The sequence below is a fragment of the Phalacrocorax aristotelis genome, chromosome 2 (genome assembly GCF_949628215.1).
Source record: "Phalacrocorax aristotelis chromosome 2, bGulAri2.1, whole genome shotgun sequence".
NCBI classification, from domain to species: Eukaryota; Metazoa; Chordata; class Aves; order Suliformes; family Phalacrocoracidae; genus Phalacrocorax; species Phalacrocorax aristotelis.
The window spans coordinates 133343739-133415827 of NC_134277.1; the positions used below are offsets into that span (position 1 = coordinate 133343739).

The following is a 72089-nucleotide window of genomic DNA, read 5'->3' on the forward strand; positions in this document are numbered from 1 at the left end:
AGTAATAGAGCTGGAAGACTGCAGTTCTGTGATACAGCATGCTAAAGTTAGAAGTAGGGGATTACAGTTTTGTTACCATGTATAAAGGGATATGGGTTTGGTTTTGTGTAAGTTTGGGACCACAGTTTTTGTCTAACTAATGAAACTTTTAATGAGATTTGATTTTTTAACAGCTGGTTACTCAGCATATTTGGAAAATTGAGCCCAATGAAATATTTTTTAAATATCAGCCATTTTTTAAAATTCATGATATCAGGATTTTCCTACCCAAAATTTCAGTATCCAGAAAGTGAATGAATTGGGCACTATACAACTTTGTGATTCTCCAGTTTTAGTGCTTAAAATTTATTTGTATAGGCTTAAGAGAAGAAAAAAATTGTGGTCTTTTCTGTGCCATATGGTGTCAGTGGCACATTTCTAGATTTTTTTTTTTGTTTAAATATACTAATATTGGCAAAATTATAACATTTGAAGTGTGGAAAGTGTGCATGTCATTTTAACCTGAAATTTTGTTGTTTTTTTCTCCTCTTCTCTATTACAAAATGTAGTACAGATCTTGTGCTATGTTGGGTTTCATCAATCACTGGAAGTGCCTGGCTCATTCTGCTGGCTACCCAAGTGAGTTTCAGTTTGTATACCTAAAAGCTACTTGCCTGAATTTGGACGAGGTGATCCTATGTGCATGACTGCTTCCAGAAATGCAGTATTTTTTCTCCCCTATTTTCACAGTTTTTGGAGACACGCTGCTGTCCATGTTTGGAGGTGTTGCGCAGAGCTGGAGCCTCCGTGTTGCCACCAACCTGAGTTAAAATTTAATTTATGGGGACAAATAGGCTTGTGCCTCCATACTAATTTGAATTAGTTTATGTAGTAATACTTTTCTTTATCATCTTATGGTTTGATTTTTTAAAAAGTAACCTGTCTAATCTACCTAGACTACAAAATGTTTAAGACTATTATTGAAATAAGCATATGTGTGTGCGTATGATGAAGTCATTAAAATGGAAGTTTTCAATGTGCAAGTAAGCTTGCTACCAGTAAATTTTGTTTTATTTCATCCTGTCATGCTTGGAGTGAGTGTTGAAAGACGAACAGGCAAGCATTGCTCAGCCAGAGGGGAGATGCACGTCATACAGCCCCCAGAATAGCATCAGCAGTAAATACGGTCATGCTGTTCTTCCCCGAGATAGACCCAGATCACATTTGTAGCACCCACCGGGTCTGCTGGTTACCAGACGTTCAGGGCCTTTGATGAAACATTTACAGATGCAGCTGCAGCTCGGAGGGAGCTTCTGCCAGCAGTGAAGAACTTGACATCAAGAAAGCAGGAGGAAACAGGATCACAAGCCAGCGAGTTCAAACAAAACGCAATTTAGGGTAAATACAAATTTAATCACAGTATTAAAACACTGCTCCAAGATATGAACCATGTTCTCGTTAGACTCCCTTTTCATGTTAACCTGATTATGTTTTCCAGTGACTTAGAACCACTGAAGCGTAAAGCTTTTGTAGAAGAGGAAAGGTGGACTGAAAACGATCTCTTTGTTCAACTGTCTTAGGTCATACACAATGTCAAAACTGGAATTAAAATGTATACTAAAGTGCAGTCCAAGAAAGGCTGAGATTAAAAAGTTTTTTTCCAGTTATTTCTCATTTTGCGCAATATACTGAAATAAAGATAGCCCTGAAGGTCTGTGGCAGTGGGCTATCTAGCATGTTAGAGGGAAAATGTTAATTATTCAAAATCAACTAAAAACCCTGTTAATTTCTGTACCTTGAAAAGATAGATTATCCCCTCTGGGCCAAAAAGATGTTCTCACTTTCATGTCCCTAAGCTCTGTTCATATTGACTCTTCTATTAATATAGCTTCTATGTATTTTTGAAGTTTGTATTTTGCTGTGAGGACTGTAACACGCAAGTCAAATCTGTGTTTATGTTCCGGCCACTGGACTTGACAGGATACTACAGGAATTGAACTGAGGCACTGCATCTTCCTCCACCCCTTTGTGTCTCTAAAATTTGAAAAGCTTGCTTCAGCTTCTGCAGCTTCTCTCCTCTGGCTTTGCCTCCCCAGCGGGTGCATTAGCTGGGGCGTTAGTGGGAAGTTTGTTATTTCAGACACATACCATCACCTGCTGCACTTGCTTCTCCCTTGCACTTGCACAGGGCATGGAGACAACTTCATACTTTCATTTGTATCAGTTACACACACAGGATTTAAATTCATCCCTTTCTCTGTATAGCCTTTCTTTTTTTTCCTTTGGTCAGATAACTCGGTAAATGCTAAATAGCAAGTATGACTGGCCTCAGTTGGCACGAATACACTACATCTGTTTTTCTTAAGAAAATCTCATTGAGCTAAATGTGATGAGGGAAGTGTGTTTTCAGAGCAGTAGCTCTGGTATTTGTTCTCTATTTGTGAGTGACGTTATGCAGTTGAGAAAAAATCATGCCAGCGTGTTTCAGTTAGTGCCAAAAGAACAGACAGCAATTCAGTGCCCAGATCCATTGCTGCCCAAAACTCTATCTTTTCCTATTTATACTTTCACAAACGAGGGTCTTGCTTACAAGAGTAGTTAGGTGAATATTGTGTCCATGTGCTATTTCATAATGAATTTGTCCAGCTGTTCTACATTCTGCTGTTCTTTTCTTTTAAGCATTGAAAATTTAGGGTGCTAAGTGGCACAGATAGTTTGTAACAATCCAGTCAAAGCATCCCAACTTCTTAAATTATCATTACTTGCATTGGAGTTACTTGACTGGAATTACCTGGGTGCCACAAAATACCTTTGTCTACAAAGCAAGCGTGTTGACCTTTTCTTGCTATTCAGTACACCTAAACCACAAAACTGATTACTAGACTCTCTTAAACGCTTAAACTATGTTTAAGAAATAAGGCTCACCTACAGACAAAAAGAATAAATTAAAGTGGAATCAGTTTGGATCAGGTCTTAAGTTTGGGGTTTACTAATTTGATTCAACTAGCAGCCCAATTCTTTTGTGCTTTTTCATCAACACTTGCCAAGGGGCTGAAAAACTCAAAGAGCAATTACCAATCAAATATGGAGTAGCAGTTCTGTTGAAGAAAAACAGCAGAAGATATTTAAATCTGTCTGAAGGACTAACAAAATACTACCCTGATGTCTGGCCGGGCAGAGTGGAAGTTGTGTAATGGGAACTCTGAGATGTCCTTTGTCGAGCGCAGAAATGAGAGCTGGTACTGGAAGTTGTGCATGCAGAGGGCCCTCCACTGGGAAGCAGCAGGAATAAAAATTCCGGTTGGCTAATACAGATGTAGTGAGACGTGGAACTTCATGAAAATTTCTGTAGCTTTCAAAACCCAGTAAATACAGTAAATTGATATATCATAATTGACCACTACGGTTTCCCCTTTGTTTCTGCTGTACTATAATTTGAAAAGACATTGCAATACTGGTGCATAATCTATGTGATTTAGTTTGGGGGGAAAAAAATGTTACTCGGTCCCTGCTCTGTCCATGCTTATGGTCCCTGTTCCTCCGCAAGCAATCATGCATGAGCTGGGTTACCCAGCCGGCCCTGATGATTTTCCTGTGGTGGTGTGGAGCCCACGGACGGCACAGGGTGCTTGTTGCTTGGAGCAGAGCAGCCGTCATCCGTGCTGCTTGTGCTGGCGCAGGGTGCTCTGGAACAGAGGGTGACCTAACCTTTTGAAAGCACTTTTTCGGACTTCCATCTGACATGAATGTCTGACTGTCTCATGAAGTGAGATTTCAGGAAGGCTAATTGAAATGTTTTGCCTGCTACTGTTTGTTTTTTAGTCTGGGCTTGCACAAAGGTAATGAGCAAACAGCAAGAATTAAGGCTGAAGAATTAAGAATTTCCTTATTTAAATGGGAACTTTTTTTGTGTTGTCTTAATGATTAATGTTGTTAGAAGTAACGGCTCTTCCTGAGTGGCTGGTATTTTTTTACTTGTCATTGAAAATGTTTGAAGTACAAGATAACTCTTTAAAGTATTTTAAAACTATTTTTTGTGAGCAGTTGGCTGAAAAAGATCAAATGTGTAGTTTAAACTCATTTACAAATTAACTTATAAAAGTTTTCACAACATTTTCAATAAAAAGTGTGACTAAGATTTTTAGAAATTTTTGAAAATGGTTCAATTTTAGGCTTGTTTCAGGGGTGGGAAGAATCTGATTTCTATAATTTTTCAGGAAAGATCTTTTAAAATTATTTTCCAGTCAAAGAAAATACTGCGTGAGACTTCAAAGGACATTTTACAAAATTGTATTTAACCCTTTAGATTTCCTTAAGGCTTTCTGTGCTTGGTTGTCATCCCAGTTACTGGATCTTTATATTTTGCAGTGTGATTGTAGTAGAATTTGAACAGGCCTAAGACCTGATATGCAACCCACTGAAGTCAGAAGAAATCACCCCACTAACTTTGGTGGACTTTGTTTCAGCATCTGAATAATCTATTTTACTAGCTCAAAGTTGCATGCTCTGGTTTTGGCCACAAGCAATACCTGGAAGATACTATTTTTTATGTTCATCGTGCTGTGGTAATACATGAATTTTAATGGGCAGCCATTATAAACCCAATGTGTTAGTGCTGTGCAAACATGTAACATGATGGCAATCTTTGCTCAGCAAAATGTCATCGCTCTTAAATTAAAACTGGTTCAAAAATCAACACCTGGATGTTGTGCACAGAGGTACAGCGCACGGAACTTTTTAATAGAATTTTTGCTTGTCTGAGTTACACATCAAAGAAAATTTGAGGTAAGATGAGCATGTGAAGTGACGGTACAGAATTCTTCCTAACAGATCAGTAATGATGAAGTTCCTTAGCCAGCGTTTATACATATGCACAGAGACAACAAACAAGGGCAAGTACATAAAAACATAGTTTAGATCTTTTGAATTTGGCTGATATGTTAGATTTTATAATTGAAAGATGCTGTTTGTATAAAAGCTTGATATAGCTGTAATGATAATACCTAGATTTTAAAGTTTATAGCTAAAAAATTGCCCTTTTTGCACCTTATGTAAATATATTAAATGTATTTCTGTGCTTGATTTAAAAGCTTGATATTTTAGGAAAATTTATTCCAGTCATCAAAACTGTAGAAGTTCTTGTAGCATTAGAAAAATTAATACTTGTATTATATCTCAAGAACTAGAAATGTATGCAGTCACTACTAACTATTTTGAAATAGGCTTACTATAAAACTACTAAGAATAATTTTATCTAGAAAAATTAATTATTAAGCAGTATTTCTGAAGTATTGACATAAGCAACTGCTTCTGCATGCAGCAGGTTGGAAATGGTACAGAAATGGTATTTAGGGAAAACTTCGACAGAATTTTGCGGTGAAATCCCTGAATAAAACCTAGTATGATATGTTAAGTAACTTTGAAAGTGACTCAATAAGTTCTATTAATAGGTGGATTTTGTTGGATGTAAAATGGTAACTCAGTAATTATATTTCTTGAGAATATGCATCAGCTATCTAGAATTACTTAGGTTGGCATCCCCCCAGGGTTCTATACACAGTTAAATTAGGGCATAGATAGTCTCAACTGTGACTGTCAAGATGTAACTTTGCTCTCACTGTTTCTGAAGGGTTGCATATCTAATTCATCAATCATATTAAAGACAGTTCTTGTGTCAATATTAAATCTCACCTGTGTAGCTGAATTCAGTGCTGTGGGGTTTTTTGACTCATGTCATCGCCAGTAGTGCAGTGTCTGCAACTGGAATTTAGCCAATAACTATTGATGACAGAAGGTCCAGAATAGAACCCGTCTTACTTTCCCAACCCGTATTAACTCCTGCACCACTGTCAGTTAGGCCAGTTCTGTACTTGGAACTGAACCAATGCATCTGCTGATGATGCATACACAGAATCCAGCTAATTTTCAGCTATAATGGCTCTGGCTGCATAGAACAAAGCAGAGGATTTTTTTCTTCCTGTGGTCTAATCAAACTAGGTTTTCAATATGCACCAAAAAAATTTATCTGATAAGAAAGAAATTGTGATTTTTTTACTGGCAAGCAATAACATTTATGACACATCTGACCTAGATGTTTCCTGACTGTATCATGGAGTAAGTGATGAAGTAAGGAAGAAAACAACCAGAATACTGATTTCCAGATCTTTGACCAAATTTATACGTCGGCTTATTACGTTGATTTTGGTACTGCTTATCTATTAGTAATACCTGTAAATGTTATTTTCTTTCCATGATGTAAAAATATGTGCATAAAAAAAAACTTGTAGAGGGGTGTATATATAAATATATTTGGTAAACATGTAGAGGATGCTTAAAAAAGCCCAAGAGAGGCCATGGAGAGAAACGGGAAGAATATCAGCATGGCAAGCAAAGTGATCTATCACACAGCCCTAGCGGTCTGCTTGCAACAGCAACGTGCCAAGGTGCTGGTCAGATTTGCAGTTGTGTGGCTTTGTGCCTTGCACTGCTTTTGCATTCAAGACATTTACACGTTTAAAAAGTACCTTTACGGAGACTAACGTTCATTTCAGTTGTGTAAAGCTTTGTGTAAACACCCGTGGAACAAGGCTTCCCAGGATGCTGTGAGCTTTTTTGTAACCTGCCCTTTTGCTCGCTTTTCTTTGCGTGTGAGAAGGCAGAGGGGCTTGGGAGCAGGCGTAGGTGGATGGATACGTGCTCGTCCTGAGGAAAAAGGCATCAGCCTTCAGGGGGAATGTACTTTGCATCCTGTTTTTGGAAAAGGGAGGCCTCGCGTGGTCAGTCGGGAGAACAGCTGCCTGCCGGGCTGGGGGGAGCCCAGCCCCGGCGCTCCCCGCCCCGGGGTGCCCGGGCACCCTCCGGCAGCTGAACCCTTGTTGGGCGAGCTGGGACGGTGCCCATGGCCATACTGGTGGGAGTGAATGGCCACACTGATGGCAAGAGTAAAGGAAGAAACACCCGGGTATGACTGCAGCTGCTCTGGTACTGAAAAGGTCTGAACTGGGAAATGCTGTTCTCACTGGTCCTCTTATTGTGTTAGAAGGTATCTTTCGTTGCCTTTCTAGGCATCTAGAACAGGTAACAAAACATAAGTCAAACTCAGAAGTCCTTGTTTGAGCTTAAATTAATTAGTAGAACGAGAGAATTGAAAATGGAGCAGTGTGGTCTGGCTAGTACCTGACAAAATGACAGCATTTTGATTTAAAGGCAAAATCCAGAAAATAACCCTGCAAAACCTGAAAGAGTGCCCAGTGGATGTAAATTTCTTAAAAATTATGTCTGAGGTATACAATGCTCATTTCTTTGCCTTGAGATATTGTAAGATCTAGCTGTGAGGAACCGTACAGCAACCCAGGTAGAGACCTGTGAGAAAACCTGTGTGTCAGCTAATCATGGCTTTAAAGCCCTAGTGCACGAGAGGGTATTCCAGCACTCTTACCTTAGACATATATCTTGGAGAGAAATATGTCCAATTGTAAAATATTTATCTCATTCCAGTGACTGCATTCTTATTACCAATTCTAAGCACTTTCTCCAACTTGTGAAGAATTACAATTCTCCAAAATGTGGGATTTGCCATCAGTAATGCACTGACTACTGTCAGCTGGGATTTGTGAGAAGCCTCTCATGGTGCCTGCCCTTCTGAAGAGATTATTTCTGTTTGTGGCTCTAGCTGGGAGTAGTCTCTGGGGAAGGCACGGGGCTGCCCTCGTGCCCCCCCGTGTGAACAGAGCGGGGCTGGAAGCTGGCTCTTTGTTTCTTCCCTTTTGATTTATAAGATTCGTCCATTACCTTGTCTCTTCCAGTGACTTAAATCTGTTCCCTTCCTTAATATGAGTCAAAATTTCCCTTAAAATCAAATGCAATTGTTGGGATATAGCTCTCAACATACCAGCTTCAGATCTTCAGGATACTAATGGTGGGATTCATCTGGTATATGGAAACTGCATGTGGGAGCAGGTTATCAGGCTCACCTGAAGTAGCCGCCTCTATTGCGGATCAAGCAGTCAGGACAAAGAGAACAATGTTCTGGACTCTCTCATCTCACCGTGATTTTTAGTTTATTCATCTCCCTGATGCAGCAGACAGTGTCTAATGAATCAGGCGTGCACTATCAGCAACTGCATCTCCTAAGCTATCTCCACTGTGAGATACAAAGGAAGCATTTTCTGATGATGGAGGCTAGTGTTTGTTATCAGATGCTTTTCAGTACCCTACTTCACATAGGAAAAAAGCCCTGCAAAATTTTTTTTTTCTCATTTTGTCTGGAAAAAATAATTGAGAAGCCTTGTCTCTTGAGATTAAAAGAGCACATCTGGAGGGAAAAGAAGCATATATTATTCTGAGGCTTTATTTCTTCTTGCTGTAACTTCAGTGCATTGTGCAATACAGTGTTTATACCCATAGGGTCCAATTCAGGGTGTCTTCTGGTAATATTTATCGGGGTTTTTTTCCAAAAGCGTGATGCCAACGTCCATGAAATTCACAGTGGTAGTACTTGTTCTAGAAAAAAAGACAAGGTAAAAAAACAGGCGGGGGGGGGGGAAATCCTGCCCTGTGACCTCTTTACCTGCGCATCCATCTTCTCGCGCTTCCCGCGGGGATGCGGTGGGCGGTGTCCCCTTGGCAAGGGCCGCCCTCGGAGCAGCGCGGGGGCAGGCTGGGGGGGAAATCGGGGTGTCCCGTCGTCGTCGTCCCCCCAATTCCCAAGCGCAGGCTGACGCGGGGCGGGCCCGCCCGCCGCTCCGCGCCCGCGCAGGCCGCCTGCCCCGCCCGGCGCAGCGCGGCGCAGCGCGGCGCAGCACGGCCCGCCGGCGGGCATGGCGCCGCTGGTGCTGTACCACTGGACGCAGTCCTTCTCCTCGCAGAAGGTGAGGCGGGCGGCGGCCTGCAGGCCCGGGTTGCCGCCTCCCGCCGGGGTAGCGGCGGGCGCGGCGCGGTTCGGTGGCGGCAGCGGCAGCCCCTTCCCGCCGCGGCGGCTGGTGGGCCGGAGGAGGGCAGGGCGGGCTCGGCAGGCCGAGGGGGAGAGCTTCTCCCGGGGTAACGCCGGTGATGCCGTTGCAGGTGCGGTTGGCGATAGCCGAAAAAGCCCTGAAGTGCGAAGAGCACGACGTAAACCTGCCGCTGAGCGAGCACAACGAGCCATGGTTCATGCGCTTAAACTCCGCTGGAGAAGTGCCTGTGCTGATCCATGGGGAAAACATCATTTGTGAGGCAACGCAGATCATTGATTACCTTGAAGCGACATTTGTAGATGGTAATCCCACAGGCGTTTCGGTGTGAAATCCTTCCCCGCGTACGCGTAGCATGCAGCAGCGTTGGGGTCAGCTCCGCATCGCTACGTGTTGGGTCGTGCAGGACCAGAAAACCTTTATATTCTCACAAGTAAATGGGCTCTCCTAATAGTTGGTGGTGTGGGGTAAAACCACATTCTTTTAAAATGAACTGAAGGCCTTCCAGCACCTTTATAAACAGCTGTAAGTAAAAACCTACCACGGTCATCCTTCAGGAAGGATGGAGAAGTCAGTAATGGCAGCACTGGGCTGTGCTAAGCCTGTGGTGAGACTGCCGCCAAAATCCACGTGTTGGGCAGCGCTGCTGTTGGTGGGCAGGTCGTGCTTCCCTGTGAGGAGAAAAAAAAAGAAAGATACTTAATTCTAGAATAACCTTGGGCAGAAAAAGGAAGTCGAATGGCTCCAAAAATAATTTACTGAAAGTGGAGAGGTAAAAAAAAGTAGGGAGAAAAAACTCAGAAGTGCCCACGTGCAGGCTTGTGAAATTCTTTGTGTCTGTATTGCAGCAAAACAGACTGCCTCAATTTCTGAGGAAAATGCAGAGTTGTATTTTTTTGGGTGTGAAGAGGCAACATTTTGTGCTTCAGGGGTTTAGCGCTGCGATTTCTAAGGCACAAAGAAAACTTCATTGTTTGGTGAACGTAATCCATATTTAATGGTGGTTTTTTCATCACATGAGGAGTCAGGGCCATGGTGGATCAAGGGCAGGGTAAAACTCGGTGTGCAGGAATACTTGTAGTCATGCTTTGAGCAGGATTCCTGGGCTGGAATTTTTACAGCACTGCAGCTGTAGTAATGTTTCAGCTGTAACAGCTCACTAGAACCTCAGTTGTGCCCTCCTGTAAGAGGGCTAAAGAGTTGTGTGCCATGGTCACCCATTTCTAGAAGTAGATGCTGAATCTGTTTTTCTCATTTGAAGGCCTCTTAAATACGTGTTCGTGTGGGTTGCTGCATAGGAATTGAAAATATTAGAATGTTTTTAAATGAAGTACATGTGTATACATTTCTCTGAGCTGTGATAACCCTGGTGAGTTATGGTGGGGAACAAGCAAAGCTTTCTTAACTGTGGCTGTGTCATCCGTGCTGGTTGAACGTAACTGAAGTAACTTTGGAAATACTGCTTTTGGTCAATTACATGGTGGTTCTTTTCTTAACTTTGTTTTTAACTTTGTATGGCAGAGGAAGTACCAAGATTAATGCCAGAAGAAGGGAGCATGTATTATCCAAGGGTGCAACACTACAGAGAGCTTTTAGACTCCTTGCCTATGGATGCCTACACACACGGCTGCATCCTGCACCCTGAGTTAACAGTGGACTCCATGATTCCAGCCTATGCTACCAGCAGAATTCGTAGTATGTACTGGTATAGCTCTGAATGCCTATCAGTTAATAGGATGTTGCATTACATTCATCTTGTGTCTTCACTGCACCTTAAGCAGTACATATCGAACACAGATTTCCAATTTTACTTGCAGTCCTTGATAATTTGTGCATGTACTTCTTATTGATTTTGTAGCCAGTTGTGATTTGAAAACAGGAAAGAGGTGTCATTTTTGAGGTGTCTGTGGATTTAATTTTCCTGCTGATTAAAAATATCCTTCCTATGCATAACAGAAAATGGCAGCTGTGACAGCTGTGAGTATTTTATTTTCTGACCTCACTGTTTATGCTTATAAAACAATTTCTAGGGAACAGCTCTATTACTGCTCACATCAAACCACTACACTGAAGGAAAGCCATTCTTTCGTGGTGGTAAACCTGTAATAAGTTTACCTGTTAAATTAAAGCAATTGCTTTCCTCTCAAAGTGGTGCAAATGCAGATTAGCCTCAATGAAACAGAGTCTGTTTATCTAATATAAGAGAATCATCAGGCCTTTCTGTCCGAGGAAGGTACTAGTGTCAACTTGGTGCCAGGGATAGGAAAAAAAAAAGGTGTGAAGAAGTAAGTAGCTTGGGTTCATCGGACCAATGGAAATTGTTAAAGCACAATTCAAACCAAAACGATGGGTGCAAATAATGCAGCAGTATAGAATCAGGATAAAGGATGGAACTGGTGGTCTGGTAGAATCAATGGTAAAATGTCCTTAGACTTCCTTGGGATTGGTATTCCACCTGATGAACTTATATATACATAGCAGTTTCCCATGAAAAAACACATTAAGGGCAGAGGAAATAACTGCAGGTTATGTTGCCCAGTCCCCTTTGTAACAGAGAACCTCCTGAAATGAACTTCTGTTTCAAATCCAGTAGTTTACAGAAATACTTAGTTTAAACAACGTTCAGTGATATTCAGGAAAATCCTTGGCAAATATTCTTGCAGTTCTTATAGCTTTTTTTTTTCCTTTTTTTTTAACCTTTTTTACTTTTTTTTACCTTTTTTCCCTTGCTTTTTTTCTTTTTTTTCCTTTTTTTTTTCCTTCCTTTTTTTCCCTGGATTTGGACACCACAACTGGACAGTGGAAGTCTGTTTACTTTGGTATTGGATAGGGAGATAAATATTTTAATTCTTGTTTTTTTTTTCCACTGTATGTATGTTCAAGGACTCCAGCATTACTTTCAGCCACAGAACAGCGCTGGGAATCCTTATTCAGCTGGTTGTGGATCATGACCTCAGTCTAACTTCAGAACTGCTCTTAAACTTACAGCCCTATTGCCAAGAAACATGGCCTGTATCTTTTGCTTCAATTTATATTTTACACAGGACTGTGTTGAAACATTGATTGGTTGCTTAGGCCCAGTTTATCAAGCAGTCCAGACCACCGGGTATCAGTGCCATGCTTTTTCTTGATTTATGTCCCTTCTAGTCTTTGTACCATGGCAAACTATAATTAATGCTTTTATGTTTCCTTCTAAGTATTGTGAAAGAACTAACTATTTCTAGGGCAGGGATGAAATCCCGAGAACATGGCTGGATGAGGATTCCCTGTTTACACTTACGTTCTGAGATCTCTGATTTTTTTTGTCAGTGTCGGTGCTTTATGTCATGTTGATTTTTTTTTTTTTTTTTGTATGGTATTTTAGAACTCCATAGAACAAAGTCAAATACTGCAGACTTTGAAATGTAATACAGCTATACTATTACCAAATTCATAATACCATAAAAGATGATACTGTGTTAGTTTTTATTTCCAACAAACTGTGTTGTCATCCTCCTAAAATTTTTGGCAACTCAGTTCTCTTATTAGCCATGCTGTTATGTTGTCGGAAGTGAAGTCAGGCTGTTTTCCTTATAGTTGAGTGAGTTATCCTTTATAAAACACCAGCGCAGAATTGGTTTTCTTTCCATCTGCTGGCAACTTCTTAAGCATTGCAAACTATTTAGAAGTCAGTGTTGCCAGTCCATTGATCAATGTTTATTTAAAAATAAATTCTTTATAAAAAGTATCTGGAGAGATTTAGAATGGGTAATGTCAGCAAGAGTACTTAGCATTCGTTTTTTGACTGAAGTAACACAAACTATTCTCCTATATCGGTGTACTGTCTTTTATTCATTCCCCCCCTCCCCCCCCCAATGCGGATGCTAACTGTTTATTGAACACTTGTACTTTACTGTAGGCATTATTGATAGTTCTTCTGTTTTCACATGGTAATAGTTATGGTTCACTTTACAACATTGTCTTGTGTTCTGCTGACCATATGTATTCTTCCCCTCTAGCTTCTAGTTAGTATAAATTGTTGTCCATTTACACACACATCTTCACATTGTAGAGCTACAATTCTAGAGCTATAATTATTACTTGTCTAAATTGGGATATTTTCTTATCTTTTTACACTTAAAGCATAGCCTACATTCTTGATTTGAGGCAATTTTTTTGAATAGCTTATGAGTGTTCCTAAACAATTCCTTTGCTTGTTCAAACTTCTCCCGGATAGTTTAGTTTTCAGCTTTGAAAAGCTGATCTTTTTCAGAATGCTAGATATAATAAGCCACCAGCCAGTGAGTTATTATGTTTATGCATGCAAAATCCAATGAAATAATTAGTTGCATATATAAGATTCTAGTTGTGTGATTACATCCTTCAATTTCTTCATACACTATGTTGAAAGATGGCTTTCACAGTCATGTCAGGTTGAAACAAAGAACATATAAAACGATGAGTTCATTATTCTCTATCAAGAATTTTTTATCAGTTTAATTTATAAGACTTAATTGGAACTAATCTTAATTATCAAATACAAGTAAGAGGTGATTCATGCCCTGTAATTATTCTTTTGTTCCCAGTTTATTACTAGAATTATTTATTTTTAGAAGATAACTGATTACTCACTATCTTTTGGTATTCTAGGTCTGTAAGTATGGCATTTTCAAGCAAAATCCCCTTAAAAAGGAGAGAAAAGGCTATACCCATGTAGTAGAAATCAGTAAAATGTTCTTAATTTTTTCACATTGTTTCTTCTCTAAGTCATGTAATGAATGTTTTTCTAGAACATCCTTATACTCTGTAGTGAACGTTTCCAAAAGGGATCACAGATTTTGGTGTCGTGTTTTGGCTAACTGAAAACACCCTGGTTCCATATTCAGTGGTATTTTGGCTTTTGCTGTAGAATTACACATGTGATGTACAGTGACCTACAGAAAATCTCAGTATGGGCCTATCTGGACTTTAACAACATGAAAAATGCGTAAGGAACCCAGGAACTGAGGTACAAAAACGTCAGAGACCTAAGGTATTTGTAGTAGAGTTTCATGGATTTAGTGCAGTTTTGGGGAGCAAAGATAAGAAAAAAATCTTAACAAGAACTCCTCATTCTTCCCTGGCAGATCACCCCTTTATAGAGTTCATTGCAAACTGAGAGGCAGAAGGTGTGGTGGGTTTGATTTATGCAGCAGTTAAGTTTTCCAAAACATGGTATTTTTGAATCCCAACTTGGTGGTGATGCTTCACTGAAGTACCACTTCCCTTTGGTGTGATATTTGTACACAAGCTATTCCTTAGTTCCTGTGGGTTGCATTATGGGTACATTTGGGTATCTAATGTCATTCCTTTGTTTTTTTTGTATCAGGCCAAATAAGTAACACGGAATCGGAGTTGAAGAAACTTGCGGAAGAAAATCCAGACCTTCAAGATGCCTATATAGCAAAACAGAAGCGCCTTAAAGTAAGACAACTCTTTGTATCCCCCCCTTCATTGTGAGCTTCTTAGTGTCAGATTTTTTCTGTCACGATGTAAACGTTTGTTTCACCTGTCATTGCCAGTAGTGTCAGGCAATGGTTTAACCCTACAAGACGTAAAGCATTCTGTCCCCCAGATCAGCTACACACTTCAAGTGTGTGCTGAAGTATTGGACTGGCCCCGCGGACTTCAGAGGTAAGTGCACATGAGTGCTGGTGTTGGGCTGTTGAGCAACCTGCAGGGCAAGGCAAACCTTGATATCTAGCATCTTTACCTTTCTCTTCTGTTATCTGAATTTTCACCAGTATCCAAATGGCATCCAGCTGACTATGTGGAGAAAATAATTACATTTTATGAATAAGCACTATCTAAGTAATATCTAAGTAAAAGTTTCTCTGATAAAAGTGTCAGTTCTGTACAATGACTAAAACACTAACCTCTATGTATATTTAGTCTAAACTGCTGGATCATGATAATATAAAATACCTAAAGAAAATACTGGATGAACTGGAAAAAGTTTTGGATCAGGTTGAGACTGAATTGCAGCGGCGAAATGAGGAAACACCAGGTAAGGAATTATTCTTGCTGATTCCTATTGATGCTTATGTTTGGGGAGACTGAGTAAACTTGACAGCACCATTATAGAACTGGTTTGATGTATCCGATTTGGTACTTTTAGAATATATTGATCAATCATCGCAGAAGGGATCAATACTGTTTTAAATACTAGTTTAGTTTACTGCTGCTGTCAGTGAGTTCTTACTGTCTTATCAGAGTACTTGATCATATTTTCAGCATAGTGAATGTAATTAGCTGCACAATTTTGCAGTATTTTGTCAATAAAACAAGAAATCCTTAACTAAAGAATGTTATTCTTAATGTTGTAGTTGTAGACCTCAGTTCACTGTAGTGATCATGTCCTTAATGTTTAACACAGGTTTATTACAATCTTTTGTAAATACTGTGCTGATATTCGTGGGATATGCAGAATTAGTGATCTGGATAATCATTAAGCAACCCACCACTCCCACCCTCTTGGAGAGCAGTGGTGTTTACCTGCTGTCCATCCAAATAAAGTCAAATTTTGTTTGAATGGGATTAGTCTTCTGCATATTCAAAGTCTGGTCCAACTCCCAGTGCTGCTGATAGGAATCCTTCCTCTGACTTCACTGGGAGCTGCATGAAGTGTCAGTCAATATCAACTGCATCTGCTCAAATCAATAACTCTTTGCGTTTGGCTCTATAAATAGCCGTTGTAATAATTATCAGTTACTATCAAGACAGTAGATTTGAACCAGCAATTGAAAAACTAGGTTAAATTTTCTACTGACTCAACAGTGAAAGTCACAGAAAATGTTTTAACTCACAAAGGGTGGTAGGATTTTGTTCAGCAAACTAGGTGTGTCACTGTTTCCGGCAGATCCTTTGCTTTCTCTGCTAAATAGCCTTCCCAAGGAGTCAACTCATACAATATTGATGAGCTTATGAAAACCACCAGGATCACAGGATTTAATAAAACATATGGCTACTGCCTGCCTCTTGGAATTTTGTCCGAGTTGTTCACATTTTTGAGGTTTGGGAACAATGCTTCTCCAGCTCCTGGGCAAGCTCTGAGCTTCTGCTTCTCTTGCTACTGTGCAAATCCCTCATTCAGTTACTGCTGCTGCCACTGCAGGCGTCTTTCTTTCACACAGGTTAGCTTCTTTGGTCTTCCTTTACACCATCTTACTTACTTAATGCACTGGATGAATCCCCAGGTGTCCCTTCAGCAACATAGGATACACTCGTTCTCTGCAGAGGCCTTTCTTCCAGACCTGCATAATGGGTTGAAATTGGACAGAGCAGTGCACCAAATGTTGCTTTCCTCTGGTGGCAAATGAGTTGAAAGGGACATTGCAAAATTTCTGTGTTTCCACAGAGGTGCTGCTGGATATTCACACCCGTGGTTTTGCATGCCTTTTGTGTGGGAAGAACTGCAGAAGGCTGCAAATGAGGAGGGAACGGCTTAGTCCTATTTGGGATCTGTGCTAGAGCAGAGTACCCATGCTGGCAGTTATGCTGACTACCAGATTGCATATCCTGGGTTTCAGAAGCTCTTGGTGTAGTCAGTACAGGTCAGCCCTTTCAGGTGGTCGTGGTTCAGATCAGTGAAGTTAGGGGTGTGATGCTGCGTGGCAGCGCCTGCTCTGAGCCATCTCAGGGAGGCTCACCTCTTCCCTTTGACTGGAGAGGGAGCCCGTGCTCCTGGCTATGGTGGGCAGTGTGAACAGCCATCACTTCTCAAACTTCTCAGTGTGAAAACCCCTTGGTTTGGGGTCGAGGAGGCACAAAGGAAGGAAGAGTAGACAAACTGTCTTCTTGCTGAGCTGGTGTGTTTGGTTCTGATCTGTTTCTTTTTCACTTGAAAATCTCCAGCAAATTAGCAGTTCTTGAGTGAATGCCATAGAGTTGAGTGACACGGGCAAGATGATAAATTCTTCAGGCAAGTGGTAGCTTTTCAGTAAAAGTTACACTGCCTTCCTCCTTTCTGCTCCTGTTTAATTTAATCCAGATTTGAGAAATGTAATTGAGGAAAATAAGTGTTTACTGTGGTTTTTAACTGATGAACCTGAAATGCAGCTCTTTTTTTCCATAGCAAATGTAGGCCAGCCTGCTGAGCCTAAGACTTTACAATATTGTATAAAGAATGGACAGGGATTAGTAAAATGTTCATTGGTTAAAGTTACATCTTAGCTGAAGCGTTGGTGGTGTTTATTAGACAGCGTTTTGAACTAGCACTGAACTAAATGTTAGCCCGGGGAGGCTTCTACGTGTGCTTGTATTCCATTAGCTCCTAATTCTTTATGTTTTATCTCTGCTAGAAGATGAAAATCAGCCTTGGCTCTGTGGTGATTTCTTCAGTCTGGCAGATGTATCACTTGCTGTCACGTTACATCGCCTGAAGTTTCTGGGCTTAGCAAGAAGAAACTGGGGAAACGGAAAGCGGCCCAACTTGGAAGCCTATTATGAGCGTGTCCTGAAGAGAAAAGCATTTTACAAAGTTTTAGGACACGTCAACAATATATTAATCTCGGCCGTTCTGCCAACGGCGTTCCGCGTGGCCAAGAAGAGGGCACCCAGGGTTCTCGGCACCACCCTGCTGGTCAGCATGCTAGCAGGAATGGGTTACCTCGCTTTCATGTGTCTTCGGAAGAGGTTTGCCAACATGATGTTATCGATTAGAACCAGGCAAAATTATTTTTAGACCCGTCTGTCCCTGGTGTTGAGTGGAGGGCAGCTCTACCCCCCAGGAAAAATATCCCCGGTAAAATATAAATGTAGAAGAAAGGTTATGTCTGTGAATTAGAACACTGTCACACAGTAATCATCTCCTGCTGTTGTATAATTGGATTGGCAATGCCAAGGTATTTGTGGAAAATAAACGCTGGGGGGACAACAAAGGAAGGGAGAGACTTTCTTTTCAGATGAAGACCAATAAGGGCTGTGACAGTGCTTTGTGAAAGTGGTTATTGTGTCCTTTACCCAGTAGCTGACCTAATTATAATGCTTTTATTTAATAGATATGCAAGAATGTGACAGCGTTTCACTGTGGGTGAAATGCATTACTGTGCAGAAGCTGGCATTGTTGAAATACTGAAAATAGCACTTAATTTAAATGCTCAGAGTAGGATTTAAGTGGAACATAGGCTCTGTGTCTGCTGTGTACGGGAGTGAGTGTCTCTGTACTGATTAATGTCTATGGATTGCAGTTGGACCTTTAGGAATGTGTTAAAAAAGTAGCTTTGTGGAGCCACTTTTGTCACTGTATGTTCATGCAGCAGTACAGGAAGAGACCTGAAACACATATGAACATCAATGACTTGTGGGCCACACAGCTGAAATTCTCCAGAGACACCAGTGGTCAACAGCTGCTAGACTTCTGCTGAAATATCAATGGGAGCGAGAAACCTAACGCTTGTCTTTTGAAAGCCGTTTGGGTAGCCTTGGCCCAGCCAGGTATCCAGCTCAGCTGCAAGCCCTGGCTGAGTCAAACTAAACTATCTCAGTGTGCATTTCCTGCTTCCATTGGGGTGGCTTGATACAGTTGTCTCCAAACTAGTGTCCCATGTACCCTTTCTTGTTTCCACTCCAAGCACTGGCTATTTTTTACGCGCTACTTGGCTATGTTAGCAATTGCACGTGCCTCTGAAATGTTTGTGCACAGTGTGCCACAGCCAACTAGAAAATGTATGCACAACAATGCATTTTGTAGAAGTAATTTAAAACAGTTCACTATCTTTCAGTCTGGTTATATAGCCTAGATTGAAGGTGAAGCTGTATTTTATCAATCTGTTTACTTCTGGAGAGGTGTCATATGAGTGGTAAGTGAAAAATATAGGTCAGTTTGGAGACAGATGATTTGTACTGCAGATTTTTTTTTTGCAAAGCTACACACTTATAGTATGTAGGAAAGGTGTAGAAAAACAGTGATTACTTGCCACTATTCAGCAGATGCTGAGAGTTTTATTAGGTTTGAACTGAGCTCCCAGTTTAATGAGAAATGCACGTTACCTGAAAGTAGACCTTGAATCCTTTTGAAGCAAGAAAGCAATTGGGATGGGCTGAAAAATCTTATGGCAGTTAAATAAGATGTTTGTATTCTCGGTGGATGTCTGAAAGTCTCAGAGTTTTGTTTACAAGTTGTAGATAACTGCAACAAGCAAAGCATAGCTTTAAATGTTTGCCGGTCAACAGCCAGCACTAACAGGCCTAAGTACATTTTCGATCCAATGCTGGTGGCATTGTGTCTCTCTACACAACTGCTTTTGAGCATCAAGAAGATCTTCTCTCAAGTTTGCTGGAGACAGCTGAGGCAGCTTCTATCTGGGCAGTCTCACCATCTAGCAGATATCAAAATGGATAAAATCATTGAATATTCCTGCTTATAATTTAATATTGTGCTAGCTGTCTAGCAAAAGAAGACCCAAATCTTGTTGCTCCTTTTCAGTAATAAGAAACATCTTACCTAGGAAACTGCTTTTTTTTTTTTTTATTTGTCAAGAAGACAGTTTTATATAATTCTATTTCATGACCCAGTCGTTCTCAAGAACTTGCTAAATTAAATGTGTTCTAAATAGAACAGCTTTATCATCTCTAGAGTAAGTTTAATCCAACAATACTATTAATGTGCTGGCAGCTTTAACTGAGTTTGTTTGTATATTGCAGTTCATCTGCATTTACTTGTAACCAACAAATTCCACTAAGTTAATAAACACAGAGTACGCCTGTAACTTAATCCTTCCCTGGAATGTAAAATATAATCTGATCAAGTCACGGTAAAAGTCAGTATATATGACTTAGCTTTCTTTAGAATTAATTTGTCTTTTACTTTTTCCTTCCTCTGTTTTTCAGTGTGTTAGTTCTAGATAAGAACACTTACATTCCCAGAGGTGTGGAGTTCAGTTCACACTAGCAGCCCTGTGGGCTAATACAGGCTAATTATTGATGAAGCAGTTTTACTACCACCACCACCACCCCCCCTCCCAAACCTCAGTAATGTCTCTGCTCCGGCTAGCACTTGTTGCCTGCCAGGAGCTGCAGGTACTGTTGGGAAGGACTGAAATGACCACCAGATGTCAGTGGTCCTCCAGGGCTATGCTTTGGCATGCCTCTGACATGTGCAGAAAAATGCTGGTTTTCACAAACTAAATGTTTGTGATCTCAGCATAAGATGGATGTGAGCATCCTCATCAGACTAGCAGTCTTGCAAGAGCTTTTGAAACAACTGCTTTGGTCTGCTACAGCCCGGTTCTCCGGTATCATTTATGCTTGTGTGTAGTTTCTACACTGGATAAATAAGAGGGCAAAGTTGAAATAATATTTCACATTAAAATGAATGTCACTGACCGGCAATTGAACTTGTCGTCTGCAGGAATGAATGTGGATAAAACTTTTACTGTGTTTGGATCCCTGGTTTAATTCATGTCTGTTAGTTCAGCTATTTGATAGTCTACTTATTTTCACTGCCCTGAAGTAGTCTGTGCAACATCCATTTCTGTACAGGTGACAGCAAAAGGCTTATCCATGATTAAATTCCTCAAAATAGGGTGAGATTTAGAAGCACATGTGGCGTATATGGCTCTTTGTGTAGGGTAGCTTTTGTGTGGTGCTTGTAAAGTTTCTTTTCATCCTGGCTTATTTTCTTTGCTGTGGTACCTCTGTGTACTGTTCAAATTGGATACACAAGCAGTCTTCTGGTTTTCATTTACTGTTTGCTCTCATATCACACATCAGATATATTTCGTATCATATACTTATATGTGGGACCTGTGCAATAAACATCGATTTTAAGATCACTTTCTAGACTGGCTTATGTCTTCTGTAGCAGTAAAACAAAGCACATTTGAGGATCACACAGCATTGCTGGAAGAAGTTTGATGCTTTTCAAGGAGATGCCTCTGATACTTCAGTTTAAAAGGTGGTCAGCAGACTGCCTTGCATGTGTCTGGAAACAACAGTTATAACGATAGTTTTCTTTGGTTGCCTGAGGTGTATACGCACAAGGCTCAATAGAAGCCATGTAATATTGTAAAAAGCCCATTTAAAGAAGGGCAAGCAGTTTTTGTGTTTTGAATTAATCCATACCAAAAAAAAACCACTTCCCTTTTGAGCATGACCCTGATTCTTGGCTTACATTGATGAGCTGCAGAAGCTGGGCCTTCCCTCTGTAAGGTGCATGATAAACATGTAAGCTGTGTCCACACTGACGTTGTCCTTAATGAGACAAGACAGCCTGCCCTGACCAGTGTAAGTCTGACAGTACGCTTTTTTAATTTTATTTTTTAAAATCTTGCATGGTAGGAGTCTGCATTGGACCTCCTTCCTTGTTAAGCAGAGGCATAGACAACAGTACTTGAGGCTTGCCTGCATTTCCTCTCAGTATTTCAAAAGTCAGCAGAGCTGCTAGGATCAGGTGACAGCTGGTAGGATTGAGTTTTAGGAGATTATGACACCTGTGATCTATGGACCAACTTTGTAGCTTTGATGTTAGCATTAATCAGAAGTATAGATGGAGCCCTTGCTGTGAATACCTTATGTCTGAACAGACAAGGGGAGTAAGAGCGAATGGGACGGTAAGTACAGCAAGTATAAATACCTTATCCAGATTCACATAGACATATGTCCACTTCTGTATATCATGGTTTTTAAAGGCTTTTTTTTTTAACCTAAGTTTTAATTTTATGAGAGCAAGGAGCTACTAAGGTTTAGAGAGCAGATTGGCATGCCCTAATTTGTGAGGATTAGAGAGAGCAGTAGACAGAAAGTAGGTGAAAAGTAGTGGATCTAGCTAACTGGAGCACATTGTGCTCCACAATAAGGCATATGACAGATTACTGAGGCCTCCTTTATTAATTTTATTTCTCTGGTTGATGTTAAACAAAGAGGTATAAGGTTATGCTTAGGCAATTTATAAGATGCGCTAAGGAAGTCAAAAGCATGTAGAAAAATCCCAAATAAAGTACGGGGTTTTTTCCTCTCCTTTCTTCAAAAAGAAATTTTTAGTTTTGGTGCATTACCAAGTCACGAAGTCAGGCACTTGAGTATCAGGAAATTCCAGAAGCCAGAGTTCTTACAACTCACTCTTGCAATACTTCAGTACCATTTTCGTTTCTGTTTTTCTTTTTAAGTTACAATCATGGTGCTTTATTTAATGTGAAGTTAAAAATGTTGCACCATAAAATAGTTAAGCTGTGGATAAGCTTGATGTTGTGGGAATAACCTGTTGGAATCTGCAGAGCTGAAGTCCTAGGTCTTTCTATCTTAGCTTTACATCAGCATTAATTTTTACTACAGTTTAAAAAACTCATAAATAATTGTATAAAATGTATTGTGTAAACTAACACATAATAGTATAAATATTATTCTACTTATATGTATTAATATATATTAATCTCCTTTTAATATACTCTATATCATATCGCTATTTATCCCTTTCCATATTTCTTCTAAAAATGGCTAATTAACAATTAAGTATATTACTATATTATTTATATTTATAAAATCCAGCTCTAAAGCTAAAATGATGAAAATTTGGTTGGTATATTTTAAATTAACACAATGAGAATCGTCCTTTATGATTCAAACTCAGTGCTTTATTAAGTGTAATTCTTGAGATCCTTTGTAGGGCTTAAGACATTGCCTAAATCCCGGTGTGAAGGCAGGTATAGGCCGCACCAGCAGCCTGGAAGTAAGTAAAGGAGAGGTTCTTCGCACGCCTGGCTTTGGCTAAAGAATCAAAGAGAAACAGCTTCTCTAAAGGAAATTGCTGTTCAGGCAGAGCTGGGGAGCATGTGGAAAGGGAGTGAGTCAGACTGCTCATGTTACCAGCATATTTTTGTGTGGGGATGTGTTCCCCTTCACTGTTTCTACATGAAACCTCATCACCTGCTGCCCGTCCTTATTTACTTTGGTAGCATTATACTAGTATTTGATAACACTGGTAGCATCATGAGCGTAGGGGCTTGAGAATATACATTAATGTATTTGGTGCTTCTCATTACCTGATCATCCAGATCAGAAGCTGAATGCTACTGCATTTAGACTGGACAAAAAGCTTTAGCTGTTGAGAAACAATTGCAATCCTGAAAGTCGCTCATTTAAGGGCTTGTTTCAGAAAGGTTACCTAACTTCAAGCGTTTAAGCAGGTGGTGCCTGTGTTCCCCTACGCAGCAGAAAACGGACCATTCATGGGGCCAGACCAGGTATGAGGAGACCACTGGTCTGTCACCTGCTGGCTGAAGCATTCACCTTAGACGAAGGGAAGTCTTCCTCCCCCACTTTGTATTGAAGTTAATAAAATTCAGAGAGGAAAACTGCCCCCTCGCAGATACGTGCCCTATGCAGTAGGCTGCAGAATCGGGCTCCCTCTTCATGAGCACAAGGCATGTCTGTCTGTGCAGAAGTCAGAGGTGTTTCTTTTGACAAAAGGTAGTTTGAACACATGGAGGGCCGAGACTGCCAGTCACTAAGGAGCTTTAGGGAGAGCAGGGCCTGCCACACAGCTTCCTCTACCAGCCACATTTAAAAGCCAGCCGTTAGCAAATGCTGACCTCTTGGAAAGAATACATTTAGGTGCATTACACGGGTTTGGTGAAGGGGAAGGAATTCCAGGCTCTGGAGCCCCCAGAGAAGAAAGTGTTCAGTGAAGCTCCATCACTGTTTCTTCTGGTCCAGCTCTGGGTGGATCTTCTGCAGGTGGAGAGAGGCTTTTGGATTACCACTTCATGGGATGTATTTGTTCTATATTTCTTTAACTATTTAACTGAAATCAATGGAGGGAAAATGTCTTTGCTGAATGCACGGGGAAGCCAGCTTCCTAATACAGATATTGAAGTTGAACTGCTGTTCAGAAAGATACCATGAAAGCATATGCTTTGAACTGCGTAACTCTCCCCAGACGCCTTGTCACAAGCCTTGACACCAAACTAGAGGTCTGGATTGCACCCCAGAGCCAGAGGTAGTAAAAGTAGAAGGACGCACTGCTTAGATTTTCAGGTCTTTTAACAGAAATAGTTCCAGAGACAAAGATCTCACAGGAAGTCTGTACCAGATGAGGCCAGATGCTCTTTGTCCAAATCTGGTGCCTTAGGCAGTTGTACGCCCTTCCATTGTGCTGAATTTTAGTGCTCTAAAACACGGAGGCAGAAGCCACTAAAGTTGCAGAGGAAACAAAATTGGCCGATGTTGCAGTAATGGAGGTATCAAGATTTCAGTTTCTAATGAAAGAGCCAGATTCAGATCTGGTATGAGTCATTGTTACAAAAAATTTAGTGGTGCATCTACTTACATCAGATCTGAGTTTGATTTTAAAATCATTATGCCATGAATCACATTTTAAGACTGTGCGTTGAAAAGTTTTGTTTTAATCAACCTATTTGTTACAGAGACAATGAAAACTGCACAATACCTTTCTGAAACAAAGGATATATGCAGAGCTTAAGCTTTTAAAAGCTGTTTAAGCTTTTAATATGGGCAGCACATACTGAATCGAAAATTTTGGAATATGGAGTTATTTTTGGAATAAAGAATTCTTTTGAAACAAGTCCCAGAATGTATGTTTAGGACTGATTCCAGAAAAGCGTCATAAATTTTTTATTCTTTGGATCTGAAAAAGAACCAAAAAGCTATAACTGACTTCATTTTTCTGTTAACAGCAAATTGTGACCACAATACAAGGAAGCTCCAGCAAATAAAAAGATAACAGATTTCTCTTTTATGTACATATATATATTTTAAAAATTAAAAATAAGTGCTGGGTTAATTTCCTTAGGAATATCGTACTGAATAAGTTCTGCACATTCTTGCATGTTGTATGAGATTCTGATCATCCTTCTGTGCAAAGGAAAAGATGTAAATAGTCCCAAAATGGCTGGCAGAACAGCAGCACCAGCAACATCAGCTGAGACTGTGGTTCCACACTGCAGCGGCACGCAGAGGTAGAAGTCCAGCAACAACTGAAGGAAGTTCATTGGAGTGCCCCAGCCTTGCGACTTGTGGGAGGAGAAGCCAACCAAGCTTCGAACCCAACACGGGAAGTGGCAATGCTTATATTCAGAAATCCCTGAAGCTGGTTGCACAGATAAATACCTAACGAGTCCCTAACATCTCTTATCTAATTTGGAATGAGAGGGTATCTGGACGTCTATACAGGCTGTGTTGCCAATGTGTCAGTTGTCACTCCAAGGATAATGCTTTGGAGAAGGCCTACATATGGAGATCTCAAATCAGAAGTTTATACCTTCTGCTTGTATTTGTGTAGAGAATGGCTTGAAGATACATTTATGAAGAAAAGCATATTCCTCATGTGCTCTTAAAGACATAGGGAGAAGAAAGGACACCTACGCTTTTAGAGCCAGTGCTGTAAGTTTATGTTAGAAATTCTCAAGGCAGCCCAAAGACAGCCTCTGCAGAGCAGGGGCAATAGAGACAAAATGCTGGTCAGATCAACCACGGCACTTCCTTTATGCACCTTCAAGTAAAGGAATAGTTATTATTTAAAGACTGGAGATCTCTCTTCTCCTCAGAAAACCTGGGAACTTTTCCTTGGTCTTCCAAACTGTAGAAGGTTCTTACAGAAGATTATGTTGCATAAAGAGCACCAAGAGAGCTTTCTCTGGCGAAAGCGTTGTAAAAGAGAGGCAAAACTCTTACCTTAGCAAGAATTCATTCTGAAAGGCAGGCTTTAGCTTAACACTTCACACTGACATGCTTCAGCATCGTTATGAAAGGTGCTGAATGTTCACCAGGAGAGAAAAGGGATAGGGAAGATAGTAATGGAGGCTCAGAAAGAGGGCCTGAAATGATAAGTTATGTTAGCAGGCTGATAACCCTAAGGTTTACACTTTGTTTGGTTTTGGGGTTTTTTGTGTTTTTTTTTTTTTAAAGAATAAATCCACACCTGACGGAGTGCTACGCTGCAATGTGTGCAATAGTGTCGTGACAGAGACACAATCACAGGATGTAGTCTATTGATGAACTGGTAGAGACTTTACTTAACTGTGTGTGAGTGCTTATCTGGACACCTCTTTGTTGGGTGGGGGTTCAACATGCAAGAAAACAAGCATTATTATTACATGGTTTATTGACTCATTCAATAGTGATTCGGTTTAATGAGATAACTCTTTATTTCAGTTTAAAACACTAATTCAGGATAGCAGTTAAGTAATTTCCCTGCTTACCTCCATTAATGATTTATTAGGTATTAACAAATTTTATGTTTTTGCATGTATTATAATTAACCTCACCACAGGACCTTGCCTCAAAAGTAGTTTTGTTCTGCTACACTGCAGTCCTTCATCTTGTGTTTGTTTGTACAGGATTGGTTCTAATCTGGGCTGCTTGCCCTATAACCTGCAGTCCCCCAGGCTCCTGCTGGCTGTGGGCAATTTGTGTAATGTTGCATCTTGTTGACATTCAACCACAGAATTGGATTTTGGAGCAGGAGGCTGACATTGTCTAATGTTACCATGCACGGTTATACGTTGTACTTCTATAGTGCTGGGTATTTGGCAGTCTGAAGGTGCTTAACAAAAGTAAATGAGATGTATTCGCTAACACAGTAATACTGTAATATTACAATAGCATTGCATTAATAACTAGTGTCACAAATGAGAAAAACATACCCACAGTGATTTCTTTTTTTTAACAATTTCACCAGAGCTGGTGGAGTCCCAGCTTTGGCTATGGGAATAGGGAAACTGGGAGGAGGTTGGTGTCCTTTTAAGAAAAGGATAAGGGGCAAAACCTTAGGCAGACTTGTATTTTTTAATGAAATAATTATCTATTTTATTGTTGCCTGTAATATCAGTGCTGCCACAAATTGTATTTACAGCGCTTTGTGCAAGGACGCTTGGAGTTGCACATACTGACTCTGCCTGCCAAAACGGTTTAATTTAAAGGAATTGCTTGCTGAGCTTAAGAAAGCAAGGAATTTATCAAGCTTTTTATGCTCTGAAGCATGGTTCTTGGTAATAATAGCTGCTTGGCATTAGCTGTAATTGATATGACAGATACTGTTGGTATTTCCTAGCTTTCCATGAGGAAAATACATGCATATTTCTAACTTTACCTATCTTCAACACTGTGTGCTCCAATTCCATCACTTATAAATATAACTAAAAGTTTCTTGCAGTAATCTGCAAAGGAGAATGCCAGTTCTCCAGCCCTTAAACAACAGAGATATATTTAATATCGTGAATACTTCATCTGTAACACAGTGGTCTTTTTGTGACTTTCCTATAAGAATGTATCAGTTTAATTCTCAAAGCTGCTGAGAACTTACAGCTCCCACCTAACTCAGTAAGGCTGTGGGCAGTTAGGACCTCTGAATCAGGCCCACAGTTGATATCCATATTATTACATAAAATGCGGTTCATGTGGGAGAAACATACCCAGGTAAGGTTGAGAAACAGGTTCTTTTCACATGTAAAATTCCTGAAACTGAGTGCGTATAATGGGCATATCCGAGAGAGGACAGTGTGACAGCGATCAGTCTGATGGACTGGTAATTTTTTCAAAAGCAGAAGTTTCACTTTACAAAAATTGGTGGAAAATTGTCTTTTTTTTTATAGTTCCACTAACATTTTCTGTGTTTTGAGACTCCCATTCAGACAATCTAAAAATTAGATTGAAACTTCGCCAGGTAATTCACGGGGTACCAATTGTAAATCTGTTATTCACTGAGTTTACTCATGGAAGTGGCCTGATGAGGTTCAGTGAGACTTCCAAAGAAGTATTTAAAAATACTTAGTAATAGTTTTTCAGTCAGGCTGACACTGTTCCAGAACATCACCAGGTGGAAAGCTCAACAGAAGGTCAAATGCTTATTTCTGTAGTTTGTACATCAAGACTTTTCACTTATGTGCTTGCAAAGAAATATTGTACACAAGATAGAATTAAAAAAAAAAAAGAGCTAGTTAGCTCTTTGGGAACATGAATTGCCTCATTCCTCAAGCTGGAGAAAAGGCCAGTTAGTACCTACATGTATTATTCTAGCAACTGTCTTATTCTCCTCTGTGCTACATGGGATACAGCAAGATTTCAGATGAGTGCAAATGGTGGAATTTTCCTTTCTAGCCCAGCCATGCTGAATGTTTATGGGGTTTACATGCCTACACTTGAATTTTTGCTGATGAAGTGCATCCACTGTGCTTCATCGAAAGGAGCTCAGTACAAGTACATGGTTTATGGTCAGCAGTGTTTGGGTAAGACATTTGCATAATTTTCTCAAGTGGCAGTGACTCCACACTGTCTGCTCAAGTAGCTTTAAGAAAACACTAGATAGTTTTCCAAGTGGTAGTACCTCTGTTTGAATGTGAACCTTGATGGCCTTGTTTAAAACAGGGTGGTTTTATGTGTGGTAAATTATTTTTCCTTTAGTCTCTGGAGTCTGGCTGATACGGTGTGTGTAAGGGGGATGAGGACTTACGATTTCTAAAAAACCCTCCTCCAGACCTGTAACAGAAGCAGCCCAGCAAAGAATGATGAATGAATAGTCTCTGCTTTGTATTTCAGCTAACACTATGTTCTGATAACCTTTGACTTATCTAACAAGAGCAGGAGACCTTTTATTCTGTGAATTGGACTTATATTCTTAAACTCTTAATTAATACTTGCAGTAATTTGGCCTTATTTGGATACTTCCTTGTATTTTGAAGATACTAGAGAGATTTTTATTCTGCCTAGAGAGATCTTGATAATTTTTTTCTTCTTCCTCATTGCAATAGTTGATACCCTTAGCAAAGACTGTTTAAGAAATTGTCAGCTCTTCTGAACTCTTCTTTCTGTGTTTATTTCCAGGGAAAATATACTATACACTATGAAGGCACTTCCTTAAATTCCCATCTTTTGTGTTTTCCTTCCCTCTTTTCCTAAGAAACATGAACCTTAATTGTTACTGGTTAGTCTTACTGAAATTGCTAATGCATGCTCACTATTTAATGGTTGTTACAACAAAGTGTAGGACAGCATCCTATTAGTTGCTTACTTCACATTTGGAATAAACAATGCTTCCTAAGAACTTGCCTAAATTTGTTCTGCTATGTTTCTTTGAGGGATATCTGAGAAGTTCTCTCTCAGGTTTATGCCAGAGCTGATTTGCAAAAAGCCTAGACTTTTTGATCTTCTGGATTTGGAGACCTATAAAGAGATCCTTGGTTTCAGACCACTGTTTCCCCTGCTTGTCATTACTACAAGAATTTCACCAAGTCTGTTTCCCTTCCTCACCTAAGACAAAGCGTACACCCAATAAACAGGAGATTTTTCACTAACAGCAAGGCACCATTTTATCAGGTACTCTTTGCTGCTTTTTGCTTTTCCAGTTCTTTAAGTTATATTTCTGCTCTTACATATGTCTGCCCAGAAACTTTCACAAGTCTTTGAACCAGTGTGTTTAAACTGTCCATTTCTAGGTCATTCCCAACTCCTTACTTGGGTGTGGAGATCAAAGATCTAAGGGCTGGAAGGTAGAGCCTCCCTGTTCATACTCAGAATAGTCCTGGCCCTTTTCACAACATGTCAGGCTTTCAGTTGTAAACTGCTACCATGGAAAATACCCATTTCATTCATCACCTAAAATCATGCCTCCTCCTCCAAGGCACCTCCTTCCATTTGTCAAACTTCTCTGTCAGGTTGTGTCTTAAAATAAGCTTGGCTTTTTGACCCCTGTCATCTGTTGCAAAGCCAGAGCAGAACCTCAGCTCTCTGATGGTTAAAATTTCTAACCTAAGCTTATTTCCAGCTTTCATAGCTCAGTCATACCCAATTGTTCTTGTACTAGTAATGTTACAGCTTAAGCAGGTTTTGTTTCTTCCTTGCATATACCTCAATAATGTGTCTATCTGCAATAATCAGTCTATAAAAATAGCAGAACAAAGTAGTAAACTGAAACTATTAAACTGATGTATTTTACAGAAGGAGAAAATTTCCACAGGATGCCTTACCCCATAAATACTTGCCCAAAAGGTAAGATTATAAACAAATATTGGTAATTGGAACCCTTAGTTTAAAAGTGTATTTGCTAAGTAAAAGCCTGTTACACAGAAGGACACAACAAGTGAGAGCAGTATTCAGTGCAACAGCATTTTCAGCAACACGGTAATAAAGTTAAAATGCTTGCAAAAAAAAAAAAACCCAAACCAACAGAAAACAAGATAAAACCAATCCACAAAACCCTTAAAAACTCTTTTGGAAAATCAGTTCAGTCCAAATGAATTCTATTAGTACTGATAAATAAATAGTGATTTCATGACACTTTATTTACTGTCATTGAGATTTTATCTTGAAGAAAAATATGTAAACACATAACTCCAACAGTTTTGGAATTAAATAAAGGACTGGTATTAAAATTATAATTCCCATTGATACAGAGCACAATCCAGCCAGAAACTTAAATTAAGGTTGAATCACTCGCCATCTGTACTGCTATAAACACCCTTGCTGTATGCAGAAACCCAGTCACAAAAGAATACTTCTTCAATGCTGATTTTTGTTAGAAAAACACATTTATTCATCCTCCTTATTTTATATTGTTTTAATTATCCCAACAATGTGATCATTCAAAAAAGGCATTCTTGACCATGAAGAAACTGCGATGAATTATTAATATAAAGATTATCATTTCAGTGTCTACTTTCGAAAGCTTCGCTCTTGCCAAGAAGTTGACATATGTAACACTGGCAGCTTTTGAGTATTGTACATCAACCATGACAAAATAGTTTCTGTCCTAGTTTAAGTATAAATACTAATAATATGTAATTAATTACTAGCTTTCCAGATTATCAAAAAACATTAACAAGTCCTCATAGCAACCCCTCCTGAGGCCATGGGGTGTCAGCTGGGAGCACTGAATAAGCCTGAGCAGACTCGGGGAGCATGGGCTATGGAGAGTCCCTCTGAAAAAAACAGCAGCAGCTGAGTGACAGTGGGAGAACCGGGGGCGCTGGCTCGTGAGTCTGCCCCAACTTGTGTCCCTTTGCTTGATCCCTTCCTTGAGAAAAGTGTGATTTTTCTTTTGCTCTTCAATTTTGCCATTTGACAGGGGCTGTGCTGGCCATGAGTAGCTGGGTGTGGGCAGCAGGAGGATGCAGGAGTGCTGGGAGTGGGAGGAGGCCATGGACCGGCCTGTGCTGCCCATAGCCAATTCCCAGCTGCTCTGGGAACGGCGTGAGCACCCCAGTGTGTGCCAGAATTTTGGGCAGTTGGAGGAGCCCATGGGGCCCCTCAGCAGATGTATTCAGGGGTGGGTTGGGGATGAGGGGCACATACATACACCCCGAGGGACTGTGGGTGCAGGCCACCCACACCGGGGCAGGGACACCCTGAGGGACTGTGGGTGTGGGCCACCCACATGGGGACAGGGACACCCCTGAGGGACCGCTGTCAGCACAAGAGACCTTTGCAGGAGGCAGCCATAGCTGTGTTTCTCTCTGGTGTGGGGCTTTCTCTTTCCACAGCCCTGCAGACACTGTGCCCAGTGACTCGGGGGTGTGTGTGTCCCCTGCACCTGGTGGCACTGCAGCTCTGGTGACACACCAGTTGAGGATCGCCTCGTCCCAGCCTCCACTGGGCTCTGTGTTGTGTGTGCTGACAGGGCAACTAGCCGTGGTGCGAAAGGTTGAGCTACTCACTTCAATGGAGAGTACTGTTTAGGCCAATGGATCAGAAACGCTGCCTTTCAAGCACGCAAATCAAACCACAACATGCCAATGCACAAGCCTACCAGCTTTGGTAAGGGTTGAATTTATCGCAGCGAGTTAAAAAATATGGGTCAGACTCACAATAAGAGAAATGGCTGGCCAGGAGCCGGTGGTCAGAAAACTGTTACAACTGCTAAGTGTATGGATGAATAGCAAATTAGACAGTGCTGCTCCACTTCTTTTGCTGTTCCAAGGATTTCCTCTCTTGGCTGTATAGAGGCAAAATATTTTTTTCATAAAAAATCTTTTCAGAGTGACAAATATACACAGCACAGCCTCACCTCTGAAGTAAATTAATGTTTTCACTGATCTATCTCTAATTTTACTTCTTTATTGTGCTAACTCTCTTTTAATTCCCATTCTCATTCTCTTCTTTTGGAGCTCTGACAGTCAGGGCTTTCCTCCAGGCCTCTACCCATCTTTATAAATTTCATTGTTTCTCTCACCAGCTCTTTGCTTCACACTGGTTTTCTCTCCTATTTTGTGTAGTTTGTCTCTACACACAAGAGACATCCCCAATTTTTTTTCACTTTTCACCACAAAATTATATGCATTTATGTATATAAATGTAGATATGCACACTCCCCATCCCCACCCCACCTTGGTGTTTTCTGGTTATAACTTTTCTAGCTATAATTTTCTTTCTCTCCCTTCAGCCTGTTGTTTCTTTCTCCCATTTTCGCCACTATACTTATTTCCTTCTTTATTATTTAGTCTCTTCAACCTAATCTCCCTAGGTTTATCTCTAGTTACTCTTTCAATATCTTTGACATTTATTTTATTCTTGAAAATGCTAAATACTCCTGCTAGATGCTGAACAGGCTCCAAACTGAGCTGAGTTCATTGGATGCGGGGAGGCATTCCCTATCTCACAGAGCATGACCCTGTGTGTTGCTCTCCTGTATGTCTGTCCTCGTGCTTCCCATGATTTTATTTTGGGTTTTTTAGGAGTTATTTGATACTTAACTCTTCTTGATTCTCCTTAGGTGATTTTCTCGCTTCGTCCTCCTCCCCAACCTCCATTTGTTTCTTCACCTTTACTCATATTACTCATCCTTCATGAGCCTTTGTGGTAATTTAAATTGCCTGACACTAACTCAACCCAATTTAATTTGCCTTCAATGGAGCTCTGCTAGTTTACCCCAGCTGTGTACTTTCCCTCCCTCCATCCGGGTTCCTTTGTCCACCCACACTATACACTGTGCTTGATACAAGTTTTCACATGATTTCTTTCCAAATGTGCTGTGGCAATTTATTCTATTGTATGTTTTATCCTTCACAGCCTTACCATTACTTTTTTTCATAAACAATATTAATTTATTTATTATCTTTATTTATTTATTATTAATTATTTAATAAATTTAATAAAATGTAAATATAATTTATAAGTATATAACAGATATGTATGATATATAAAATGAACACATTGTTATAAATTATATATATAATTTATTAAATAAAATATGTAAGATTAAATAAAATATAGAAATAGAACACATTAGCTGTACAACACCACAGATTAAATGTAACTGTCTTCTTCAATGTATGAATGTTTTTGAATATCTGTCATTGAATCAGATTGCACCTCAAAGCTATTTCTAATCAAGTATTTTCAGCTATGGAGTAGGTGGAATATTTATATTTTTACTGTTTCAGGAAAATTTATGGTATTTTTAACAGTAGAAAGAAAGAAAATAGTCTTTGGTTTGGGATTTCTTTGGATGCTGTGCTTTAATAAATGTCTTGATTTTGTTTCCTTTTTGGCTTCTAGAACTGTAACCATATATGTAATGCTTCTCTTCAAAAGGAAGAATAATATTTCCTTTTAGTGATAAATAAATAAATCTCATAACCTGCTATTAAAACCCAATTTGTGTATTTATTTCCATTACGCACTATTTGTTACTGCCTATGGTGCCATTTTCTCTGCATTTCATCCAGAGGTAGGTTGCTGCTGATTTTCACTAGCTGTAAAAACTTCCATGACAACACCCAAATGTTCCTTTGCTTGGGAGAATTGGTTTGCTTTGGGCCTTCCAAAATAAGTTTGAAAGCATATTGGTGGTGCAGACTATTGCAAGAGTGGTAAGCAGCATGCCAAAACTTTCCTGCAATTACACCATTGACTTAGAGAGTAGTTACAAAGAAATGGCTTCTCCAAAGACATGGAACTACCCTACCATTTAACCTTCTTAACTGTAACTGTTACAGTTACCCCTGGAAGATCTCTAATGCTTTGAGAATGGAAATGCTGTTGAAAGGGTTGAGTAGCATATTAAAACTTCTTTATCATTGATCAGGAAAACTCTGGATCATACCAGCTTTGCTGTCTGACAGCTAAAGAGTAGGAAAAGTCCTAAAATGAAACCTGCCAAATGGATTCCGTCTCAGTCCTGTAGGTTCAGAGACCTCCTATAGTAGCTGTGTGTTAATCTGGACTATTGCAAAGGTGGAGTGTGAGGGAAGCCTCCAGCACCTTTTGTTTATTTATGTACCATACCCAGCAAAGATTTGACTTCTGAAATTCTGCTGGATATAAAATAGTAATTGTGATCTGTTACTTCTTCTTGAGGGGGTTATCCATTTTGAAGTGGGCTATATAAATTGTAACTTAAAGATGAAAGTTACCTGAGAATACTTGCAATATATGTAATGCTCTGCTATGATGCAGGAGAGAGAGGTGTGAAAGTAGCTGTTGGGTTAGTTTTTGCATTAAAAAATCCAGTTAAGAAAATCCAACCAAAAGTCGTCACCTATGTTTGAAGGTGAATTCACAGTTTATAAAAGGTTCTGCCATGACAGTAGCAAGGACTGAAGGCTTTGGCTTGACCTCAGTAGTTTACAGCAGGAGTAGAAAAATGTTTTATTCTCGGTTCAGTAACAAGATTGCTCCTATTCTAAATGGTAAAACACACTACTCCTGTTCTGCTGCAGCTGAACTATTAATTCTGAAACTGGTATAGAGGCAATCCTTTGAGAATAATTCATCCAACAGCCAAAGAATTGCCATGCACCTTATGTACGCGAGATGGATTTGAAACACGCATGGGAAGGAAAAGGTAAGAAAAGACACAGCCCTTCCCTGTAGGATCTGGAGATAAAAGGGTTTTTACCCCCTGTGATTTTTAACTCTTACTCTTCAAATTTTTTGCTGGTTGGCACATGACTTGCTTGTTCCCCTGAGTCTTGGGTGCCTGGATGACACCAGCCCCTGGGATATGGAGCTGTGTCCCTGGGCCCTCCCAGTCCAGCGCAGTGTCAGTTCTAGCTCTGCTATATCTGGAGCACTCTCTTTGCTGAGGGAGAATGATCTGCCTCCTCATGCAAAACTTTAAAAGTGAGTACTGCAGAATGTTGCAGCTGCCAAATCACTTAGAGTAAGAACAAGAAAATGTAGCTTTTCATTTTAAGTGTTTCAAAACTGCATTTGACAACAGCGATTACAGACAACTCAATGATGCAAGGAAAATATAAACAGTTGGAAACCCCCCGTCGTTACATGAGGAATTATCTCCAGCATTGCAGTTATTTTATTAAACTTGACAGGTAATGAAGGGGGATTTTGCTGTAAAAAATACATCTATAATAAGATGTATTGTTTCTGAGATGAAGTATGGTTACAGATGGTGCTTTAAAATGCATAAACACTTAAGTGTTTGTGTCAAGAACTGCTGGGCAAGTAAATGTCAAATCACTGGAAAATATTAAAAAACATCATTATGGCAGCTGAAAAGAAAAATCTTTGGAGTCATGTATAAAAGGTAGACCAGGCACTTCTTGGCAAATGATGAATCTATTATCAGTTATTTAACAGGAGATAAAAAGAACTGTGAAGGAGGTAAGTAAAAGCAAAATGGAAATCTATAGGAAGGCAAGAATGTCTTCGCTCTTATTTTACATCTGGTTTTACCAATTTATGTAATCTGATAGGAGATTTAACAAGTTCTATGGATGATCTGAGTCATCATGTTTAATGTGGAATGTCTAGGGGGATGTATGCTCCACCAGAACATGACTTCGAAATCAGGGCCTTTCACAGGCCAAAAAGGATCGTTCTAACACTACCTGTAGTATAACACAAAGTATCGATTTTCTGACCCCCTTCATCACTTTCCTCCAAGTCATACTTGGGTCTCACTGAATAACATGTTTGAGTAAACCATGCCTGTCTACCTTGGCATAAAGTTTCTAGGAAACAGTCTCTTACTTCCTTTGTTAGCCTGTTTCAGGAGTTAATTGCACTTCTTGTTAAAAATGAAGACTTGAGTCTGTGTGTTTGAAGTGTGTTTTAGATTATATTTTTCCACATTTTTAATAAGCCCAGCTGTGCTTATAATCACTTCAAGCTAACTCAGCTGAATGAACATTAAACCAAACAGATGCTTGTCCTTAAAGACAATGGCTTCCATGTCCAGGTCAAGCTCTAATATCCACAGTGATGGATGAGGAGCTGCTAAAATAGTTAATGAATACATTATGTTGACATGGCCGTTGGGATGACTGTTAGGCTATTTGTTTACTTAAACACTGGGCTGTAAGAAAAGCAAACAAGAAGAGTAGTCAGAGATAAGCCTTATCTTGGTAAACACTTGAAGACAGTTACACAAGCAAGGCAGAACCAGGGCTTGACCTCCCACTTAGCTCCTTCTAAGGAAAGAAAAGCCCAGAATCTGAAAAGAGGCTGGGCTTAGAGGGTATCTCGCTTGATCTACAGAGCTGGTAAGTGTTGGGGAAGGGGAAGAACCAGGCCATGACATAAGCATCTGTTCCAGTATTTGTTGTTCTAAAGCCCATTTTATACTTTGCATATGAAAACAAGCCAACGAGCATCACAAAAGAGAGGCTGTATTTGGTTGCTCTCTTTTCTTGAACAATGGCCTAAAGCAAATGTGTAGGAAAGAGGATAAGGTTAGAGGAATCATACAATGACAATTGCTGTGAGAAAAGTCCCAGCTGACAATTATTTGCGGCACAGGGACTTCTGGAGGTAGAAATGGTTTCTGTGTGTTTGATATCCCACCTCGTATTTCTTTCCAACGTACTTGTCAGTCTCCTCTTAAATCTGTATACACTTTCAGCAGTCACTATCCTGTGTCAAGGAGTTTCATAACTTATATGTTATGTGTAAAAACTGTCTCTTTTTGTTTGTTTTTAATCTCCCACTTGCTGGCTTTATTTGAATGCCCTTCACACTTGCACTGAAAAAGCAGTGAAAAAATGTTTCAACATCTTTTGACAGCCACTTCAAATACTGAAAACAACTTCCAACGAGTGTTTCTGTCCTTCTGAAAGTCTTCAGGCATTATGCAGGTACACAGCCAAAAGACAGAGCTGCAGGTTTCGTACCAAGTGAGACCTGCTTAAATCTAACAGATATATAAAATAATGTAATTTGGGGCTACTAATCACAAAACTTCAAATTCCTTTTCCAGGAGCAGTGAAGACCTGAGACCTGGTACATAAAAATATACCCGCTGAGAGATCCTCAAGAGACAGGGGCTTTGAGAACCATTTTGAGAACCAATCTGTAAGAAGCACTTGGACTGGAGAAAGCGGAAAATGAGTTCTTTAATGAACCCTCATCATGATATCATCTCCTCTAGATAAATCCCAAATCCATCTTAAACATTGGCAAAGAGGAGAGATTTCTCACTATTTACTATTTGTTTCTATTACTGACGTGCAATTTTAAGCTAGTCTTTAGTATTGGTTGAAGCCCATGGTTTATGGTGCCAGCGACTGATAAAAATAAGATTGCTTTTTCTAATTATGACGTGCCCTCTAACTCATAGGTAGGCAGCAGTGGCTCTTGGTTATGCAAGTGTAACTTTACAAAACTCCAGGAAGTTAGCCCAGATTTCCACTAGGAACACTGAATTGGTATGGCCAGCTGACTTTGCTCATATTCTTTTACTCTAGTATCAAGACATCACCTTATCTTAATCTTTCATCAGAGACAGGATTTTCTAAGAGCTCTTTTCAAACTGTAGAATCATTTAACAGGCTGATTAATCAGGTATTCAGACAGCAGCTGCAAGTTCTGTTTGCAGTAAAGATCTGACATCCCTTTACACTAGTTTTAGTCTAATAAAAATCCACACTGAAGAATCACACCTTTACCTCAGTTCCTAAACTCTCCAATCCTACCTGCAGCTGCCAGCTGAAGCAATCAATTCCTGTGCTGATTATAAGGAAATTGTTCCTCCTTTATTTTGTGGGTGATACCTTTAGCCCTTACAAACAAACCCATATATGACACCCTGAACAAGTCAGTTGTAACCTGTAATAATCTCACTGAACTGTATTTCTCCATGCCTGTATGTTGACACTATAAATAACAAATAACTAATAACAGCCAAGATATACTTTATCAAGTGCAATTTCCTCCATCCTTTGGAAAATATACTAGTGTGGCAAGGTACTGTTTTATGAGCATGTGTTGCCTTATCCCATTTTCTGCCAGTGCTCATCAATTGACCAATAGTTGGATTTTCATTAGAAATGTAAGGATATTTACCCCATTGTAAATCACTGAGGCTTGTGCTCCCACTGTGTTCTGGCACTAGAAAAAGTAATCACCATGCTTTAGTAATTATTTCTGCCATGACATGTGAGAGTAACACTAGTTTATACTTCATGCTCTTCTCCCTGTCTCAAATGGATGATACGGATATTTTGTTTTATTTTTCTCATTGACTTATATCTTATTTAAAGGGAAAGAAAGATACAATTCTTTTTCCATTCTGGGGTGAGTTTGTCAGCACTTGATTCCCTTCAGTCAACTTGATAGCAAGTAACACCAACAATTGGCATAAACTGAGTATCTCGATTTCCTTGGAGATAGCTAATGATAGATTTATCTCTAGGTGTGGGTAAGGCTCACTAATGCTCAGCTCATGCTGTTGAAATAAAAAAAACCTTCACCTGTACTTTCTGTACCTTTTTGTAGAGGTATGTAATTTTATAACCATATAAAGAGTCTAAGGTGACACAGGAAAAAGCCAGTGTGGTATTGATGTGGATAACTGCAAATAGTTCTTTAACCTGTTTTCTTCTGTTTCTTGCTTTTCAGCCTAAGAACCCCCTTTCTACCTCTGATCAACCAAAGAATAAGGCAAACAAGTGAGAGTGCAAGTGATGCATTTCTTTTCAGAATTCTTTTTAAGAATTCCTTTTCTTAAGTTGGGCATAGACAGTTTCTGAGCCGAAACCTGTGTATGTGATCAAAACAAAGGATCATCTTGGGAATGAAGTAGTCTTACTAAATACTGCATGTTCAGGAATACACATTTAAAAAGACATTTTTCAGAATTGTCACAGTCTCACTGAGTTCCCTTTCAAGCTGCAGGTATCCCATGGACAGTAAATGTTTCCTATCTTCACCTCTTCAGCTTTAAGATGTTGTTTCCCTCACAGAAGGGGAAAGTTTAAGTAAGCTTAAATGTTCTAAGTTCTGACACCCTGACCTGAAAGATGCTATGAGAAGGTATATAATACTTATCTTTGCAGTGCAATCTTTGTCAGCTTAGATCATGTTTTTGAATCGAAGTTGTCCTTGGTGAAACAAAGTTTTGGTTTAGAGAAACACATCATTTGAGAGCAGAGAGCAAGAACATGTGGTGTTCGAAAGCAGTCAAATTCTCTGATACTTATCAACAGCTACAGTTTCTTGAACAGAAACATGATAAATGAAAATTCTGCACTGCCTTCCAGGAAGGGTTCAACTCCTCCAACGAGGAACACGAGTTCAGAAGGAATCACTGATGAGCCAAGGGGAACAGCTGTGGTTAGTTAACATAGTAAGGATTAAACAGAATAATTGCAAGATGATGATAGTACAGCTAAACGATTTCAAATGGGAGCATTTTAATTACATTCATTATGGTAAAAGACTTGCAACTTTATAATCTTGCAACATGTAAGAAAACAACAGTGGAAAAGAAAGAGGTAACAGATGAGGGATTTTCTCAGTTAATTTCTTAGTTCATTATTGATGCATTTACAGTTTGTACCTACATACATAGTGACTAGAGGACAGTGTGCTGGAGATACCAGTTTCATAAAGTCTCTCCCTAGAAGGGCTAGTGTGTATCTCAGCATTTTGTACACCCCGGCCACTATAATCTTGTCTAAGGGCTCATTTTTTGTTTCATTTAAAACATGTATCGAATGTACAAAAGGCTTACTTAAACTTTACCCCTGGGCAAAGTATTTTTCTTTTTATTCTCTATTTTGCTGTTGTCCATCTCTGTCTCCATTCTTGGCAGCTAAGAAATTTCAGTGTTCTGTTGTTTGTAATGCACAAAATCTGGACTAATCGTGATGTATTTTTGAAGACAATGCCAGGAAGCATAAATGCCATATTTACAATGCTTATTATGGTAGGAATGTGTCAAAGAATATTCTGCAGAACTATTCTAGTTAGCACTGTCGAGTTGTAGGAGTATCTCCGTAGCCAGTGGTTTTAATAGCCAGATGTTCTAAAGGGCCTTAACATGCAGACATGTTAATTGATATGGCACCAATGTCTGAATTAGACTTTGTTGAAAATTTGCACTTAATTGTCACAAATTCTGCATGGGAATTTAACAACTTAGCAAAAATCTTAGAGAAAACAAAAACATCCAACTTGCCTGGATGTAAACAGTCATGACTTTCTTGAGTTGGGGGCAGAGCTAAAAACCAAAAGAGAGCTTAGGCTAATGTGATGGAAGACACGAAAAGTATTGTGGACTGGTTTACCGCAAGTGCTCTGGTTAGTTGTAAATACTAGCACTTCTCTTCTTAAACCTGCATTTAAATTCCAACTATTTGCAAACAGCTCCATCCATTTCCTTCCTAAGACATATTTTTTCCATGCAGCAAAATAAGCTGAGATGTGAATTTAAAGCACAGCATCCTTCCATGCTCAATATGCTCTTCTACTTTTTTTTTTTTTTTTTAAAATAAAACACTACCAGAGTAGGTTAAAAGGCATCTGTGTCGAAGGGAACAAACAGATCTGAGCTTCATCTGGCTTGTGATTTGGTTTGGAAGCTGAGTAGCCACACTATGTCTCAGTAAAGATATGTCCCCTGTTTTATGCTTCAGCAGAAGGGAGGAGGATGAGCAACAAAGATGTAGACAGGAACAGAGCAGTTAAAAGGGAAGGCAAAAAATAAACCTGTGATCACCACTTTGAAGCTTTCATTCCTCCACCTCCTCAAACATCATTATCTTTGTAGCCACTGAGGTTCATCCAGGATCATTCCCTTCTTTTTGCCAACTTCCTTGGAGCACAGATTCAGCCTGCTTCCTGGTTCTTCATACTTTGCTGTACTTCAGTCAGCTGAACCTGCTGGTGCTCTGTGCCTGTTCCCCTCCTGCTAGTTTTACCCACATGTCTTCCCATCCCATGAGCTTTCACCTGGCACACACTCTCCAGGGAGGCTGGAGGAGATGTGGGATGGTGGAGCAGAGAAAAGATGGAAGAAAACACTCTAGGGATGGAGGGATCATAGCTGTGGGAGCACCATCACTTCTTCCTCAGCGTGCTCTTCCTACTCCCTTAATGCTCACTTACGATGCCCAGGATACTTTCTGAATTTCTCCTCAACTTTGAGAGGAGAAACCCCACCTAATAAACAGTGAAATGACAACTGTTCTTTGTTTTGTTACTCATTTCAGACAGTTTAGGCTTTTCTGGCTTTTGGTATGCTCAGAGAGTGACATTGCTGCTGCAGCCAGGGAGCCAAAGTACTGAACTTGACATGAAGTGTGGTGATTTTTGCTTCTGGAAATGGTTGAATGATTGAAAGCAGAGCTGAAACAATTTATATTGAGAAGATTTTTGTTCTGATAAATAGTTTGAGAATTTTCAGAAAGCAATGTCTTCCTTTATACTAGCTTTTCAGTACTTATTTTCAAAGGAAATTGAACATTTGTACTTATCAATGTTTCTGTCTTAAAAATAAGGCAAATTTCGCTGAATTGCAAGCACTAGGCCAGAATGATGGGTGCCTTATACATAAGGAAAGTAGTTATACAGCCCATAACACTGAAGTAACTGAGAGGTCAGCTAATAAACAAAGATTAATTTAACACTAAATATCCTTTCTGTGGTGTTCTTACTTTTTTTTTTTGTTGGTTAGTGGGTTGTTTTTTATAAGCATACTCTCCCCTCTACTCCTTCAGTGTAGGATCTATTTATCTTTCATATGATTCAGAATCGAAATCTTGTCCTAATGACTTCACTGAGACTAGATCTTGGCCCTCTTTTGCACCCTCCCCCTGTTAAATCATCACAAATTCCAATTTGTACCATATAACTGGTGGGATGATTTGGGGTTTATCCAGCTGCAAATAGACTGACTCACACCAGTTACGGTATGCAATTTGTATTATTTCTCAATTTTCTCCAAATGGGAGCAAATATTGCACAGCAGGTCACTGACGGGACTGGGAGTGAGCTGGAGAAGCCTTGGTTCGCCACACTCCTCCTAATCTCTGTCTGACTCTGTTTTCTGTTAAACGGAAGCCACTTTCTGTAATCAAAGCTCAAAGGTATTGACACTAGTTTGATTTACTTAATTTGAGATGTGGAAATGGGAATCTCCTTGGGATGTTATTCTGCAAGAACTAAATGGTCTGAATACACTTTCATCCGCTTGCCCTACTCTTGCTTCAGGTACACATTGAGCTCTTTCTTCTGGTTTTGCCTGCAGTTTGTAATCTTTTTTCCTATATCCTTCAAGTTCAGTAATCATAGTTTGCTGGGGTTTTTGCAAACAGTTGAGTGATGCTTCGTGTCCTAGAGCTTCCAGGACTCAGGATGGGTGGAGTTACAGTTGCTTGCATAATGCATCAGCCAAACAATGATAACCATTTTGGGGAGTGCTCGTAGCTCATTTCAAATGCAAAGTAAAAAATGCTTTCAAACTGTGATGAAAGATGTTCAAATGATCAGATTTTAGCTGTTACAAGATAGGGTTTGGAAGCTGTTCCTGGCCTGTTCCCACAGCTCAGCTGAGACACTGTATTTCATAGAACTGTGGTAACTGAACCTGGAGTTTGAGTCTTATGACAAAGAAAGTGAGAGTCAGAAGAAGTAAAAATAAACCAGCTGTTTCTCCAACAGACTTGCTTACTTGTCAAACTGGAGTACCTAATATGGTGGGGGTTGAGCTGAGGACATTTCTGTCTAGTGCATTTGTCAATTCACATAGTGGTTGCATTAGGATTCCCATTTATTCATCCTTCTCAGAAAACCCTTAAAACTTCTGTTATTTTCTTATCATTTAATGGAAGGCTCCGCAGTACTGCATGTCCTTTTGTGTCCTTCTCTCTGATAAAACTATCATGCTGGCAATGGCAGATTTTCTCAACAGATCGTCAGTAACAGATAAAAGTCTCCTAGGATGAAATACAATTTGGATGTAGCATCACTGTAATTACACCACCAGTCATTTTTGTATTTCATGCATTTGGGTGGTGCTAAAGAACATGGTTTTACACGACAGATGTAAACATTCATTTGAACTTGCTCGTAACGCAGCTGTTGTACATTTTCTGATGAGCATGCTTGTGGACAACTGAAGATGGCTCCTTATTTATTTGTGCATAATGTTAATATGTTGTGTAATATTATTTTATAGCAATTTACTTATTTGTGACAGCACTGAATTTCATTCTTTTGAGTATTGCTGTTGGTGAAATCATCCCTTTGTTAGAAGTCTTGTGAGGGAACTTTGAAAATTAGTTCAGAAAAGAACTCGCTAGGCAAAAGGCTAAGTTTTGTCTTTGTTGGCTTTGTTTGGCCTAAATTTGTGCTGCATTACTGAATGGAATAAATGCTTGAAATACTCAGCCTGCTACTTTGATATCCTGTATGCAGCTCAGGTGAGTAAAATCCAATATCATTTTGAAGAGACAGATACCATCTAAATGCCTTATTCTTAAGGACAAGGGGGCTGTCAGAGTGTGATTCCATGCCCCTTGCTCTGTGGCTGCATTTAGGTATTTAGATTCAAGTTGCTGCTGTCTGATACACCCTGTAATTATGGAACCTGAGATACTACATCAAAGGGTGTGTGAATGTGGATACAATGAATATAATGTACAGTTGTGTTATCTGAAAAATGAGTAAAGTGACTGTATGGAGACAGAGAGGCTAGAATCTGCCATTTCATGAAGGAAAGGAAATACAAATCCAACCCCTCTTTTTCCATCCAGTGTTACATGAAAGCACAAGAATTCCTGATCAATTCCACATTCCTATTGTTGTAAAACCCACACTTTTTGTTGCCCCTGTACACATCCTCTAACCATCCTGGCATACTTGGCTGTGGCCCTGAGCATGCGGTTCAAGGTTAGCATGGTACTGGTGGCAGGCAAACAGCCTGAAAGTTGCACTTAGCTATTTATTGTGAGAGGGATTGGTTTGCTTAGACAGTGTGTTTAATAAAGTTTTTAAAAAAAGTATAAATTTTACCTCTGCCTCCCAAATTGGTATACTGTAAATTGATTTGGCATTGTCCACGTGCTTTAGGTCAAATTTTCACAAAAGACAATGATTTGTCAACAGACCTGGCTGACTGGGGAGGTCCCAGTTGACTGGAGGTTAGCAAATCTGATGCTCATCTACAAGAAGGGCTGGAAGGAGGATCTGGGGAACTACAGGCCTGTCAGTCTGACCTTGGTGCCAAGGAAGGTTATGGAGTGCCATAACATGGAATGTATAGGACAGCTAGGGGATCAGGCCCAGTCAGCATGGGTTTATGAAAGGCAGGTCCTGCCTGGCCAACCTGATATCCTTCTGTGTCAAGGTGACCCACTTAGTGGATGAGGGAAAGGCGGTGGATGTTGTCTACCTGGACTTTAGTAAAGCCTTTGATAACATTTCCCACAGCATCCTCCTGGAGAAACTGGCTGCTCATGGCTTGGACAGGCATCCTCTTTGCTGGATAAAAGACTGGCTGGATGGCCGGGCCCAGAGTTGTGAAGGGTGTTAAATCCAGTTGGTGGCTAGTCACAAGTGGTGTTCCCCAGGGCTCAGTACTGGGGCCAGTTCTGTTTAGTATCTTTATCAAAGACATGGAGGAGGGGATCAAGTGCACCCTCGGTAAGTTTGCAGACAACATCCGATAGGGAGGAAATGTGATCTGCTCGAGGGTAGGAAGGTTCTACAGAGGGACGTGGACAGGCTGGATAAATGGGCCAAGGCCAACGGTACAAGGTTCAACAAGGCACAATGCCGGGTCCTGCACTTGGGTCACAACATCCCCATGCAACGGTACAGGCTTGGGGAAGAGTGGCTGGAAAGATGCTCAGAGGAGAAGGACCTGGGGACATTGGTCAACAGCCGGCTGAACATGAGCCAACAGTGTGCCCAGGTGGCCAAGAAGGCCAACAGCATCCTGGCTTGTATCAGGAATAGTGTGGCCAGCAGGAGCAGGGCAGTGATTGTGCCCCTGTACTCTTCACTGATGAGGTCGCTCTTTGAATAGTTGGTCCGTTTTGGGCCCCTCACTACAAGAAGGACATTGAGGTGCTGGAGCGTGTCCAGAGAAGGGCAACGAAGCTGGTGAAGGGTCTAGAGAGCAAGTCTTCTGAGGAGCGGCTGAGGGAACTGGGGTTGTTCAGTCTGGAGAAGAGGAGGCTGAGGGGAGACCTTCTTTCTCTCCACAACTACCTGAAAGGAGGTTGTAGCGAGGCGGGGGTCAGCCTGTTCTCCCAAGTAACAGGTGATAGGACGAGAGGAAGTGATCTCCAGCTGCGCCAGGGGAGGTTTAGACTGGATCTTAGGAACACTTTCTTCACCAAAAGAGTGGTCAGGCATTGGAACAGGCTGCCCAGGGAAGTGGTTGAGTCACCATCCCTGGAGGTATTCAGAAGACATGTGGACGTGGTGCTTGGGGAGGAACATGGTTTACTGGTGCACTTGGCAGTGTTAGGTTTGTGGGTGGACGTGATGATCTTAAGGGTCTTCTCTGACCTAAATGATTCTATGATTCTAAATATTTCACGGTTCATTTTGTGAGTACACACCCAGAGAAATGCAATTCTGTATTAAGAGATCCACAAGAGCAGTGAGAACATAACGTTATTTCCATTCAGTTCAGCACACTGTTATGCACGGACATGAGGCAGGGTTAATCCTGAATTTTTCTCGGTGGTACTAGCTGGGGTGTTGAATGGGCCAGATATGGGCATATTCATAGCTGACTCCAGAACAAACTCAGGTATTTTTGCACTGCACTCTGATGATTTACTTTACTTGCAGTTGTGAAAATCTCACATTGAAATAAATGAACAACTCGAGAAAAGTACTGCATTTAATTTACATATATGTTTTGAAGAAAAAAAACAACCTGGAGGCTTGAGAATGATTCTCAGTAAAGAGTTAATGTTATTGATACTTGTTCCCCAGGAGTATGAAAACCAGAATCCTTAATGCAAGCAGTGCAGCTAGTTGCCTACTGATGACCTGCCCCGATCACTGCAAGGTAATGATTCTTATTTAGCTTCACATGTTAAGTTGCAAATCTAGTTAGATATTAAGATGTCCAAGATTTATTTTTATGCCAACATCTAATTGGTTTATTTTGCTTTGTTCTATTTGTAACTCCTCATGTGCAAAGTAATTCCAGATAGAAACAAAAGAAACTGCAATTTGTGCCAAAGAAAATAGAAGACCAAGTAATGCTGACAATCCTGGCCAGGCCAGGATAGGCTTTGGCACTTGGTGGTTGAGTTTAATTCAGCAAACCCATTATTAAACTTTCATTAAGCTACAAAGAACACATAGATTTGTGGGGGCCACCATAGGTTTTATATAATTTTATTAAATTGGTAGGTTCTGATAAATGATAAGTGTCTGGTATTTTTGCTATTATATTTGTTGCACTACTTCTGGTGCAACATACTTGTACCCAGTGCTATCAAGAGCTATTCTGACTCTGAGGCAAATTACTTCTTTCCTTTTATATTTGCTCCTGTACTTGCACATGAAGTCTCTTCTGTTCTGCTTCCTACAACCATTGAGAACTGAGCTCGGGTGAGAATAGTAGGAGTGCTCAGAGCAATCTGGAAGAAGCAGGAGATCACCCCTTAGAAAACAAGGGTTTTCTAAGCTTTGTTGTATCTCTCCTTCTTTCCATCCTGCCAGCATTCCCATCTCCTCTAATCTTCCCCTTGGTGGCTGTGATGGTAAGCTCCTGTCTTTAACAGGAAATCAAGAGACACATCATTTGTGGTCTTATGGATGAAATAACGACTAAGAGCCAAAGCAGAGAACTGAGATTAAAGGCTCTGAAGACAAGTCTGGCCTAATGACACAAACACAAACATTTTTTGCCATTTGAGAGTCTATTGGGGAATTTCTCTTGTGTCTACCTTCAGCTTCAGAAAGGAATGGTTCTCTAGACCCTGTAGTCACCCAGGGACATGTTGAACAAGTGGGACACTCTATGTCACCCTTTATGGCACTGAGGGCCAACTGAATCCCACTCTGTATTCTCTGACAAGTGGGGCCACAAATTCAGTCTCTGAAATCTTTTCTAGAGGTATAAAGATTTATATTTGAATTTTAGACTAAGCTCGTTTGTTATTATCTGTGTTTTCTATCCAAAGTTTTCTGGACAGAACTACCTTTCTTGTTTTTTGGGTTTTTTTTTTTTTTTTGCTTTTTTTTTTAAAAACAGCCTATTTATGCTCTCTGTTATGTCATAAAACACTCAAGTAAAGCCGCAAAATCAGGGAACACATGCTTTGTCAAACCTCATAACAATCTCTACCTTTGTTGTTATGGTAGATAAAACATACCTTTGGCCTAATATTGTTAAGATGACAGTAGCCATCTTGCATTAGTGTATTTTCTTCAGCTAAGAATATTTAATTATGAACACAGATATATAACACACCCATTGTGTGTATGTGTAATGCGATAAACACCAGTATCCCTATTCACAATAACAGTATCAGTCAGCAAAATGACTCAGAATGGAAACCTTAAGTGTGAATGCTTCCTAAGCTTTGATTTGTTTATTCAAAGATAGATGCCATAGCCATCCAACTTGAAAGTCAAAACATTCCTTTGAGTGCCTTTTAGTGGCCTGTACCACAAGGTAACACAGAGCCTTTCTGGCAAACCTTTACTCTCAAGCTCTTTTTTCTCCAGAAGTTCAGGTGGTCATCAGCATGGTGAGACAGAAGTTTAATCATATGGCCTGTAGGTGGATCTGCATACAAAATTGATACTCTGCTTATAAAACAATGTACCGAATATGTATACAACCTTCTAGTTTGGGGTTTTGCTTTGTTTTGTTTTGTTTTCTGTGGATACTATAGTGCTGCATAGGGCTGGCTGGAAACCAAGAAAATTTTTTCTTGGAGAAATAGTACAATTTGAAAGAAAAATAAAGTTTAGGTGTGGTATTAAACAGATCTTTAAAATTTATTCTTGAAAAGAGTGGAGAGGATGTTTTTCTCTGCTCAAGACCAGGCAGGAGTTCAGGTGCACTCCTGAGAGTGCTCTCTTAAAACCCTTTTCTGAACTGAGTCAGACTCAGACTTGTTCAATTGGAGACTGCGATTAGCTCACAGTTGGAGTACATTGGAGTCGATCTCTCACATTAGAAATTCTACTCTGGACATTCAAGGTCTTCCTGAGTCTGTCTTTCTTTTTTTATTTAAATAGATAATTTGAAACTGCTGTGTCTTACCAATGTCTTGTTTTATGCGAATGTGTGTTTTATGACTCTCCTTCACCAAAAAAACTCAAAACAACAACAAAAAAGTAATATTTCCTAAGCTGCCTAGAACTGAGTGCATACACAGGTCTGCTTTAATTTCTACACAATAGCGTGCTGACTTCCCAGGCAATCCTGATGGAGTATTTCTTCTTCTTGGGTGGTTCAAGTTCACTGATTTTAAGTTTCACAATACCACCTGAGGTCTGCAGTAATCATACCAACCTGCACTGTCTGGAGTGTGTTATTCCTTGATTGCTGTATTTTCGCTGTACAGCTGGAAAATCAACAGATCAGAATCTGTTCCAAAGAATTCTAACTCATCTTGAAATTTTTTTTTTTTTAAATTATTTTTAATTTTGCAGGTGATGAAATCCTGGGTCTTACTATTGAGAACACTTTTGTTATGAAAAATATTTTATTTTTTATTCTTAGTCTCTGCAAGGACTAGTAATATTTAAATATCATATGGTAACAGCAACAGTCATTTGGGAGTGCAAAGCCCAACATGGCACTTGGAATAAAATCCACAAAGTAAATGTAGAATAATAGATTTATTTCTTGAGTGTTTGTTGCTGTGTCTGAAGGGACACAAGATGCTTTTAATCTTCCTTTGAGCTCTGAGAGAGACAATCTGAGAATAGAGAAATTAGAAATATATTTTTTATTGTGCTAGAATTCTAGCATCTATTGAAATTGGTTCTGTTATGGGTTTAATCTGTCTTCAATGAAGAAGGTGGTATTGGAATGCACGTCATGTTTTCACAGCATGAGGTATTCCTATCCAGCCCTGTAGATCAGCAGTCATCTCCAGTGAGACCTGGATGGAGGCTGGGCTGACAGGCTCATGCTACGGAACGACAAATAAATGAAGCAGTGTAGGAGAATTCTGTGGTATGCCTGTAAAGGGGCAGAGAGTAGGAAAAACAGTAACACCACCTGGGAGATATTATGAGGGGGAAAACAGCTCGTTTAGCTGGGAGGTCTGTCTAGTTGTGAATATAATTTTATTTTAAAGATACAGTTTCAAATGGAAACTTTGAGTTTGGAGAAGGGAGTTGATTTTGTGGTGAGGGCTTGGTTGAAAGTGTTTTTAATAAAACTGGCAGAATGTCATCATCCAATGAGTGGCTATTACAGAGCAACAAACTTTTACACAGAAGCTCAGATCAGGAGGAACTTCTCAGGCTGGACACATAGCAAAAGGATCAGAGGAAAATCTGAATGGCAAGTTTCTTCTCTGAGGAAGGGTCTAAAAACCTAGAGAAAAATCAGAGAGCAGCAGACATTATTAAAATCGTGTTCAGATCTTTGTCCCTGAAGGCTGCAGGAGTAAATTTGGAGCTGTTAAATTTAGGGGGGAGCCATTAGAAGGCAGAATGGTGAACTATGCGTTCCTTCTGTGTTCTCCTTGTTGACTTTTAAGTGCATTTTGCCCAATAAATTTCTAACAGAATTGAAAGGCAGTTGGTTGAAAAATTGGAAATAATGAGAAATGCTCCACCCCAATGCTGTTAGTAAAATTCTGCTGATATAAAAGATTCAAAAAGAATACAGGATCTGTTAATGCCAGCTTCTGTGCTCACTGCTGAGCTAAAACTCTATAGGGCAAACACTATATACCCTCATGGTTTAGAGAATTGCTAATTTGGGGAAAAAGATTCTCTAGAGGAAGTTTATGTCATGAATACCCCTCAGGAGCCTTTACATGTCAGTATATAGTACTGACCACAGACAGAGATAAACTGGAGTAAAGCAGTTCCTCCTGTGAGCTGTGTCAGAATCTCACGCCAAGGCTTTCAAGGCTACTCATGGTAATTCTTTTTGCCTTAAAAATTTGCTAGCTGCCACTTTCCTGCAGAATCGTATCATTTGATCCAGTAGTCTCTAAGGATGAGCTTGTGCAGACACTACATTTGCGGATGAGTTATTTCTTTCACTTTGCTGTAGAGCATCTCCCCGCAGGCTCTAACTGCTGTTACAGTTTTTTTTGCAGTACAAATGAGGCAAACTTTGTACAAAGATGTAGCTCATAAAGCACCTACGAGGACTTCCAAAGAGACTGAATGCCAGAGATGGGGCTTTCCACTCATGCACTGAACCTCATAATTTCCAGAGAAACCAAACCAAGCCTTTATGTTGACCTGCTTACTTGCTTCAGGTAATATGTTACTGAAACAGCCCAGTTGCCTCTAATGTTTTGCAATATCTTTTCTGGGCATTCAACATCTGCTTTGGCCTACAAAATGCCTGCTCATTTTCTAAAATGAAATAAGTCTAACAGACTCTTTTGGGTACAATAAAGTTATGCATCCAAAAAGTTAAACCAATAACTTAACATTGCAGAGTCAAGCCTTTTGAAGTAAAAAAAAAAAAAAAATTAAGATAGTTTGTTCAGCCTTATTTTGCCTCTTTTGCATATGCGCAAAATAATCTTTAATCATTTTATCATGTAAGATCCTAACCGGGAAGCCCTATCCTGATTCCACAGCAGCTTTCAGCTCTCTTCTGCCAAACTATCAGGGAAGCAGCACACCGCAGTTTTATTATCACCAGAAAATCTGGTGGCTATTGCAAAGTAGGGTATTATCAACTCCACAAGGCTAAAATGGTGATAATCATGAGAGACAGCACTGAGGGCGAATACAACCCTTTCAGACATACGGGTTTATGCTCAGTTTTTCCCAGCCTAAGCCGCCACTTTTTGGGTAGAGCTGCCTTTGAGTCTGTCTTGGAGCTCCCTCTAGTGCTTTATTGTTCTAGTGCAACTATTATTTAAAGTAACAGATGTCCAGAAGAAAGGGCTGCTTTGGAGTGAGTCTCAGCAAATAGAGGTAACGACAACAAAAAAATATTTGCATCCTCAGATTTCAATTATTTTATCTGAAAGTATGTTTTGACATCCTATGTTAGAAAAAAACCTAAAATAAAAAGGCCTTTTTTCACTTGCTTGACAACCATCTGTTATTTTCAGGTAAAACAAGGAAACATTTTCATCTCAAACTGTAGTATTGGTAACTGAAGCTGTAATAAAACAGTTGCAACTTGGCCCTGTCTGATAGTTTTTGTACTGAAGACATAGCATTCATCTTTTCAGTTGTGTTCAGTTTTGGGCCCCTCACTACAAGAAAGACATCAAGTTGCTGGAGCGTGTCCAGAGAAGGGCAACAAAGCTGGTGAAGGGTCCAAAGCACAAGTCTTATGAAGATGATCTGAGGGAGCTGGGGCTGTTCAGCCTGGAGAAGAGGAGGCTGAGGGGAGACCATATTGCTATACAACGACCTGAAAGCAGGTTGTAGCGAGGTGGGGGTCGGCCTGTTCTCCCAAGTAACAGGTGATAGGACAAGAGGAAATGGCCTCAAGTTGCATCAGGGGAGGTTTAGACTGGATCTTAGGAAAACTTTCTTCACCAAAAGAGTGGTCAGGCATTGGAACAGGCTGCCCAGGGAAGTGGTTGACTCACCATCCCTGTAGGTATTTAAAAGATATGTAAATATGTGGCACTTAGGAACATGGCTTAATGGTAGATTTGGCAGTGTTAGGTTTGCAGTTGGACTCAATGATCTTTTCCAACCTAAATGATTCCATGATTAAAAGAAGAAATATTTAAAATAAATTACTGGGATTACTTTACTCTACTTTTATGGTTTCTTCTCTTTGTACTCTTTTTTGGATTTCTTTGTTGATTACACAAAACTGCTGAATCCTAAAAGGCTCTTGTTTGATATTTATGGCTATGGGGTAAGTGCAAAGCCATCCTCTGTAAGAAGACACATTGTAGAAGGTCTGAGGATAAGATTCATATCTAACCATGTCTAACCAAGATATTTCAAACTGCACTCAGCTGGTCTTCAGTTAACCTTTACAACATCTTTTGATTGCTCTTTGTGTACTATAATCTTCATTCAATCAGTGCTGCAAATCATTTGGCTTCCTTGACAGGCACGGCCACGCTTCTACAAAGACTGAAGCAGCTTGCTTTTTATTTGCTTTTTGTCTCTTGGAAACTGTCCAGTTTCTCCAGTTTGATGTTAAAGAAAGAGAAATAATTTGCAACCATTGCAGCCAGATATGCTGCCATTTGATGGATGATAATTTTGCTGCATGTTATGGGACTAAACATTTTATGCATATATCTGTTGACTCAAATCAATGGGACCATATATTATGAACTGATGTTTGGAGGAAAACTCATTTGTACTATTTGTTTACTTTCTTTGGGAACAGTAAACACAAAGTATCTGTTGGTTCAGACTTTGACTGCATGTGTTAGTGATAGTTGAAAAATCATAAACCTCTTGCCAAGGTAAATAGTTTTCACCAAAGTGAATTGTTATCCAGGAATCTGAACCAGCAAATTCTTTCTGCTAGGATTCTTGGGGAACAACAGTGAAACCTGCAAGCAGAAGTAAAACAAAACAAAAAACCCCCACAAACCCAAAAAAAGAGTGAGCGTGATGCTCTTGGCACTTCAGTTTGCAATTTATTATTCTCGTGTCAGCTTGAACCTGCAGATATTCCTGTCAGCGTGCCGGTATGGGGCACCTCATTCAGTCTGTCAAGTTTTCTGCATTTCAATAACAGCTTTCAGAGTGCTGACCATATGTTTGGATCCCACCTTCAAAACTTCAGTTAAATAAGCAATGGTCTCTTGAGAGATAATTGTCTGCAACATGAGTTATTATGAATACTAAGGGAAATGTAGTGTAACTCCATTGTATTTGCAATGCAATCTTATGCTATAATATTAAGTATACAGGGGAAATGATAAGACACGTTGTAACTCATGTTATTATTGAGGAAATAAGACATTTTGGATAATCCTGAATTTTATTAATGAGGTACCCATATAAAATCCTTCCTGCTATATATTACTGTGGGCCAAACAAGTGTAAGGAATTTATCACAAGAGAGAGGATAACTTCTCTGTCCTCCCTCCCACGTTCATTTTACGCCATCAGAAAGGCTGTGAAAATCATAGACTCATAGAATCGTTAAGGTTGGAAAAGGCCCTTAAGGTCATCGAGTCCAACCGCTAACCTATCACTGCCAAGTCCACCACTAAACCATATCTTTAAGCACCACATCTACCCTTCTGCTAAATACCTCCAGGGATGGTGACTCAACCACTTCCCTGGGCAGCCTGTTCCAATGCCTGACAACCCTTTTGGTGAAGAAGTTTTTCCTAATGTCCAACCTAAACTTCCCCTGGCGCAGCTTGAGGCCATTTCCTCTCGTCCTATCGCTTGTTACGAGGGAGAAGAGACCGAACCCTGCCTCACTACAACCTCCTTTCAGGTAGCTGTAGAGAGTGATAAGGTCTCCCCTCAGCCTCCAAAAACCTCTTTGTCTTCACAATTGTTTTGTCTGATCTTCATTGCTGAGCCATAAGCCTGCTTACCTGTTCTGCATCAGAGAGGTTTGTAGCTCACCGGGCAGACAATCTACAGTCTTTTTTCAGATCCACACCAGGTATCTTTACCTGTAGACTTCAGTGGCTGGTTGGAAGTAGACTTCTGGTTTTTCTATCTTGCTAGGTGAACAGGGAAGGCACAGCATAGCACAGGTGTTAAAAAAATGTAAAATAAAACTAATCTGAAACAGTTCCTACTAGATAGGAAAAAAAGTAACATGCCTTGAAAGGAAGGCTGGCAGAAATCTTGAACTGCTGCTGCTAGAGCTGGAAGGGGTACAAGCCTGCTCCGGGAGGGGAGTACGGAAGTTGGGGTTGGGGTTGAAGTCGAAGTCGGATGTTTCTGAGGAGCCTTGCTTGGAACTGAGAGGTAAATATTTTGCTACTGACAGAATAGCAGTCATATCCTGTAAGGTGCAGACCACGGTATGCAGTATTTGGGAATGATCAGGTTGTAAATCCATCCCTCGACTGGATGCAGGACTTTTTGTTTGCAACTTCCTTAACAGATTTCTGCTTTACAGTTAGGTGAGTGGGAGCATACATGTTGCTAATTAAGGCAAGTCAACTGACTTGCAGTAACTTTTCAAGCTGACATTTTGAATTATATTCAGTAAAGTACTTCTATCTAAGATTAAACACAGGCAACGTATATAATCTTCTTCTCATGACTTGCCTTCTATGTTGACTGTAGGCTAGACAACATTGTAATGTTGTTTGTCCTGAACAGCTGTTTCAGATTCTGTGTATCCATAAAGGAAAAGTTGAAACGTGGTAAAGTTCATTACGGGGAACTTTAAGAAAACAATTGAATATTGATTCCATTTGATGCCTGTTGCTTTCTATCTTGGCTGTTAAATATTTCTGGTTCAAGTTCCTCTAAAAAGACAGACATCTGCCTTTATCAGATGTTGCTGAAAAGAGTTAGAGTTATAATTGAAATTGTAATAGCTTCATTGAACATGGTGGCAAGAAGATGGTTGTATTTCAAGAACTTAATGGCATCATTTGTCGCACAAGATGCTGTCCCATCTTGTAACATTTCAAGCTTGTTCTGCTAAAGCTTGCTCTCCTTCCTGTTACATGTAAGATTTCCCATTTCCTTTTCACATAAGGGAGGGAAATGGGCACTTTCGGTATATGACTCCTCTGACTGATTTTAGCTCTTTATTTTAGAGTAAGATGGGCATGCCATTGCTTCTGATTGCTTAGACCCCATTCACTTTGCTGAAAGTTACATCAAATAATATAGATCTGGATGTCTGGTACAAATTAACAACACAAACAGGTACCCAAACACATTATCAAGTTTGACTGTGACTTTTATCTTGAAAAATAACTTATCTTAGGTTCAGCATCAACATTTCATTTGCACATCTTCATCTCAACCCTATTTCTCTTAGGCAGTTTGCATTTTTAAATAGAGGAATGCAGTTTGTGGAGTGATGTTTATGGAAGGACAACTTTCCATGATATTGTACCATACATTTTCTGCCCAGTTACTTAAAATTTAAAGAAGATATTTGAATTTTGCTTCTTTGGAATAGCTTTGCTTCACATTGGTGTTCCTAACATTGCTTATAAATGTTATATTCAGCAGGGCCTAGAACATGGGAATCCACCTCTCTCCCAGATTTCCTAAATAAGCATGTAAAACCACACTTTCTGTTGCTTCTTCTCTTTCTGACCTTGTGAATCTTGATGCTTGCTTGTTGTATAGTCTGAAGTGCAACAGAAGATTTGGGAACAACTTCTTGTAAAACATACTGTGGGTAGTCTGGTTTTCATCAAGACAACATTGTCATACATAGTAATGACAATTGAGTGATAATTCATGTTGGTGTTTTTTTTTTTTTTTCCCAAAGTAGCGATGACACTAATGGTAATTCCCATGATAAATATGTGTACAGAACATCTTGAGATGATATCTCAGGTGCTAAAGCTGACGTCTCTAGTCCTCAGCCAGCAAGGAGGACTGGAGAAAGGATGCTAAAAGTAATCCTTAATCCTTAAATGCTTAAAGGGAAGTGGGGTCACAAGGGACATTTGAATCCCTCATTGTCAGTGATGTGCCCCTGCAGTAAAGGCAGCCAACAACCCTTCCAACCTCAATGATTCTGTGATTCATTGAGATCATCCGTAATGTGTATATTTCTATATACATCATTTACCTTTAAGCACAGATACAAACAATGGCTAATATATGTATATGAATGAAGAAATAATCACAAAATGCATACAAGCTGGCCAGTTTTACTTCTGGAAATTATTTTGGAATAGGAGAAAAGCTATTGAATCATAAGGTATCCCCCAAAACCCAACAAACACCAAAAAGAAAGTGTAAACTGACTCTTTCCACAGAGACCCAGATCTCAGATTTTAAAACAAATTATCCAAAGTCAAAACTTATAAATGGAATAAAGGCTAAGGAAGACGTTTAACTGGGGGTAGAAAAGATAGTTGGGGGTGATTCAGTTTCTTGGGATAACAGACCATCAGCTACTTGTCTGTGTGTGTGTGACACAAAGAAAGATAGTTTTAATGCCTCAGTCTACTTATTGACCAAGCTCTTTGTTATTATTTAACCTCAACTTTTGCTTCTGGGATTTCCTTCACCTCTGTTAGCAAATATAATCCAGAATTAAACATTTGTACCTCCTTTCATCAAAGAACAGCTCAGGAAAGCGAACATGTATCTGTAATCATGGCAAGGGTGGATGGGGCTGTGTGTACACACACCAAGTAGTCTCTGCAGCTGTGTATTTCTTTTCCTGTGGCTGGCACTGTGATAGATTTTTAATCCCGTAATAGATTTATGTGTGGTTAAATGCCAGCTAATCATTAAGCACAGTATGTGCTTCCTCCTTGATTGCCAAGTAGTGCATTTCCTTTGAAACACACCCTCATGATGCACATATTATTCATGCACAATGGTGCAGGAGGGAACAAGTCAAAAGCTGGAAGTAAGGAGTCTTTTTAGCGGTCGACTTGGCAGAGCTGAGCAAAAAACCCCAAGGCTTTCCACAGCCGTTGTAATTGTCTCAGTCTTTCTGGGCTAAGAAGTATGGAAGTAGGGAGTCACAGTAATGCAGGCTAGCAAGGGTTCTTATGAGCCAGTAATTGTCACTTGTTACCACAGAAAATGCTATCATATAAATCCTTTCATGATCACAAGTAAGACCGAGGAATTGCCATAGAACTGGGAAATGAAAGAGCTTTGTCAAGTCTGTGGGCTTTAAATCTGCAAAAATATTTTTGCTGCTTTCCACTTGCTCTGATTTTAATGTGAGATTTTGTGGACAAAGGTATGTACAATCTATAGGAAGCTTTTCTCCAGAGCAAATTAAGGTATTTTAAACCAGTTATCCCATGGCTTAAATGCCAAGAAACTATAATTTTTGGAATGCAATGCTTGAATAAATAAATTCAGAAAACTGGAAATAATTTGGAGTGAGATATTTGAAATGTAACTATAGCTTCTGAGCAAAAGGTCAGCAAGGCAGTGAGAATTCTTCCCAAGTTCATGAAACTGCCCGATCTTATCCATAAAGCTGATCCCGCTTGCTTAGCATATTAAATAACTTCAAACAAACCAGCCCTGTCAACCTAGATTGACCATGACCAACAAGGATTGAACTAAGTTTTCAATTTAAGAAAAATTACTAATGTGTGTGATAGGATATCCCCTCAGAGCACTTCACTGCAGCCCACTGTGTCTGTTACAGCATTCATGACAAGGCAGTTCAGCCAAGGTACCTGCATGATAGCCCTGCTTGGGGGAATGCTTATAGCAGATGGTTGAATGGCATTAGCAAATGGAGGGCTAAGCACTTTCTCCTCTTCAACAAATGCCGTGAGAGTGCTATCAATCAATATTTAAGCAGTGGTAACTTCAAGCTTTCCTCCTCAGCCATCCATTCCTGATCTATGGTCTGGATATCTGTAGATCTGCTTTATGTGAAAAATGAAACCCTCTGGGACTCCTAAATGCTGCCCTTGGTCTTGACCAAAATTGCCAGCTTTCTAATAATCCCTAATGAACAGAGGGTTAATTACTGAATTCTGTTAAATTTCAGCTGTGGCTGGTCAAGGAATATGGAAGATTTTGGAATCTGCAGAATGTAGATTTGGAAAGACAGACAAAATACAAGGTTTGAAACCATCCCTCTGAAATATATGTAAAATCCAGTTGAATCTCAGATTCATTTTTAGGAAGCCTGTTGCTTGCCAGTTTCTTCCCCCCCTTGTCTTTCATTGTTTAAAATTCTTATGAAAAAAAATACCTGCCTCAGTATTAAAATGCTTCCTGTGTTAGAAGGGAGCTAAAGGGACTTTAACAGATCTCAGAAATACCTGAAAATAAGACAACAGCTCTTGAACTGTATTGGAGCTAGTCCATCTGCAGTTGGATGCAATGTGTTGTTTTAAGGATGCCAAAAAAAGGCAAAAATTCCCAACATAAACCAGAGGTGAGTGCCAGTATTCCAAAATGAAGCAAGCTGCATGAAACATTTAAAGTGTATTTTTTTGAGACACGGTGTCAGAGGGAGATCTCATTTCAAACAAATGAGGATGGGCAAACAAAAGAGGCTCAGTTTCATTCTGTAAAAGCAAAATATTTACACACAAGTGCTCTGCCATTGTGAAATGTGGAGCCCATAATGATTTCAATATCTTTCTGCTTTATAGCAACAGTTTCCCTTAAGAAATTCTAGACTGAAAAACTGAATGTTTACAGGAAAGTATCTGATTCACTGAAGGCTTATATCACATAAAATTCATCCTGTGTGGTAGGCCAATTGCTGGAGCAGATAATGGGTGTAGTCAGGAAGACTGGAGAAGGCATCAAGCCTGGGAAAATCACAGGAAAACAAATGGATCAATGACCTGTCCTGTCTGTCTAACATTTATGGTGTGGACTCTTTTGCCCTTAACGCAGTAGGAGATCTGGCCCACTACCAGTGGATACAGACATCAGTGGCCCTTCGCTGTGATCTATTGTACTCTCTGTCCATTTTCTTAATACAGACAGAATCTTTGCGCTCTCAGAGTGCTACTGAGCTTTAAATTACAGATCTCTTGGTGTCAAGTAACATTGAAAAAGGAAGGAAATATCTCCATGACTATACTTGTTTGCTTGTTGATGACTTTGTGTCACGGATGTTTACAAAGTCAAATTAGGCAGGTCATGCAACCCAAAATAATATCTATTCTAATCAAAAGTGTTTTGGTAGTCTGATGAATATTAGTAAACTGCAGGTTCTTGATGCCAACTGGACTTAATACTGCACAGATGACTTAAGCATTCCTAGGTGTTAGACCTGAGAAATGAGATGAAGGTTGGAGACCCAAGCAGGTTCTGAATCACGGGGGGCTTTTGGAGCAAGGATTAGCATCCTGAACTTTCTCCATGGTGTTAAAACCAAATAGCAAATACGCAGTCCTTAACATAGAGAGGGAAAACCTTACAACAAACAGTGTCTACAGGAGGTTTAAGCTGTCCAAAATTCCATCTCCACAATGCATGGTTGAATGTGTGCAGAAATGTTTCGGTAATCACAGGTGAAATAGACAGCAAGGGGCAAAGTACATTTGCCAAAGAATAAAAAAGAAATCAATACTTTGGACAGCAAGATGAGTTACAGTGTGTATAAGCAATTTTTTTTATTCAGAAAGAAAGGGACAAAGTTCTGAAATGTAAAGCGAGGTAAGACTAAGCTGGATTACTACTTGCAAGTGAAGAACCAGAGCTGAGAGAAAGGGAGAATGGCATGGAAAATATAACGAATAACGGTGTTGACTATTGTATCACAGAGAAGTTCCACCAATGAGCATTAGCGGATAGGTTTTGGGAAAAGAAATTGTCCATGGTCAATATTTGAGAATACAGTGCAGGTAGGTATCGACGCCAGAAAGGATTGAGGAACAGCAGAATTTCAGAGCAGAATATTTTATATATCCTTATTGGTTTTATGAACTTCTAACTGTTCAGTATGAAGGCTCAATGAGGCAAAGCTGAATTTTCAAGATACTTGCGGCTCTCCAAAACTGTATTCTTCTCACAGTGCACTAAATTTTGGGCTGAGTTTGGTTGTCCAAGCATAATCATCTAGTGCTACTGGAGTATGCTGTCTGGCACCCAGCTGTTGGCTTGGGTCTCTTGTGTCTTCTACGTATTATTTGCCCATTTTGTGAGGATGTCCCGGACGCTCCAGGTGGTCTCAAATGGTTGTAGATAACAGTTTATGCAAAATTAATTGAACTGTTCCTCTTTCATACAATTTTTGGTCTCTCCTTGGTGTTCTCCTCTGTGTGGAACTGTTTTGCCACTGTTCTGCAACAGTGCCTGTATTGCAGATCTCATTTCCCCCATCTCTCAATCTTATGGTACATTCCTAAATGTTGTATTTAAAATTTATCTTCTTTTAGTTGTGTCATCTACCCTTCTGCACTTGGAAGTACTCTCACTCAGTGGGCATCAGCATGCTGCATCGTCAGAGTCCAACCACAAATATGCTTCTTCCACAAGTCTGATGGTAAAAATGCCCCTAAGTAACTAGTCCATAACCCAGCATTGTGCTGAGGTTGTGTGTGGCACCTAGTCATCCTGTTTCTACTCTGTCCTGAAAGAAATGGTGAATGTGCTAATTATATGGGCTTGGGTATGTGATAAAGCTTAGCAAACATTGCTGTTAAATGAGTTCTCAAGAAATAAAGTAACTTCCAGAAGATTCTGAAAACTTCTTAACAGCAGCCAAGGGTGGTGTCAAATAATGTACGGGCATGCATAAAAAAACCCCAGAGACAAGGGCTTTTTTAGAGGTTTTAAGAATCTCTATACTTAAATTTTCCCTCAAGAAAATTATAACAGTTTGTTCATACAATTGATACACGCTAGAATGAGTTAGGTGCATTTGTATTGACACAGTGTCTTAATACCTTACCAGTCACTAGTATGAACTCTTAAATTTTAACCATAAAAGCAACATGTAATAATTACAGCTCTGTTACATTGGCACACTGAGTTTCTAGCAAAACGATGAAGGAGAGCCTACAGAAGCAAGCCATGCATGCACATCATCCCTGTAATGTCTGAATCTTTTGTTTACATTTAGCATATGACTAATTTGCATTTTGTAAATAGGTTGCTATAATTTCTGCATAGTAGTGAACCTGGCTGTTACTGTAATTGACCTGTACTGGACAAAATTCATACAGGATACTGTAATAGATATGTCTACCATAGAATTATTCAGTATTTCAAAGTTCAGGAAATGAATCTTGCCAAATACTCTTCAAATACACACAGTTTGACTGTCAAGCGGGAAAAGACGGTCAGTCTGGGGAGTGAACAACACCTTCCTGGATCCTTCTCCCTATTTATGAAATTATCTTATGGAGAGAAAAAAAATCTATGGTTTTAATATCTTAAGCAAAGGGCAGCACTTGCAGCAGTGTAGAGCCCCATGGCAATTGATTTGTAGTGGGTATTTTATCTAAATGGGAAATTACCACTTCTAGAATCGTCAAAATGACCTCTTACAAGTTTAGACTTTTCCCCAGGACCCTACTTTCCATCATTTGCCAAGCTAATAAAATGACAGCTTGAGGAGACTGTTAACTTGCCATAAGTATTCCTAGCTTATTTCCTGCACATTTACTTTATTTCTATATTTCAGAGTGAAAAAATAGGCCAATAAATCATTCTAACGTACACAGATGTGGCTAAGATTACATCCCTTTCTTTACTATTTTTTGCATGCCCTGATCCGGATTTATCTTGACTGGAATTTTTACTTATTGCAAGTAATTTAGGGGAAAGTCCATGCCCTCACATGTGTTTGCATGATTCCCTGAACAACAGAACTTTAAATGGGAGTAGAGCCTTAGGGCGCTTTTGCTGACTAAATATGGACTTTCACAGTCAAGCTAATGTACTTTGGAAAAGTACATAAGCAGCTACATTATAACTTATTGAAGAAGGGGTTAACGTTTGGGGTGCTAATTTCAAAAAACTAAGCAATACACCATCCCCTCCCCCCAAAAAAATTAGCATGAAGAAGATACCAAAAGTAGGATTTTTCTCTGTGTAAGCAAATCCCTTGGAAGCAATTCTGCCTGGATTGTTCTGTGGAGAAATTAGGTCACATTTGGCTAACATCACTTCATTGTCAGGGTAACCTGCTCCTTTGGTCCCTCCTGCTTAGCTCTGTGTGTGTGTGTGTGTGTGTGTGTTTGTGTGCACTTTCTCACAAAGACTCACTAACAGCCTGTGTTGAGAGTCCTGCAAAGGAGCTGACTTTTACTTTTTTCCTCCTATATCACTGCAGGTGCTTCAGAAGGGTGCGGGCCAAAAGGTTACTGAATGTTTAGGCTTCTTTGATCTTGGCATTCATTTTGGTTTCTTTTTCAAGAAAACTTATTTCCAGGATAAACGGTTGAGAACTGCTAGGCTGTTTTGCAGACTCTGAAGTCTGTGTTGTAGAAAACAGCCTTCCAATAATAATAACTGTACAAAGTCATTTCAAAGTAACCTCCTATTATCTAGTCAATAAGGAACAAAGAACACAAACATTTGTTTTGGTTTTTGTTTCTTAATCTGAAAGGAATCCAGAATTTAAGAGCTCTTTGGCCTTTTCAAGAACAACAAGTACACGTGTGATTTAGTCATATGGCTGCCATAAAGCTGTGGTACTGTGCTTTCTTAAGAGCTCCGTTATCAGCCTGATGTTAAAATACCAAAATTAATGCTGTAGTATAATATATTAGTCCAAGATCTACACACAATTTCAGAGGATGTCAACTTTTCTTATATACTCATAGTTTTTTGTGTGCAGACAACTCTAAATTATTTGTGATTTTAAAATAGAGAGACATATAATGCTCTCAACCAGCCCAGCATGTGTTACACACCAGAGGTGTACAATGTTCTGAATAAAGAATCCCAGTAACACATGTATAAACAGCAAGTAAACTCCCACGTAGCGAGCTGTATAACCTCACAGAACAAAATCACTCTGAACTGGAGACGTTATAAGATGGCTTTGTGGTTGCATGGTCCTGCGGCCAGCAGGGACCGGACCAGATTCCACCACAGTTTGTGAAACAAGGAGTCTCTGCTTTTAATAAAGGCAGTGATGTAGAACGTGGGTCTGAAGGCAGCCCAGTTAATAAGTCTGGAAGGGCAAAAGTGGAAATTAAGGCACTTGAGATGGAAGAAAAAACTCGTTGAACTTAAGTTCTAGCCTAAACTGTGAAGGTACATTCATGTCATTTCAAAACCAATTAGCAAGGATATTTATTAAGTTGAATTAACCGGTAGTATTGTGCAAATGGAGAACAGAAAAGAGGGGGGAAAATTCTGTGTAATATCAAACATACTAGCATAGTCTGAACTATACTAAAAGACTGAGGACTAATTTTAAAGGAAAAATAATTAAGCACATGGAGGTAAAAGGAAAATAGGATAAAATGCAATATAAGGTTACCAGAAACTGACCTTGAAGTTTAGCCCAATATTTTTCTTTAATAAAAATGGATTTTTAGACTAGAGGAATACAGTAGATCTATCTGGATTTCAGTAAAGCATTTGATACACTGCCACATAGGAAATTATTAGTTAAACTGAAATAAATGGGAATTAAAAGAAAAATTGCAAGGTGAGTAAGGAACTGGCTGAAAAGAAAACTTCATGAGTTTTGCTTACAAGGGAACTCTGAGGCTAACAGGAAGTTACTAGAGGCATTCATAAAGGATCCATATTGGGCCAATCTTAATATTTTCAGTAGAAGTCATCAACTGAGAAAGGTAAAAATGTTTTAAGAACACCTGTTGATAACACAGAATTGTAATTCTCCATGCTTGAGGGCCGTGTACTGCCTTTCAGAAAAATCAGTCTGGCTTGCAGCCAGGTCTTACTGGACTACCTTTCCCAAAGAAAGACTGGCATTTGTAAGACAGCTGGCCGTAGGCTTGCACGTTTTTTCGGTGGAGGGAGCAGCCACCTCCCATCTGACTGGAATGTGCGGGCTTCTCCCCTGCCCATCACTGGGGGCATGTTTAGCAGGTCCAAAGCTCCTGGCAAAGCATCATCTGGGGTAGTCTCATTACAAATCATTCCAGCAACATTCCTCAGAGCCACAGAGCAGCAATAGCACAGAGTTGTGTCCAAGACAACATGCCCAGCCTTTCTGCAGGGCATATTAACTCTAGCATAGTGCTGTGTGAAGGCTTTTATATGGGTCCTGGGTCAGACCTGGCTTACAGCTGCCCAGCTTGGCAATAGGACTTAGATGTCGACAAACTCTAAGATAGCTTGGCTTGTTTAGCCTACCAAAATGAAGTCTGAGAAGAAATTGGATTATATGGTAGTTGCAGGAATGGAATGATAGTAAATTGTTTCCTTAAGTAAAAGGGAACTGGACTTGATGCTCCTTCCAGTCTTATGTCCTAAGCTTCTAAGTCATGCCTAACTGACTGTGTGGCTCTTTGGCAATAAAGTCTTGCCAGGATGGTCCGTGGCCAAAGGTTGTACACTAATTAATTCTTAAAGATAGCTGGAGATGGAGCTTTGTACCATCTTTGTGCAACTTTGTCTGTTGGAGGAGTCTCCAGGAGGAGAATTAAACTGTTTGTGGTCTAGATGGAATAAGCGGTAAGAAACAATATTGCCAAAAGTTAAGCACAACTCACTGAGAGCAGTGCAAGAAACTGTGAGGAAGTGGAATCTCTGCCTGAAAGAGGGTGTAGACTTTTTGAAGGAGCCAGAGAATCAGCACTTCGATAGAGAGGTTACATGCCTCTACTGGAGAAATAGAAAGGCAACAGAAAGAAGTGGTCAGGCTTATGTTTAGGGGAAATTCAAGGCTTCTAATATAGAAAACCACAGTCTGCCCTTATAACCATGTTGTGTGAGTCTGCCTAGGAAGCTTCCATCTTATCGTTAGACATGACAATGGAGCTGACACGTTATCTTCTTTGTCTTTCACAGAAGCTGGACTTGTTTGAAATGACCAGCCACTCAGATTTTAGGTTCAACAACGAGTCTGCCCTTTTCACAGAGTGAGAAAAAGAAAAGCAAGCAGGCTGGAACTGATTTACTCATAGATACCAAAGGGGCGATAAAGGATCCATAAGCATTGGGTTTTTTGCTTTGTGAGATGTTATAGGCAGCAGTGAGGCTATCATCATGGCAGAGAACAAAGAGTCTATTGGCATAGAGGTCAGCTGAACCATTGGTAGTGTAAGTTGAAAAAAAAAAAGCAGCATAGGTTCTTTGGTAAGAATTTGCTGTTGCTTATTTTGTAAAATGTATCACGTTTCTGGTTTCATGTTGTAGACTTCAAAGTTTTTGGGTCACGTAAGTTTTTATTTCTGTGGAGCAGTGTTGCACAAAAGGGATGCTCTAAAAAAGCACCCTTTCCAGAGCTGCTGGAGCAGGCTGCCAGAGCAAATGAACTGCACGCAGCCATGGTACGGTGTTTCCTACATTTCTAGTAGGGAGGGTGGCAAAGAATGTGGGGAAGCAGATGGCCAGACCTTTCCTGCACCCTGGTGGATGACAGGCAGGATGTGAATTTTAATGTTGGGCAGGCTTTGGTTAAAAACTTCCCAGTTTTCCTGGTCAGTCCCTTTCCCGTCTCCTTTGCAGGCATCTAAAGGATAGGCCGAGGACTAGGGAGCCCCAGGTTTTCCAGGTAGCTGGACTCTTTTCAGTGGTGCCCAATGACAGGACAAGGGGAAATGGGCACAAGTTGGAACACAGGAAGTTCCACCTGAATCTGAGAAAAAACCTCCTTTCCTGTGAGGGTGCCAGAGCAGTGGAACAGGCTGCCACGGGAGGCTGTGGAGTCTCCTTCCCTGGAGACATTCAAAACCCACCTGGACGTGTTCCTGTGCCCCCTGCTCTAGGTGTCCCTGCTGAAGTGGGGGGCTGGACAAGATGATCTCCAGCGTTCCCTTCCAACCCCTACCATTCTGTGCTTCTGTGCTTCTGTGAAACTGTTCATCCTGAGAGCAGGGATCTCTGTGCCTGGGAGATGGGAACTCTGAGATGAGTTCCCAAGTGCATGTCTGTGAACCAGTTCTTCTGCATGAATGGCCTCAAGGTGAAGGTCCCAGACTCTCTGAGTCCCACAGCGCTGGGCCCTTACTCTTTGAGTTGCTCTGGGGCTGGTGTCAGAGGAATCCTGGCCATTGCAGGCTGCAATTGGCAAAATAATAGCATGCTGGTTTAGCAGAAGCCCACCACTAAACCATTTTAGACTAGTATTCAGTAATACATAGCTGTTACTGCTACTATTAACCATAATTATGTTCGATCCAGTTGGTGACTGCCAGGGATCTTAGGAAACAGATTTCATTTTGGAAACACCTTGTGTTTGAGAGTTTCTGAAACTAAATATGGCTGGACTTCAGGTCTGTGAAATTTTCAAGTGTTTGGCTTTTCCTCCCAAGGCAAGATGAAAAATATTCTGGCAATTTGGAAATTATCACAGAATGGAAATTCATTTTCCTGGCCAGCTCTATTTATGAACACATTAATTCAAGTACTCGTTGACCAGCAAAAAGCTTCCTGGCCTTTAATTAAATTGGAAGTCTGTGCCTTTGTGTTGTCCCTCCGGTTTTCTCTCCACAGCCTATTTGAGATTATTCCTACCTTCCCTTACTGTTGGCTATGATGGCATTTGGAACCCATTGAGAAACTGTAAGAATGCCAAGGAGTTTATTTTCTTGTAAGATTATATATGGCACCTGAAGAATAACACTTCAGCTAGCAATCCCTTTTCTCCTTTAGTGAGACCACTTACTTGACTGAATTATTTTTTAAAAAAAAGGTAAATAGTAAAACTGAATGTGTCTTATTTAGATCTTCCTCATGAATGTGGTCTTATTCTCAGAATGTCTGTTATGGTGGTGCATACCAGGACCACTCTTCATTCAGTGCTTAATTTTAGGCCTCCAGATTTGAAAAGCTTGGCCTAGAGTCACAAGCATTCATTCTTTGTGCACCTTTCAGAAGACAAGTTTGATTTTCTTACTTTGTTTTTGAGTCATTATGCTCTGTGCTTTGTTTTTGCCAAACGTCAAAATATAGCTGTTTCTCTGCTTCAGGGATATATTACACTAAGTCACTGGAAAAAAAAAAAATTGGCAAATGATATAATACTCTGGAAAACAGAAAGAGTTTTGGATGATGCTGGGGAAAAAAAGAAAAAGAAAAAAAAAAGAAAAAGAGTGACCTTGCATCATACAGCTGGCAAATTTCGCCAACCCAACAGCCAGCCAGAGTGAATATGGCTTTACTCTCAACAAACCTGCAGCAATGCTATTACAGTTTCACTACACTGTTTATGAAAAGCTGAGCTAGTCTGGAAAGCATTACATGAAAGACAATTCTAGGAAAAAGGGAAAAAACCCTGTAATCATTGACAGTGCTCGTGTCTGAAACCTGGTTTTTGAATGTACATTAGAATCCATAAAAGTAAATACTGAAGAATGGAGAGAATGTGTTACTTCCTGATTTTAAAACAATAATACAGTTTCTACTCTAGCAACTACTAAATTTAGTAACTCTCTCATCTATGTATCTATACAGAAGGAGAGAGCAAGGATACTTAGGATACATGTGCCTTTGCACATGTTCCACTTCAAAAGCTGCTCAGGCTGGCATGCATAGTCTGAAGTAATCAGTTATTCCCTTTGCCAGAATAAGATTATCAGGGCAGCCTGCTTCAGTACTGCAGCCACACTGAGACCATACCCGCTCTTTGCAACTATGAAGACAGCATCCCTGCCACCATCATGCGTAGGGTTTAGGTGGAAAAATAGCAATTGTCAAACTGGGATCACTGCATATATTTACACACATGTGCACACACGCACACACACTTTCACTGAGGATGTGGTTGCCCTCTCATGCGTGGATGAGAGTGTTTCAGCTACACCTTTTTCCCCTCTTGCTGTGTATTCTGTCCTCTTCTGGTGTGGTGCCAGCATAGTCTGGCAAGTACACGCCTAGACTTTATCATGGAGTACATCTCAGGACAGCATGGTCACTGAGCCTGCTGTGAGCTGGAAACAAGGTTGGTACCTCTGGGGATGCTGAGTTCAGTTTGCTACTCTACTACTTCTGACACAGGTCACTCGAGAGAGAGTTTGTGTGCTCAGGTGCCTTTGCACTGTATGCTACTGCACTGTGTACATGTATCTCATAGTAAATACTTTTGTGTCTTAAAGATGTTCTTCAGAGCTTACTACTCTAAATGCCTAGATGTTGCCAGGCCTGTAATGCACCCTCTTGCAACTACATGTAATAAAAATCTACTGTTTCTAAGAATCCTCCCACTTTAGTGCTGGTATAAAAAATTAAGGAGTGAAAGGTTGAGAATAGAAAATGATTTCTAAAATAGAGAGCTGCCATTTGAAACAGTTTGCCACTTGGAAAAAGAAAATGCCACTTGGAGTGTCTCCAGGTGTATTTCTGCTATTTGTCTCTCATGGTCAAACTAAAATGCTTTTGAGCTATTTAAATTTAGGATGAAGAAAAACAATTTTTTTTTTGTTAACTGAGAATTATAACTTCCCATCTACCTATGACACTCAAGTACTAAGTATCTAAAATGACATAAGCAGTAACACAGCCTTCTGGCATTTTTGCCATTTCTCCTCCACTTCACTACTTGTGATTAATATTCACAAAAGACTAACATTTTTATAATCTTCAACACGTCTAGACTGCATTTTTGAAAGTTCCTAATCATATGAAAGCTTAAAGATCACTGTTTTTCAATTAAATGTGGATGCCTAAAGTGGTGGTTTAGACTCTTAAAACACACAGTTACTTTCTAGACTAGAACTCCAGCCCTGGGCTTGCTGCACACCTGTAAGAAACACAACTGGTCAGTGTTAGTTGTCCCAGCTTGAGGCCTTAGAAGCACTGGGCTTGAAGGAACACAGAGGGACTTTAATCATTACACATCTTTTGAAAGGCTTGAGCGTGAGCTTTCTTGTTGGCTTATGCAGTGATGGGAGGAGTCCATCAGATTTTCCCTGTGCTGGCTGAGCTGAGCTACCACATCATAGCATTGATGTGGAATTATCATGTAAGCGTATGGTGAACCAAAGCTAGGGTTGCTTAAAGCCACAAGAGCACATCTGGGGTTTTGTTCAAGCCCTACCTCATTGTCCTAGTTGTAACAATTGCTTGTTAGATGTTGTCATGTGCCCAGTGCAAAACATCATAATTACTTCTGGGATCTTGCTGTTCTAAGGGACTCTTAGTCTTTTGCTGGGACAGTAGGACAAATCACAGAAAACCCATCTGTCCCAGTTGTATTTGTCTGGCAACCATCAAGGACTCTAAAGGCAAAGCAGTTCAAAAACATGGGCATGTGCCTTCAGGACAGAAAAATAATGTTAGGGGGAATTTGGACCACTAGTGCCTTTGAAAATCTACTCTTTTTAGCTGCAGCACATACTGCAAGATTTTTGAACAATTGTGTTCAGCTGTTGGTTATGAGCGTTCACTCTGTAAACAAAAGAAACCTCCCTGCTACCTTGCACGGTGTGCTCTGGCTGGGACCATGCTTTGCGGCAGACCCAGGGTGTAAGGTAAGAAGTCAGTGAGAAAATCTGCCCTGTGCTCAACTCTTTTATGGGAATATTTGCATCATGCAACTTGGAGTATTGGAAAGAGAAACGCATTTGTCCTAAAGCAGAGGGTGTATTATATGACATTTGGTTTGGCCACTGGAGGTCAGTGTTTTGGAGCGGAATGGACATAATTTTCTCTGTCTGTTTGGTAATCTTCTGTTACGGCCATAAAGACAGGAAGCACTGTACCAGACCTTTCCATGCGTCATTGTGGTGTTTAGTATGTGTCATCTTGGCTTCACATGGGAATATGAGTACATTAGGCAGCAGTCAAGGGGTTATATTTTTGAATAGTGTGAGAACAGCTGCAGAGAACATAGCTATTACTCACAGATTATGTAATAAAGTTGCATTTTGCAGAGTGCAATCATGGTTTAGTGAGCTAGGTACACATTACTGATGTCACCGAATAATGTGACACTAGGGCAAAACATTAGTAAAACCAATAGGAATAATTGCCTAATAGTATATCATGCTTAATTTAGAGTTCTGAGGCCAGCTCTAGCATCTTTGGCTCTTCTGCTTGCATGACTCTCACTGACCTCCTCCTGCTCCTCAGCCTCCTTCATCCCTTCACTCTGCTGGTTCTGAGAACATGGAATAGGTGGGAAAGGAGGTGCATGTACACACTGTCTCCATTTTACTTTTTCTTCCATGTTGCTGGGATTGGGAGGGTCTTCAAATAAAAGTAACTAACTAGTACCCTACCAGTAACTAGCGGTATATCCAAAGGGTCAATACTGGGTCCAAGCCTGTTTAACAAATTCAGTAATGACCTAGATGATGGAGCACAGTGCACTTCAGCAAGTCTGCAGGTGATACAAATCTAGGAGGATTGATTGATATGCCAGAGGGTTGTGCTGCCATTCAGAGGGACCTTTGAGAAATGGGGTGAAAGGAACCTCATGAAGTTCAAAAATGAAAAGTGCAAAATCTTGCACCTGGGGAGGAACAATTCCATGCACCAGTGCATGCTGGGGGTCACCTAGCTGGAAAGCAGCTTTGCAGAAAAGGCCCTGGGGAACCTGGTGGGCACCAGGTTAAACATGAGCCAGCAATATGCCCTTGCAGCAAAGGTGGCTACAGGTGTCCTTGGCTCAGTCAGGAGGAGCGCTGCCAGCCAATTGAGGGATGAGATCCTTCCCATCTCCTCAGCACTGGTGAGGCCACACGTGGAGTTCTGGTTCCAGTTCTGGGCTCCTCAGACATGCTAGAGAGAGTCCAATGAAGGACCAGGTAGATGATTAAGGGGCCGGAGCATCTCATATGTTGAAAGGCTGGGAGAGCTGGGGCTGTTCATCTTGAAGAAGAAAAGACTCAGTAGGGTCTCATAGATTTATATAAATAGAATCATATAATCATAGAATCATAGAATGTCCTGAGCTGGAAGGGACCCACAGGGTCATCAAGGCCAACTCCTGTCCTTGCACAGGGCAACTCCAAATTTACACCATATGTCGAGGGCATTGTCTAAGTGCTCCTTGAATATCATCAGGCTTGGTGCTGTGACTGCCTCCCTGGGAGCCTGTTCCAGTGCTCCACCACCCTCTGGGTGAAGAAGGACAGTCAAAGAGGACAGAGCCAGGCTTTTTTCACTGGCACCTAGTGCCAAGGCAAAAGGCAAAGGGAACACACTGAATTCCCTCCAAACATCAGGAAACACTTTTTCAATGTGATGGTGACCAAACACTGATACAAGTTTCCCAGGGAGATTGTGGAGTTTCCATCCTTGTCGATATTCAAAAGCTATCTGGACACAGTGCTCGGGAACTGACTCTATGTGGCCCTGCTTGAGCAGGGGACTGGACCAGATGACCTCCAGAGGTCCCTTCCAACCCCAATCACTTTCACTTTTCTCCTCCTGTCCTCCTCTCGTCATTTCTTCTCCTGTCTTCTGAGCAGACTTATGCTCTCCATGTTGCTGGGGGCAGAGTCAAAGTCTGGGAGTACTGTGAGGGGCTGAGTAGACAGGAGTGCTGCATCTCTTACATGCTTAGCAGAGCAAAACTGCCTGCACTCAGATACTTTGTCCAGAGCCCTACCCGTCCTCCTGCTCCTCATGGAGGTAGATTCTTATGGAAGCAGATCCTCTTGCCTCTTCTCCCACCCAAGGGCGGTGGAATGACTGGAAGCAGGGGTGGGGCTGCAGAAGCAAATGGAGTGTAGACAGAGCCTCAATCTTTATTTCCTTGCAGACATCTCCCAGCACCTCTATGTTACCGTTGTCCTCTGCCTTGCTCTGACTGTCACTCTGCTAATCTTTCCCAGACTATCCTTCTGCTCCACCCAAGAACATTTTTTGTCATTCCCATAATGTGCTATCACTGCCAACTATGAGGAAAAATAGATAATTTTGTCCCTTTCTGTCAGGGCAGCACCGTTCATGTCTAGAAAGCCTTCATCTGGCTTTTTCATCATTACCATGTTACCAATGTGGTCATAAATAAAGCCACACCTGAGACATGCAGCTGAATTCTGCTCAGATTTTCACTAGTTGAAATCTGGAATATGTAATAAATTGAATGAATTAATTCCTGATTTACTGTGTTTTAGGAGAGAAAATAACTTGGCTGGTTTGTAGTGTTTATCATTCAAATAAGTTTTCTGTCAAATACAGAGATAGGTACAGGGAATGGAAAAGCGTGCTAGTGGGAAAGAGCTAGCCTATTCCTGA

The 72089-nt window shown here is 40.2% G+C and overlaps 1 protein-coding gene across 1 annotated transcript; it reads left to right on the forward strand.

The window, feature by feature from the left end:
• The first annotated feature begins 8731 nt into the window (after positions 1 to 8731).
• On the forward strand, positions 8732 to 17821 carry GDAP1 (ganglioside induced differentiation associated protein 1). The gene is made up of 6 exons (XM_075085269.1): positions 8732 to 8849; positions 9043 to 9235; positions 10452 to 10625; positions 14278 to 14372; positions 14841 to 14955; positions 17249 to 17821. The coding sequence occupies exons 1-6, from the start codon at positions 8799 to 8801 to the stop codon at positions 17629 to 17631; spliced, it is 1011 nt and encodes a 336-aa protein (XP_074941370.1). The 5' UTR covers positions 8732 to 8798; the 3' UTR covers positions 17632 to 17821.
• The last annotated feature ends 54268 nt before the right edge of the window (positions 17822 to 72089 follow it).

Coding starts and splice junctions, on each gene's coding strand:
- GDAP1 (XM_075085269.1), top strand. CDS start 8,799: ATGGCGCCGCTGGTGCTGTACCACTGGACGCAGTCCTTCTCCTCGCAG. Junction 9,236..10,451: donor TGAAGCGACATTTGTAGATG/GTAATCCCACAG, acceptor TTTGTATGGCAG/AGGAAGTACCAAGATTAATG. Junction 14,956..17,248: donor GCGAAATGAGGAAACACCAG/GTAAGGAATTAT, acceptor TATCTCTGCTAG/AAGATGAAAATCAGCCTTGG.